General features: G+C 44.1%; 5 protein-coding genes across 5 annotated transcripts in view; 1 reads left to right on the top strand and 4 right to left on the bottom strand.

The window, feature by feature from the left end:
• dio3a (iodothyronine deiodinase 3a) overlaps window positions 1-1,175 on the bottom strand; it is a 1,281-nt gene extending 106 nt beyond the window's left edge. The window contains exon 1 of the mRNA XM_076165597.1: window positions 1-1,175. This exon is cut by the window's left edge and continues 106 nt beyond it. Within this exon, the coding sequence (XP_076021712.1) occupies window positions 322-1,110 (789 nt within the window). The 5' untranslated portion in view covers window positions 1,111-1,175 and the 3' untranslated portion in view covers window positions 1-321.
• A 20,116-nt stretch (window positions 1,176-21,291) lies between these two features.
• LOC143012422 (uncharacterized) lies at window positions 21,292-23,762 on the bottom strand. The gene is made up of 8 exons (XM_076165527.1): window positions 23,566-23,762; window positions 23,353-23,490; window positions 22,507-22,697; window positions 22,323-22,411; window positions 22,167-22,235; window positions 21,862-21,966; window positions 21,711-21,785; window positions 21,292-21,626 (listed from the first exon to the last, which is right to left on the bottom strand). Exons 1-8 carry the CDS (start codon window positions 23,760-23,762, stop codon window positions 21,456-21,458), a joined length of 1,035 nt encoding a protein of 344 aa, XP_076021642.1. The 3' UTR covers window positions 21,292-21,455.
• Window positions 23,763-24,717: 955 nt separating this feature from the next.
• Window positions 24,718-38,788, bottom strand: fyna (FYN proto-oncogene, Src family tyrosine kinase a). Its single transcript, XM_076165639.1, has 12 exons — window positions 38,647-38,788; window positions 31,838-32,094; window positions 31,142-31,238; window positions 30,322-30,420; window positions 30,042-30,145; window positions 29,591-29,740; window positions 29,300-29,464; window positions 28,483-28,662; window positions 28,092-28,168; window positions 27,757-27,910; window positions 26,780-26,911; window positions 24,718-26,230 (listed from the first exon to the last, which is right to left on the bottom strand). The coding sequence occupies exons 2-12, from the start codon at window positions 32,082-32,084 to the stop codon at window positions 26,022-26,024; spliced, it is 1,614 nt and encodes a 537-aa protein (XP_076021754.1). The 5' UTR covers window positions 32,085-32,094; window positions 38,647-38,788; the 3' UTR covers window positions 24,718-26,021.
• A 2,554-nt stretch (window positions 38,789-41,342) lies between these two features.
• On the top strand, window positions 41,343-44,224 carry marcksb (myristoylated alanine-rich protein kinase C substrate b). The gene is made up of 2 exons (XM_076165563.1): window positions 41,343-41,693; window positions 42,686-44,224. Exons 1-2 carry the CDS (start codon window positions 41,598-41,600, stop codon window positions 43,274-43,276), a joined length of 687 nt encoding a protein of 228 aa, XP_076021678.1. The 5' UTR covers window positions 41,343-41,597; the 3' UTR covers window positions 43,277-44,224.
• A 1,858-nt stretch (window positions 44,225-46,082) lies between these two features.
• On the bottom strand, window positions 46,083-51,067 carry col10a1a (collagen, type X, alpha 1a). The gene is made up of 3 exons (XM_076165644.1): window positions 50,973-51,067; window positions 50,465-50,610; window positions 46,083-48,551 (listed from the first exon to the last, which is right to left on the bottom strand). Exons 2-3 carry the CDS (start codon window positions 50,592-50,594, stop codon window positions 46,723-46,725), a joined length of 1,959 nt encoding a protein of 652 aa, XP_076021759.1. The 5' UTR covers window positions 50,595-50,610; window positions 50,973-51,067; the 3' UTR covers window positions 46,083-46,722.
• Between the last annotated feature and the right edge of the window lie 9,881 nt (window positions 51,068-60,948).

A 60,948-nucleotide genomic window follows, 5' to 3' on the forward strand; every position in this document is an offset into this window, starting at 1 on the left:
GTTCCCTGGTTTCTTGGTCCATTTCGAAACCGAACTTCACAACTATACGGCCGAACACGGTGACGCGCACACACGCCATCCCGATTCACTCGAAGAAAAAAAAAAAAAAAAAAGTCACAAAATGACGCTCGTTCACAAAAGGAAAAAAAAAAAAAGGTACAAATAAAGTTGTAACGCATATCGAATACAAAATGAATAACCTATGTTTCTATCCAGTCATACAAAATAAATAACCACAGTAAAATGCATATAACTGAACTTGTAATACTGAAAAATGTGTTTGTGTTTTATTTCAGAGCAGCTCTATTACATTTAAACGCTCTACACATTGACAACAACGTTATTGGGTTTTGCCAGCGTCTCTCTGTATCGATCCAGCCAGTCTTTGAGCTCAGAGATCCGATACCTCTCAGGTCCTCTGCCCCCCTGGTAAACTATCTTCCCCTCCTGGAGCACGTAAAGTCTGTCGAAATACGCTCCGTACGCGGCGTTGGAGGAGTTCTCCATGCTGTCGACCACCACCGTACAGCCGGGGACCTCCAGGCGCATCAGCTGCGCCGCGTTCAGCCGGTCCTCCAGGCACCGGTGTTTGGGGATCTGGTAGGGCGCGTCGGTGCTGATCCAGCCGTCGGAGGGGTGCGCTTCTTCTATATAGACGACCAGGCAGTCGGCTATGTCCGCGTTCTGCTGCACGACCCCCTGGAACGCCTTCAGACGCGCCATGAACGGCGGTCAGGTGCAGCTGCCAAAGTTGAGGATGAGCGGTCTCTCGTTCTTGGCGTAATCGAGGATCCGAGCGCTCCGCCGCTCCTCCAGCTGGACCACGTCGGTGTCGGGCGCGCCGTGTCCGAGATGCGCCGCCTTCAGGAAGTCCAGCTTGTGGCCGTGCCAGACCGCCTTGAGGGACTCCAGGCTGAACAGGCGGTTGGAGTCCGAGATGCACAGAGGGGGATCATCGGTGGCGTCGCCCTCCTGCGCCCTCATCCTGAAGAACACCCGCTTCCTTATGCATAGAAAGTCCAGCAGCCAGAACACAACGGCCGCCATCAGAAATCGGGGCAACAGGGCCAGACAGACTATTGCATTTTTAATCGCCCTGACAGTATTCATCGTCACTTATTGTGACAGCCGCCCCTCTCTCTCTCTCTTTCTCTCTCTCCCTGCTTTTTGGTCGCTGTGCCGTGATCTTGCGGGTTGAAGTTGGGTTACTTAACTTCCCCTCTTTTTATAGCACCGGCACATTTGAATGAATAACACCCCGCCTCCAAACCGGGGCCGAGGCCTGGATCACCTTCTGTCAACTCACACCGCCGGAGAGCCGAGAGGGCAGAAAGGAACGGTGCGCCGCGGCCGGTGCTCTTATATGGGTAAGAGGCGGCTACAATTAACTCTTTATTTTATTATCATCGCTCACACTCTTGCCGATGTTAAAGTTAAATGTGTTTACTGAGCTTGAGAGTGTGTTCGTGGCTGATTCTGCTCATTTGGTGTCCAATCTGGCCGCTTGATTGGTTACACCTGTGCAAACACACATCAGCCCCGCAATCAGCACGTGATTAGATGATTGAACTCTACTGTAAGTTGTAAAATGAAGGTGAAGTGACTGCAAAGGTGCATTTGTAAGGAACATAATGAGCAGTTTTGACCCATTCTAAGCTTCTACACTCATCTCAGACTGTCAGATTGATTCTATATTTGGAATGAGCTGCAAACTGATCATAAACTAAACTTTAAGAGGCTCACAAATCTCATCTAAAGTCACCAAACATGAACACAAAGTTGGCTGTGTGTGTTGATGCCCCAAAGCGTCAGAAACAACAGAATAACATCAGTTTTAAGAATTAACGTGTATTTCAGGACATTGGGATGTTGAACGTGATCCATGAATAATGTATAATGTTTGATATCACATTTAACCTTTGAATATGAGCTTTAGAAAACAGAATGTTGGGGAAAAGGGAGGGGGAAGTAGAAGATGTGAATTTCTGGTAGAAAATTAAGTTTAAAATAAACGTTACACCTGTGTGGGGAAACTCTTAATTTTGTGAAAAGTACTCAGTGAAGACGCACCTTAGGATATAAATCAAACTCATAACTCCTTGCTGAGGTGTTTGAATAGCTGTAAAGTACTTTGCTATTATTAAAGATAGAATAAATTAAACAGTAATTGGCTTAGAGTGATGTTTCACAAACTAAGGACAGATGTGAACCCAAACAACTCACAGTAACGTGGCGAAGAAATTGGCAGAATTAGCTTTTTCTTAAAGGAAAAGGCTCAAAATGAATGTCCATTTCTTTGCAATAATGCGAGGAAAGAATAAGAATGCACAACAAAAACCCTTCATATTTCACTCAATATTGTAATAGAGTTTGCAACATTTAAACGTTTTGCAATGAATAAAAACAAGAAATAATGGAACTTTCATTTTCGCCCCTGACTGATCAGATTGTGGTTACTTGTCTTGGCCAGAGGATGAATCCCAATGATTCCTTGACTTTTCATTTACAAAGAAATCCCTTCTACTCAAAGAGCCAACAGCATTTTCACACTCCTCAGAAGATGAACAATTCCTCTCTTAAGTAAACTGCTCCAGTATCTGCTTTCACCTTGTGCTCTGTAATCCGTTTTCCTGCAGCGTGTTGTTGCCCAAAGACCTAAATAGTTTGGAAAAGGACCCCACTTATCTCTCTGCCTGACAGCTGCTTGACACAGCGTGTATGCAAAGCAGCGAGTTTGGAGGCTCACTTCTGCAGCTTCTTCCAATATGTGGCTGCTACAGTGTCAGTCACCACAAATGGACTCCTGTCAGCGATATTTCCCATTCCAAGCATCACAGAGTACAGCAACTCGTTCAGCGCTTTGCTTTGGAGAATGAGATTGTCCTTTTAATCCTTTAATTTGAAATGAAATGTTGTGTTACAGTTGCGGGTGATGGAAGTTATAGTAGCGTCTCCCTGAGGCTGCTCACCCGTGTCATTTAGAAAATCAGCTTGTTGGCTGCAGTGCGTTTATGTTTGAGTGCAAGCATTTGGCCAATCAAGGAAATAATAAAGCTACTAGTAAAACTGTTACTTTGAAGGTGGCACAGGGTGTGTAGTGAGTGTGTGAGGGAATTACACAGGCTGTTAGGTAATGTTTGAGGTAGATATCTCATATAGCACGATTCATAAGAACATTATTCGAGAGAGAGAGAGAGAGAGAGAGAGAGAGAGAGAGAGAGAGAGAGAGAGAGAGAGAGAGAGAGAGAGAGAGAGAGAGAGAGAGAGAGAGAGAGAGAGAGAGAGGAGAGAGAGAGAGAGAGAGAGAGAGAGAGAGAGAGAGAGAGAGAGAGAGAGAGAGAGAGAGAGAGAGACTCTTTAACCCTAACTAAACAATTCAATATATACATTATTTTAACACTTTTACTATTATGATTTCACGGCTATAAAGAATCATCTTGATAAAGATCATGAGTTAGTGAGGGTAAAGCACGACGTATGTTACTGCTGGATGTAAACATCTGTCTCTGCGCTGTACAGTGAGTCAACATCTGGCTGCGCATGTCCTCCGAGATTCAATTCACAGGCTCGGTGGTGCTTACTCAACAAAAAGCATTCCAGTCCCAGCGAAGCATATGGTATATTGTTTAAGCGCTAATCTCCTGTTACAGTAAATCCATGTCATATTTGACCCCGGGGTGGCCGCTATACAGCAGACGGATAGAGAGAGAGAGAGAGACAGAGAGAGAGAGAGACGATGTCATTCGTCTGCAGCTCAGCGTCTTCCATGACTCAGACATGGAGCCACAGGGAGTCTATAACAGAGGGGTGAGCTGAGGTGACTGCCAGCCGTCTCGCTCACTGACTCACCCTCTCAGTCGGGTCCATTAGCACAGATAGGAAGTCGTCCTTTCTAATAAGCGTGCTTGCTACTTATGCTCTTGTATTGACGGAGCAGGATTTACTTGTTCTGCGATGCTAGATGTCCTCCTCTTGCTCTTGCTCTCATCTGTAGCAGTAGTAGTAGAAGGACTGTATGAGGTGAAGAAGGTATACAAATCCTTTCCTCCGTTAATCCTTTAAGTATACATTCTGTAATAATAATCTTTATCACAGCCACAGTCCTGCTTTTGAAACTCTTAAGCAAACGTAAAAGAACTGGCAATGAAATGCTTTCAAGTATCAAAAGTAAAGAGAATTCCTCCTGAGCTATTTGCCTTTATCATATTATTGATACTGATATACTGTTTTTGGTGTGATATAATGCAAAATGTGGACTGAAAAATGAAAACGATTCCAAAATTGACAGTCTGAGGCTGGTAACAAGGTTGAGGAGGCGATGTTACAGGAGGATTTAGTAGAAGAGTGCTAAAGTACATGTACTTACAGTCGTTATGTTGTACAGATCATTGAATATTGCCTGTATGTGGTTTATAACATCAGGTTTGAGCATTTAAATGTGATAAATGAGCGTGTTTGCACCGAGCGTGTCTGCTTTGCTTCAGCCGCGGCCGGTGCTGCTTTCTCTCCGTGGGCAGCCGCACACTTGGAACCCAGAGACAGTACCGCGACTGTGTGTTCGCCTCGGTCCGCCGTCCTCATGCCTCTCTGTCGCTCTCCCTCCCTCTGTTCTGTCACGTCGGCGGGGTGTGGGGGGATGAGGAGGGGGGCACCTGCGTATCGAACAAGCCTCCCTTCAGTCTCTGTTGTGCCTAAATTTGCTCTGCGGAATTTCTCCTTTGTTGTTGCGGCTGAAAACAGAGATGCATTCTAACCTGCTCGCTCTTACTCTAACCTCCCATAAACTTCGCCGGGCTCTTGGCAGCGGCTCCTGGGTTCATCCGAGGACAATGCAGATCTGGGAAACCAGCCCCTTTCTGCTGCTTTCTTATTGAGATGGCAGCTTTCCAGAAACCACAACTGATGGAATATCATAAAGTCTAACCCAGAAAACAGATTTATGATAAGTTTGAATGCTGGCTTCTGCTCTTTCAAGTCATTGATATCGCTCCCTTTGCACTCACTTGAAAAAGGGATAAAGTCTTCCTCTTCCCCATCCCCTCCTTCACCTTCCATGACCTCTTCCATATCAAAGAGCGCCAGTGTTCAAGCTCAACTTGAATGAACCGCTGACGCCTCCGGGCTGTTTACGTCCCAGCAACTGGCAAGCCGAGGAGGAAGGGACGACCGTGTTATGGTAATGTGCTTCACCCTGCCAGACGCATCAATCATACCAGGATCGCACAGCATTATCTTCACGTTCCCACTGATTTATTACACACGGTTCAGGATCGCGGAAAACCGTGAAAAAGCTGGATGGGGGGATGGCGAGCAAAACAGGATTTTAGCCCCGAAATCTGCCTCGGAGCGCTCCAGTCTGTTTGAAACGGTGTCTGTGACTCTGGGGGTGGAATCGATACCGTTTGCTGTTGTGACTTTAATGGGATGCTATGTGTGTGTGTCTGTGTGCGTGTGACGACGCTGTTGGGTTTAGAGGTAAAATTACGAAAATCAAACCTACCTGGTGCAGATCAGGAGGCTCCATGTCTGTTTGTCTGTCTGCGCCAGCGTGAGAAAAACACCGTCCGCTGACATTTTAAGTTTGACAAATGTTGCAAAGAGAAAAGGGGAAGATTAAATACTTTGTTGAACAAACACTGTGAGCAGTCCACCATGTCAAACATCCACAGACTCATTTAGAAAGTTTGCCAAGTCTCTGAATAATCTGTACTTAATTTTATTTTACTTTTAAATCCTCATGTTCTGCTCTTAAATTCCTTTATTGCTCCGTGCTCTTTTATTCCTCCTCCTCTTCCAATTCTCTTTAATTTTTAATCCCCGAGCTTCTCTCTCTTAGATCTTTGCGGCTTTTCAGAACAAGCTCTTTCTGGTTTTTAAATGTGTTGTTTATAATGAATTATGCGTTGCCAATTCCCTGCATTAGTCTGAATAACGCTAATGCACAAAGGGAAGCGGTCCAGACGGCCTTGGTCGCGTCAGAAATGGAAGAAGTTTCAGGTTGAGAGCAACTCCGGTAACTTTATCTTCGTCGTCACAAAACACACCTACAATGGCGACATGATTACATTACAACAACATAACACACACCCCTCATATCGGAGTGTCTCTCTACCCGTGCAGAGTGTTACGACTGGCGGGTGACAGCCTCAATCCTGTGCTGGATTTATTTGGATTTACATGATTCAAATCTTAAGTGCGAGTCACCAAAAAAACCCCTCCTAGCTGCCATTCGCCCTGACAGGTTTTGACACAAGTGGGCGTCTCGGGTTTTCTTCGGCTCATTTGCGCGCGCACAGCGACCGGCGGCGTCGCTGGATGTCCTCAGATGACTTCTCCTTCCTTTCACTGCCGGTTTGCTGCTCCGCCGTTTGAGCTTGTTAGTGAGCGCACCCGTCTGCACACTCATTCATGCCAGCGCTCGGGAGCACAGATGGCGGCAAGACAGGCCGTCTCTCTCTCTCTCTCTTCTCTCTCTCTCTCTCTCTCTCTCTCTCTCTCTCTCTCTCTCTCTCTCTCTCTCTCTCTCTCTCTCTCTCTCTCTCTCTCTCTCTCTCTCTCTCTCTCTCTCTCTCTCTCTCTCTCTCTCTCTCTCTCCCCGCACACACCCTGCCTGTCTGTCTCACGCTGTGAATCCTGCACAGCCGCTGTGAACCATTTTCCTTATTGATCTATTTTGTTTGTCTGCTTGCGGCTGGGGAGATTGATGGATGGAAGTGAACGACGGCAGCTTTAGTTTCCCCAACGATCCACAATTTCTCCAGCATAGTATGAAGGTATAAAAGGTTTTGGGTTGCCGCTCTTGCCAAAAACCAAATCCCCGTGCGGAGAAATAAAGCGCTGCTGTCCTCATAGGGTCATTGTGCCCTCAGTAGTGTTTAATAGGATGTGTTTTTGTCTCTGCAGGGTCCCACTAAAGCAGTGGGACAAACATCAACTGGCAGCATTTGCGATGCTGGACAGGAAGGAGGAAGAGTAATGATGAGAATTTCCAGGAACGGCAGGTTAATAGACAGAGAAACAACATTGTTTTCTTTTGAAATGCATTTTGATGTAAGAACCCAATGAACTCTGCTTTTAGGTGGTTTGACTATTCCCCCCAGAGGAGACTGGAGAGAATTGAGACCTCAGTTTAGCTCGATACTATGCATACTAATGCTTCATCGTGTGTTAAATAATCCTCTGCTTTTTGAAACATAGAGGCGCGCCTGACAACACGATAATATAAAGGAGATTTATGTTGTTATTACAGCGTCAGAGGGTTGTGAGAAATAGGGGTTTTTGTGTTTACATGGTGGCCTCATGGTCTACGGCACTTCTTCTACAATGTCAGGTGGGGAACCTTTATCTTTCATCGCCTGTTTATCCTCCGTGAAAGGCTTTTATAGCTGCAGAGCTGCACCGACTTGTTTCATGGTTTCTGTGAGTTTAACCCTCGAGCCACCAAATGGAAGTCTGCGTGGAAGAGAGGTAAGGCCACGTGTAAAGCAAATTTGACTTCCCACATTCTTAGAATAATTCAAATTCACAATTCTTCGTATGCAGAGTTTTCCGCTGACTTTTTCTCTGGCACCAGCCCTCTTCTGTAGTCTTACCGCACCCATAAGAAGCTTAAAAGACGCTTCTATCGTATTCTTAGTGAATTTCATGACATTTTGACTAAACTGTTAAATCCTTCTATTGTACACCTCAATTTATAGGTCAGGAGACAAGATAGTGCCACATTTGCTGTGAACCCATGTGGACAGATATGAAGTAATAGTTTAAAATCACATCTGACTCTCGTGATCATTAATAAATAGGCTTTAAAACCTTTTTTGGGGCTGAAACAAATGAAAACAAAGCGTTTCACGACCACCGCCGTCACTGCGATTAAAGCCAGAGGGTTTGTTTTCTCCCGATTAGTTTTATTAGCTTTGATGTTTAATGTACAGAAAAAGACACATGGACATATTTTGTTCCAGAGGGAAGCGTTCCTTGGTCTCCCATGGTCCTGTGTCTAGTTTGCCGTCGGAGCACAATAGAATAAAATTTAAAGCTCTAATCAAATCCAAAAGACCGATTAGAATATAAGTAAGCATGAAATAACATCTTTCATGTTCCCTTTTGCCTGAAGTTCAGTTCATTGAAAGAGGAAGCATTTTTAACAAATCAGCATAAATTGAAATGATATGATGCTGGATTATGGCGGGTTATTCCATAAAGCCCAGCACTGAAAGATTGTTTCAAATTAAGAGTTTCTTTCATTTCTTTTGTCTCTATCTCCCTCGTCTCACATCAGTCCCTTTTCTCCCCCGCTCTCCCCGCCCTCTCTCCAGTCTGCGACGTTAGACATTACGCCCCCCCTCTTCCCTCCCTCTCCTCCCTCCCTCCCCCCGTAACCCTCCTTCATTATTGCTTTGGCTTTGTGAGACCCCCTGGTGAATCCTGGCATCGCACTCCCGTTTCAGAGGAAAGCAAATGCGGCACTGGCCTGTTCCATCAGTTTGCTCGCTTCTCCTTTGATCTGCCCGGACATATTAAGACAAGAAATGCGAAACTCTGCCGTTGCTCCCACATGCCTGCCCCCCCAAGCAGGGACGTGCGCTGGTCATTTCAGGTCCTGTGCGGGAGAGCGACAGACTGACAGACAGACAGGCGAGTTGTAGAGAGACACTGTATCTGTTGCACTGGTGTCCTTGGCTGTTAGGACACTTGCCGCCATAATTAGGTGTCGATGATCCACTGACTACACTGTGAAGGGGAAAGGGGGTTGGGGGGGTCAGGAGATGGTGACATTGCAGGAGGACGCGCAGCACACAACATGCAAGCATGCATGACCAGAGAAAAACAAAGTTTGATGGAAGCCACTGAGCCCGGGTGGCTTTGGAGGGACCACATTACCATAAATTAGAGGACTGAAAATGAGCCGAACTGAAGTTGAGCTCCAAAAGTTCCCGACACCCACAGTGAAGAGAAGACTGCACAGTGTTCATGCGGGACGTCGGGCGAGTTTTGGAATGGGCCACAAACCCAAACCCATGGAAAACCGATCCGAACCAGATGTGCCTGAATTAATTCATTTTTAAAGAGAGAGCCGACCTGAAAGGAACCTGAGGAACAGCCGGACCTGATCCAAAACAGACTCGCGGGTAATTAAACCTGATCCAAAATGAGTCTGAATGCCTCCATTTGTCTCCGGACTGCACCTCGCTCTCGCCGTCGCGCCTCAAAAAGCTCATTTTCATGCTCAGCACAGGACTGAGTGTAATTTGGAATCGGCCCGACTCAGCTCCTGGTTTGGGTCTCAATCCTTCTGAACCCAATGGACCCGGTGAAGACCTCCATGTTCAGCAACATCAACAGCAATCCAATTCATAGTTAAGAGAGTAATAATAATGGATTTCTTAATGAAACTTATAGTATTCAATAGCCACAATAACATTCCCATAGATCAATTTCATGTACCACCAGGGGGTAGATGGACCACGGTTTGAGAACCACGCCACCAGGCAATGAAATGTATACATCGATGGTCTCATAATATGCAAGTGTAGTATTTTGGTAGCTCCCCGAACGGTAAACTGAGAAGAATTTAATCCAAAATCATAATGAAAAGGTTATTAGAACAAGATGGTTAAAGGCTCTGGGCAAAGGAAGAGCAAATTTAGTTTGTGTGGTAAATTACAAACAAAATGCGGTGAGGTGTTTTGGGAGAGACTTTGAAGGAATAAAGTGTGTGAGGTTTGAGTCCGAGGAACAAACGACACACACACACACACACACACACACACACACACACACAACCAGAAAATGTGGCCTTTAAACAATTTAGAGTAAAAGAAAGAATGAAGATGTACACAACGGAACCATCACAAGGAGAAATGATCCACTAATACACGTTTGAAATGTTAGAAATGACACATTTGTCAACTTAAGGCAGGTGCCATTTGTTACCGTGATTTGTTACCGTGTTCAAATGACTCCAAATAACATTTTTAGATACTCAAACTTTACTTTAGTTCTTCTAGTATCTGCACTTGTACTTGTCAAGTCTTTTTGTTTTATTACAGAATGTTCAGGTCTTTTGGTTTACATCATGGGTGTCATAAGGAGTCACTGTGCAGTTAAGATAAAGGCATATTTAGCTTTTTATCAAGTGAGGAACCAGGATGCATTTTGTTTAGTGAAGAGAAATTAGATTCACAAACTTTATAGAATTGGCAGAAATTGTCATATTGTTATTTATCTCTCATCTTTATGTCTCTGTCTCTTCAGCGATTGACTCATGGCCCCGTTTCATGCACTGTAATGTCTAAATAGATCACCTGACACAATATCTTCCAGTAGCTGCTCAATCCACAGTGTGAGTGTGAGTGTGTGTGTGTGTGTGTGTGTTACACAGAAAAACACACTTTCCAAACATGAGTTTTAGCTTAATGTCTTCGTCCTCCCACGCAGCAGCACGGAGAAACTTTTTGCTCGGATCATTGCATCCTGACAGCCTGGTTACATAAGGACACAGCACGAGTCCACTTTGCATTTGTGATTCCATATTTAATGTGTTTGTGGGGGAGGTGAGAGGCCTTTTTTTTGAGGTGTAAACACCTACTTACGTCTGGGAGAGAAAAGGAGCCATACGGAAAGATGCACACTAAGACAACTGAAGTGCTCGATGCTGAACACACAGCAGAATCCAGGCCCAGTGGAGTCGTATTAAGCATAACCGAAGGCATTTGTGTCTCAAGTTTGATTTCAAGTGGTCGATTAGTTCAAAGAGTGTGTATACTCGCAGTAATCAAAGAGATGTTTGAATCACTCCCTTGTTTATTGTATTTAAGAGTTTGCGTTAACTTGCTTCAGTGGTGAAAAGACTGTAAAGTTTGCTTTGTGGAGCCCTTTAAACTTTAATTTGGGGTTATTACCATGAAACATAATGACATACTGGTGCTGTAATATGTGTTGCTCTGGTTTAGTGTGTGTGTGTGTGTGTGTGTGTGTGTGTGAATGTGTGTGTGTGTGTGTGTGTGTGTGTGTGTGTCTTTCAGCCTCTCAGTCCACAGACGTGTGTCCTCCCTGAAGCCAACGCATGTTCCACCCCATGAAAAGGGAAATTGCCTCAAAAATGAAACGGATACACCTTTAATCAAACTCTAAAGGAGTAAGTGAAGAAAGGAAAAGGGTGAACTGAGGTCACCGTAGGAAAATCAAGCCTGGCTGTCTGAGTTCAAACCAGAAAATGAAGACGGAAATCAACACAACTGGGCTAAGTTCCTGAGCGCGTTACACAATATCAATTTAAACTAATCTGATGATGAAAAATTGGCATTAGCACGAATTACTTACATAACCCCATGTTAGATTAAGTGCTTCCTAGCTCTCCTCTATAGATTACGCCGTGGTCGGCTGAGCCCGGATCACAGATTGTACCTCTTAACACCCGGTACATAAAGCGCAGAAACCCCTGGATCTGAATCTGAGCCGCGATCAGGATGTAATCAAGGCCCGGGCCCACCTCTGGAGGTTCTGGCACCGATCCGCAACCTGGTGTAATTCAATGCAAGGCTCACAATATGTTGCATCCATTCGTAGGGAGGGGGTCGGGGAAGCCAGAACGGCGGCAATAACTCACCCTGAAGTATTCACGGCAGCTGCAAACAACTTTAATTTATAGGTTTAACATCTCTGATCTCTCTCCCTCTTCCTCCCTGACTAATATCTGCACCTCAGCGCCTTCTTTGTGAAGGGAATGTTTCAGTTTTGCAGTGAGTAAACGGCGTCATCGTCTGCATAAGCGTTCTGGTGGCTCTGCTTGTTTTGGACTCTGTGAAAGTGGCACAAAGGCAGAAGTCTGTGCGCCGGCCCTGCAAACACAAGTCAAAGGGATTTAACGCTGTGACGCAATGCAGCATTTTTTGTGTTCTTGCTCCCTCAGTTGCATGGGTTGCCACGGAAATAAAGCCCCTTTTTTACATCTGTGTCATCAGTGCACTTTTCATTAGCAGCGAGATGACCGGATAGCTTTGCCTACTGTTTATACAACATGGGGGTGTGTCTGTGTGTGTGTGTGTGTGTGTGTGTATATGTGTGTGTGTGTGTGTATCTTGCATTGACTCGTCGTATCTCTGCTCCGTCCGCCTGCCACTCTATCTCCTCTGTGGCTCGGGTGTGAATTCCAAATGACATTCCTCTCACATATTTAGACCTGAGATAAGTCCAATTTGACACAGACACATGTCCCCGAGCTGCCTCGATGACGTGCTGCGAGCAGGCGGGGAGGAAATTGAGCAAAGCGAGGTAATGCAGAGAGAGAGAGAGGAAGGGAGGGAGAGAGAGAGTGAGAGCAGCGGGACTCAGCTGTGTATTTGCTGTTTCATCCACTCAGGGTTCAGATGAGGACAGACGTGCACACTCGCTGCCTTGAGATGGGCCACAGCATCTTGGCACAGGAGCAGAAAGAAGACGTCGATGAATTTCAAACACGCAAACTCTCTCCTAGATATATATTTATATACATACGCCACATGACACGATATACAGTATGATCCAAACACTGCAATTTGTACAGCATTACATAACACGCGGTAATACTCCAGTTTGATGTTAATCGCCTGTTAATGTAGTTAAGCTGCTGACATTATCAGGCGTGTAGGCACCATAGGGGCCGTTCGGGGCATGGACACAGATCAAGGGAGGATCACATATGGCGTCGCGGATCAGAGGCGAACAAGGAGCTAAAGAAGGAGAGCGATGCCCGCCTGAGACAGTGAGGCTCCTCCGTGGTAATTCTGTTGACACATCGACGGGCTCCAAAGGCTATAGGACCGGGGAAGGATGGCCCGGACATAATGAGAAGCATGTAAGTGAGCGAAATGAGAAGCAGAGCGTACGTGGTGTTCGGCATGTGTGTGTGGAGGCAGGCACATTTGTTCCCATGCAAAAAAAAAAAAGAGTTCTTGGCTGATATTTTTGTGATCGAGTGATGTTTAAAAAAAGCACTAAACAATTCATCATTCACATTAAACCTTGACAGATTGTCCTTCCATACGATCCCGGGCTTTGTTGTTCTCCGCCGTTTTGGATTTACAATGCAGCGATCCTGAGGCTGGGTTTAAGCGTGCAGCGCTGTGAGGCCCTCTTCCTTTTCTATAGCGAACACCACCGTGGGTCTCCGAGGGTCCGGGGGAGCCGTTAACGTAAAACAGCTTTCCCAGTGCGAGGAAGGAGAGAAGACATTTATTTGAACGTGAGCCCGACAGCTTTGCCCCTGAGATAGCCAGGAAAGAGCTGCAGCCAATGAAACGCTGCCCTTCTCTTAGAAATGAGATTTGTTGTTGTTGTGTCCATGTGTGTGAGTAACGAAAAAAAAAGACAGAATTGTGTTGTTTTCCAAAATGTATTAGTTATTGGAAAATAAAGTTAGATGAGATGTCAGATGTGAGGAAGAGGAAGTGAAGACGACTGTAAATCCATCAGACGCGGCGACCTTCGTGCCCTGACCTCCTTGAGGAAGTACACAAAAAAGCTGAGCGTGCATCTTTCTTTCATTTTCAACGCTGGCTTGTGTGACAGGTTTCCTCTTCTTCCTCCTCTGTGAAGGACTTACAGTAAATTTCACATAAAGGGGCGAAATCATGACTAATGGTTTTACTGTCTGGCGCAAACTGGGTTTAGCCCTAAGGGGGGCTTGTTTGGAAATTGGGACGCTCTTTTATGTTTCTCTGTTACTCAGCTGGGGTATTACCATGGAACCACTTTCATTTTGAGAAGTGATGCATTTCCAGTACATGCGTCTGACCAGTCACAGGAAACATTTACTGGAAAGACTGGTTGACAAAGAGGTGACTCACTGGAGTCGAGCTGGAGTCTGATATCGTCTTCCAGAGGCCGCTTTCTCTAAAGACAGTGTAACTTATTATTTGTTTACATCCCACTTTCTGTGGCACACGAGAACTGATTCAAACTCAGTCTTTAAACACAGCTGGCCTAAACGGTGATGCCTGTCTTCCCCCCCGACCAAAATCAACTCTGACCGGAGCTGATCTCTTTTTTCTTTCTGCAAAGCAAACAATTTCTGTACATCGGTTATGCAACTGTAAGCTCAGTGTGTCCCCACTACTCTGAGAAGCTGAGAGGGATTATGATTGTGAACATTATTATTAGTTAAGAGGTTACATTAAAAAAGGTCATTAATGAGTTGTTAAAATTATCAAAACAGCTCAAGATCATTACAAGTCAGGAAAAAATAAAGGAAAGTAGTTTGAGGCAGAATTAACAGAATCATAGCAGAGATAAAGACAATATCTATTTGACTTGACCAGCTTCACTAATTGCAAAAGCAAAAAAGTCAACCTAAACATCACCAAAAGCTCCATCTCCTCATCCTGACTGAGCCGGAGCAGGACGTGGAACATCACAGTACGATGAGGTCATCAGATTGTGTGCACAAAGTCTCAATGAGCAGATAACATCCACTACAAATGTTCCCGTCCATGTGCTCGCGGCGGCTCGGCTTCAAAGCAACGGCTTAATGTAAGTCTGTGCCACAACAGCATTTGTATCGCTCCCAAAAAAGGTCAGCAAGGACAGCGGTGGATTACCTCATAGTAGGGCGAGCGGGGCTGATCTGGCCTCTGATTGGCCAGAAGTTAAATAATGAAATTGGTGGGACATTTCAAGTCACTCCATGAGTCGAGGCTCAGGCTGCTGCTGTGCTCAATGGAGTCGGGCTATTACTGTTAAAATCATCAGTACAATTGATTAATGATGATTGTTCATAACAGTATATACATTCATAATTATAATTACTATAGTCTGTAGGCTAAATTGTGTAGCCTGTTATGATGATCCACCCTTGAGCAAGGTGAAGAGAGTACAAAAAGGTGAATGCTGCTGTCGACCGGGAGAGCTGAGCGTTGTTTATGTCTTGGCCAGCGTGTAGTAAGTGATGTACACTTATTCTTCCTCAGACTCGTATCACACACAGGCCACATGCAGCGATCAATATGCAATCAACAGCCGGACCAAACAATCAGATATGAGCCATAAATCAGATTTCCGCTCTAAGGCTTGCAGTCTGAACGTTACCATATGTAGTGTAGTGTTTGAATCCTTCCTAAGCTCAACCACTACTAGGCGGCCCCCCCCCCCCCCCCCCCCCCCCCCTCCCTCCATCCCACCGTGCTGCTCTGGACTCGTTTCGCTTCCAGGCTCAGATTGGACAAGCGGAGAAGGGAAAGGAGGGGAAAGTGGGGGAAAGTGGGAGGTCATGGTGTTCGCACTCATGTAAACCAGTATTTCCCCGAGGGCTTTTCTCATAACCTATGTTGTATAACATATTACACACATCCTATAATGTACACACACATTTGTTTTGGTTGCGGACAGTCGTCTCTGAATTAATGGCTTTCCCATGCTTGTTTAATGAGCTGTAATTCTGTGTTCCTGTATCACAGACTATGACTAATGTGACTTCTGCTTTGGCCACTGATGATCAAACGACTCCCACCACTGGTTTGTTTCAAAGAACAACAAGATCTTTACTTTCTCCTCTTAGCCGAGGTTGAGCTTTTTCTTTCTCTGCTATTTGCCTCCCTAAACTTCAGCTGCAGGTCCTCAAAAATGTCCATATTATATTTTTCCCATATTTAAGCAGATGTTTATGCTTTGTTGGATCAGCATTTACTTAAAAGTGGCTATTAGGACTCCGCTGCCATATTGCATTGCTGATGTTTGCTGTAAATAAGCGCTAAGGTGAGACACTGGACTGTGCCTTCAGCCATGTCATAATAACAAACACAATCAGGATGGTGACCTGGTCAGGGATCAGTTCAGGATGAGGGTGAACGAGGCGCTTCGGTGGATTAACCAGAATCAGCTCAGAATTCGACATAGTGGCCCTTTAATACTGTCGTTGCTGCAGGAGAAGAAATGAAATTCATCCCCGATGCGTCTAGAAAGATACGCCACTTTAAGGCCAGGAGCTGTTTTTTTTCCTGACTCGCAAAACTATTATGCATATTTACTTTTTAGAAAAGCAGTACGTACGTATGTGCCTGTTATAGAAACAAATAGTCATCAAATGTTGCATAATCTGCCCGTCACTGAACAGGAGACAAGTTGCTCATTCCAAACTTTTCAGCGTTGTGGTCTAAATTTTATCCCCTATGGTGCTGATTGTTTACCCAGCACAGATTTACCTTGGATGAACCAAAGTTTTTGGCTGCGGGTAGACAGTGGGCGAGAGAGAGAGAAAGAGAGAGAGAGAGAGAGAGCAAGCAGTGTGAGGAATCTGAGCAGGCTGAGCAGCAAGAGGTTGATTTATAATTAGAGTGAATGTCTGTCTGATACCCCTGCTGTTCTGGTGATGGTTCCATTGCACAGAGAGGCTGCTTTGCTGCTGGGAACTTAATTTGAATGCTGAGGCACGACGCATCTTCCAGCATTTATGTGGATGGCCCATTGGTCTGAGATAATTAACATTTTGATATAGATTTTCATTTGTGGACTGTATCATATACTGCTCTGGACTGTCACCGGAAACCATGTCCAACAACAACAATTATCACCTGAAAGGATGTAGTTTTTAGATCTGTGAAAACTACACGCCAAACTGCAATGAACCTGAAACGAGCAGCGGCACTGAGCCTACACTTTTCTATACGCCTGGTCTGAATGCTACATCAAAGATCCATCCATCCTCTACACTCACCGATCCATGCAGGATCATGGGGGTCTGGAGCTCTACACACAGGCCGTGTCATTAAGACTCACATCTCCAGTTTGCAGTTTACCTCGCCCTTACGTCTTTGTTCTGTGGGAGGAAACCGGAGCGCCCACACAGACAAGTTGTAACCATAATTTAGTAGCTGTAATTACAACAACGGAGCCACGATCAAACAAGAGGCCCATAAGGTGCAGCCTTGATGTAGAAAATCCCCCCAAAAAAGATCCAAAACAAAAGTTGAGTGAGTCTATTCCCCCCCAAAAAATGGCCACCAGTCAGTTCAGTAGTGAGTGGGTGAGCCTGTGGGTGTGGCAGCTCGTAAAACATGTGGGAGGGTGACGGTAAAGGTGGTTTGGTGGTTGGCGACGGGGTCATTTGAGGATGGAGGACGCAGGTCCTTCCAGTTCAGATATAATTATACACAAACTCATAGAAAGCAAATGTGTGTAATTATACTAAGATGGTTATTCCTGTGATGTCAACATGAACCTCTTGCATAATTTCATTAATCTTCCACATTCCGGCAATAGTCATAAATAAGCGTGCCTAGGCAGCACACCCTCTCTGGTGTTGCTCACATGGATACCATATGTTTTGTATTACAGTTTAAGATGATTGGATTGTTATTATTATTATTATTGACATTTTTCACCCTGTATCCACTCCAAACTGTGCTGAGTTCGCTCCCCTTCTGTGATTTCCTGCCGCGTCTCGGGGTTTGGAACTGCAGAACGTACTATGGGAGATGTGCGAGGGACCGAGTGCGGACTGCAGCACATGTGCAGTACCTCAAACATGTGAACCATATGGAGGGGGGGGGGGACGCGAATGCAGCAAGAGAGGACAGTTCAGAAAAGCAGCTTGTGTGTGGGTGGAGTGGATGCCAGATGATCGTTATTCATTATGTTGAACATTTTCTGTGCGACTTCCAAAATCCATCTGCAGGAAAAGCAAACATTTCAATTTGATTGTTAGCTCTCGTTAAAACACTGCCAGAGACGTAAAATGCTCCCGTCATTTATTCAATTTGTTTATTATCTGCATTCGGATTGTCCATCCCTCCTGCAACTCTGAGGGCCCCAGGACTTTTCCAACCCATCCTCAGCCACAGAGGGGGGGAAGTGGTGACTACGTGCGAGACATGTGCACCAGGGATTCAGTGGAGTCGTATAGAACAACATGATCATGATCTCACTGAGCTGTGTGTCCGTCCTAAAGCTGATCAGGGTGAGAACGAGGAGACGCGCGCACATGCAATTGAAAAGCACAAGCACAGCAATAGCACATGTGATAAGGAAGAGAGAGAGAGAGCGGAGGAGGGAGACATTTTCAGTGTTATTTCAGTGTGTTGGAAATGCGAGAGGGGATCAGCTCCCCCATGTTCACCTTTAGAATGAGCTTCAGTCCCGTGATGCATCTCTCCTCTGCATTGGGAAATTAAGAATCAGAAGACGAGTTCAGCTTTTCTCCTATCGTCACCTGATGATTCTCGTATCTACGCAAGATAACCTGGATATGGGCAGTGGGGGCTTTTGGGGAGGGAAATAAACAATCTGCATGTACTTCAGTTACACCTTCAGTTTGGGATCTTCACTGCAGTGTCTTCACCGAATGCATTTTCTTTTAGGTCAAGTTCCAAATACACTATTCAAACTTTGAAAGATTCAGCATGTTAAGGACATTGCTGGTTCATTATGTAGTTCCAAAGAGACATTAGGTGTTCTGCGTTAACACCAGGTTACCACTAGAGGGTGGCAGACACTTACAGTAAGTACAGTCCATCGGCTGGACCCAGACGATGAGCTGCTGGTGGTTTAGCCAACAGCAAGGTGGCGCAGTGGTTACTGTTGTTTCTTCCAGTCAGAATGTGTGGGCTTCAAACCCTTGTTCTATCTCTATGCAAGTTAGGAGCTCTGCCTGTGTCTGTGTGGGTTTCAAACACAGTGCATTCACAACACGCTTTTAATAATTGATCACTAGTATCACAGCTGCTGATGTCGTGTAGATCTTTTTCAACAATGTTACAAAGAATAGCACAAAAAGTAACTCTTCTACATGCATGAGTCTGATTGAAAATGAGCCCCTCATTTTGTGCACGACTTTATTTTCAACAGCAGATGTCATCCATGTGCACTAGATGAAGCTTTGAGCGGTGAGCCAGTTTTAGACACAATGGTTCAAACTTTCACAAAGCCTCATTTGAGCATAGCTGCTGCAGTGGGAGTGGGAATAACTGTTGCTCCTTGACACTAACTACTCCTCAGTGAGAAAGGCTGCAAGAAAAGGAGAGTTTCTGTAACAGCAAACAAGCATTGGATTGTTCACTTTGCTGTCCCCGGGGGGGTTAAGTTTGCCTGATTCTCAAAGTTATAAAGATATACCATGGAGATGAAAACGTTGCCTGAAGGGATTTGTTGCCACATGGGGCTTTTTTGGCAGCCAGAAACATTTTCGGAGGCATTTGCGATTCACACCTCAAGCCTTTTGATACAGTGTGAGCCTCCATGGGTTGCTAGTCTCACCTTGCTGCAACACCTTTGCAGAGTGTTATACTGACCTCTCAATCAAGATGGCCTCCTCCTGTTCTGCAAGATGCCGTGGAGAAACAAATGTATTGTTTTTGCACAATTAGCCTATTTCGATGCATGTTCACGCACAATAGCAAGAGTGTGATATTTGGTTTGGTCTGTGTTTCTGGCAGTCCACGATGCTCCAGATTGTGTGAGTTTTCCCTTTCCAACAGTCTGTCAGTTTTGGCTGTGAGCCACCTGTGAGTGAGGTGAGGCAGGTGAGGGCAGTTTGGCAGCAACACACTGTCAGGGCATTTTGAGGCGCACTAGCTCGAAAGAAGCCAAAAACATTTCTGCTACTGTAATAGATGTCGACAAATAAGACCCAGACTTATTAGACTTAGATTAAAGCAAATACAATGAAATGTAATTTACTGTAAATTCACACATTTTTGACTAAAACGTATACATTTTTTGGAACGGATTGAAACAACAGCTGAGTGCTGACTGAAGCAGATCCTCCAAGGCTGACGAGTCCGAATCCAAACAGACCCAAGCATTATGAAGAGGGGTGTGAAGTGTGATAGTCCGGTTTATGGCTGGATATGCACCATATCACGGTGTTTGTGCAAGACGAAAACATCCAACGACAGGGATTAGTTGCTGTGGTGAATAATCCATCAGGGCTTCTCTGCCAGCAGGGAACATTTTCCCACATTTTACATTTGCATTTCACACTTTGGGATTATTATGTAGGTCATATGCCTTCAGTCTGCGACTTTGAAACAGTCTCCAGAGCAAACACAGGGTCAAGTTGGGAGCCCCGGTTTTGTTTTTTAAACTTGCACCCAAATCTTCCTCTCATTCATTTATTATTATTATTATTATTATTTATTATTTAATTATTATTATTATTATTATTTAACTTTTTTTCAGCTTTTAATTTTTTATTTTATTAACTTTAATTGTATTTTATTTATTTCTTTTTTATTCAATTTTTTCATGTTTTTAATATTTTATTTTATTTTAAATATTTTTTATTTTTTATTTAAATCAGCTCCATGCAGATAAATTCACCTTGGATGCAACAGATCCTGTAAACAACCTGCAGCACAGTGTGATTGTCTCTGTGGGGGGTCTGCAGGTAGGCCACAGGAGATAGGCGCATGTGTGGTCTGTTACATACAAGGATAGGGTGCCCTCTTGTGGTGGGATTCGTTACATGCGCCCTGTGCAAATAACTGGGGATAATTCAACAGGAAAGCTTTAATCTGGTTATAAGATAAAAGGAAACGTGCACATATCAGATGATATTGAGAGAGACAGAGAGGTTTATAAATGTCATGTGAGGGAGATGATGGGGGATTGCAAATTAATTTTTTGTTTCATTCTGTTGCTTTCAGTGCATTTCAGGTGTCTTCTCACAAAGCCTTAGCCTTCTCATAGTTTAGTTTATGCCTGAGCTGACTACCAATGGGCCAATTTGGGCCAATTTGCCTGACATCTGCAATGTAATGCAAACAGCGCCCTCTGGTGTTCTGCTTTGCCCCTACGACAGCTTTGATGTCTACAAATCAAATTGAGTTGATGCAGTGCAGTGCAGTGCCCTCCATCTTCTCCATTTTCCAATGCTCTTTTCCTTTAATGTGCCTTCTGCTCCTCTAGGTCAGATGGAGCTGTGCTGCATAGACCTGGAGTTAGACGTTTTCACATTAGATCTTGGGTGCTTGTCAAATAATTTGCACAATACTAGCAGTTTCATTTTGGCGTGACATCATCAGAGACAGACTGGCAGAAAATCACAAACTACCGTGATGATAGGCTCACCATTTCATTTCTTTACCTTAAAATGCAAATACTACCAGATAGTGATTTTTAAAGAAAATATTGCTTTTACAATTTCATTTCATGCTGTTTCTTTATTCAAAAGCGAGCTGTTTTCAAATCTTTAAAACACAGGATCAAGGATTTCTAGCACATGTACAAACCCTGATAATGGCATTTTATGAACTTTCGCTCATGGCTGAACATCAAAACCAAAAGCACATGACTGGTGAACAATAATTATTTTTACCCGTCACCTGCATGCATGTATCTCTATGTAAGAGCACAACATTTTAATCACACACATATAAGCTCCAGTATTCATATCTTCACACCTCAGTGTAAGTGTCATACTTTACATCATTCAATCAGTCATGCCGGCGCACCAAACACCCACACACAGACACACTCGTGTGTCTTTACAGTGCAGCTGCATCACTGGGGTTCACAGGCGTGATGATAAGGGTGAGCTCCTTAGGTGCGGGAGGAGAGCAGTATCTTTCCTCCCTCAGGAGCCGCAGCAACAAATCCTCAGCGTCCTGTGGCCAGCGGTAAACATGTGTGTTCTGAAGCCAGCCTGGAACATGCCTCTATAAGGATATGGATGATTGTTTTAGAGAAAAGAGTGTTTTTTGATATGTAGGTCATTAATAAAACGTTATACTCTCTCTGACCTGAGAGGTGTCGAGGAAGAGAACAGGAACGAATCTGAAGTTCAAGCTGCCTTGCTGGATGAATTCGTTCTGCATCTGGGAAAAGCAACATTTCAAGTCAATTCCTTCCCATGATTATTTCTCACTATAATCCAGAGATGACAATTCTTACCATGGAGTAAAAATATTTAGTGTGCAGGCCGTGTCGGTCTTCTCCACATCCTTCTATGTCTGCTTTGTACTTGGGACTGATAGCGATGATAATCAGGACAGATTGCTGTATGAAAAAAGGCACAATCCTTCCTCATTTGGTTCTGGTATCAAGTCTTTCAGAACCAAGAGTGAAGTTATTGATCTTAATGTCAGTTTAGTTGCAAGTCGCCTTCTTGTGGGCGTCCAAGATAAGGAGTTACAGCTTTGACGTGACATTAAACCAATACAATGTGTTGTTCAAAACTAACCGATATGTGCACTTACATCTTTAAGGTAAATGTCCATCCACTTGTTGATGTCCATGTGCCTAATATGGTTGTCAAACATATCAATCTATGAAACCAAAGACAGCAGTATTAGTGTCTTGCAAGTTGTTTTTATTGGATTCTAATTTGTTTGTGTTAAGGTTTTGTAACTTACAGCCGGTCGGAAACCTTGCTTGGTGAGGAACTCTACAAACGGGACCATTTCTGCTGCTGCGTCTGACGAATAGGTGATGAAAATATTTCCTGGGATAAGAAATCCAAATGAAATAGTGACACATCATCATTCAAACCCAACAAAATGTCCATCTTCACCATCATCCCCATCAAGAGTAACTCACGGCACTCGTCAGGCAGACTGATGGTTCTCGTCTTGGCCTGTGAGGCGGCGACATCTGCGCCGGATGAGCTCAGGTTCATCACGCTGATCTGTGACACGCCCTCAGAGGGAGGGAGGGAGAACTGCGGCATGTTCACTGTGACGCCTCCCCTGGGCTTGCTGTCATCATGAATGCTACGTTGAGGTCTGAGTCTGAGGGGACAAGAAAGTCAACAAAGAGGCGTACACAACAGATCTGTCTAAATGCAAATCAGGAGGCGCTGCGTACGGGAAATATTGAGGCTGACAGGGAGCAGAGAGGTGCCAGGGGTGAGGGGGGTTGATACTGTACATGTTGAACTGTCCAGCTCCTGCCGAGTGGAAATATCTGACGTCTGCTGGATGATGAAGGTCTGTGGATTCAATTAAACATACATCTGTCTGAATATACAGTATGTGTATGGAAATAGACGCAAAGCAGCAGCAAATAGTTTAAGAGCATTTTAAACAGGCTGTTGATGATTTGGCTTAACTGAACTGTAACAAATATTGAGTCAGAACAGTGAAACTCAAGCAGTGTCTGAATTATAAGATACAAGGTTTTCATAGTGACGCATAACCTTTGCGTTAATGTAAGTTCAACCACATGGAGGTTCCATACTCAAATACACATAAGCAAGGCACTCAACCTCATGTAGAGGAGGAAGCATTCAGAATCAAGTTTTTTTCCCATATCATCCATATCTGATTTGTTTTAGTATTGGCAGATTTCAACTCTTAATAGCGCCGTTTTTAGTTTTCATATCAAACAGACTTCATACATTTACCACTCTCAGTAAAACACACAGTAACACAGTGAGAAGGTTACTTGCCGTAGTTGTGGATGCGGTGCTGCAGGGGCACAGAGGGAGTGAAGTCTGGCCATTCATCTGCAGATCTAAGTGGCAACGGAGGCTCCAAAAACCCCAGATCGGTCTGAAGCTCATCTTTGTCCTCATGTCCCCCCCTGCATATTAGAGACAGGGCACAGACTGAAGCTGAATTTGACTCTATTCTTTTGTTTAAAGAAACATTTACTCACATGCATGTGTCTCTTTTTAGACGCTCTGTTGGTCCACACTGGTCTGATGATGATGATGCACAGTTCCAACAGCAGCACGGCCTTCTTATGTCCCCTTGTCTGCCGTCTGCTGCAGGACAGAAGCCGTCGGGCAGTCGATGATGAAGATGCAGGCTGGCAGGCTTCGCTCGTCGCTCTGCTTCGTCCCTGAGCTGCATCAGGTCTGGAGGACGAGCCGTCTCACCCCAAAACTCTCTAACTTGTGCACATTTACTTCTGTAGGAACCGTTTCCGTCCATGCAGCAGCTTGGTAAGACATTGTGTGGATTACTATTCAATATTTTGTTTCCTCCAAATGCATTTTCTGATCTATTTATACTGCAAAATGTTTTCTGCTGGGGTATTTCTCCAGATTCTTCCATTTTAAACAGATTTCTTCAGCATGGCCACAGCCCTTTAAGAAACAGAGAGGAAGAGAAGAACGATGTGTACTGTTCGATACCCAGCATGTAGGCAAATTAGATGGAGAACATACAGCATTAATACAGCAAAAATGATCTTAAAGATGGTCCACAATCACACGAGTCTTAAAAGAGTCATACAACATGAAAACGTAATGATGGAAATGTGCTCATACCTGACGGAGGAACACGCCATGAAGAAAGACAAAGACTCCTCAGTCCTCTGCTGGATTCTTTACACACCTGTGAGTGTAGAGGCTTGTATGTTACAATCTGCTATATGCAAATTCTTCTCTGCCTACGTAACGGCCAATCAGGGCCAAGAGGCAACTCCTGCATGTTGTTGTTGCTCAGCCAGGTGAACCAGAATAGTTTCATCAAATTTAAGTGGATTAGTAACACTGTCACGTCTCCTTAAATGATTTATGTCTTAATTAAATCAAAAGAAATGTGAAGCCAGAGGAGATGTTTTAAAGCACGTAGAAATAACTCAGTTCCAAAGATGAAATTTAGTTTAGTGCACTAAGCGCACACCTGAAGAGTGAGGAGATTTACATAAACTCTGAGTTTAGACGCACTGCCTGAATGTCAAAGTCAGCCTCAGGGGAAACCGCAAAGAGGTGGTTAAGTCATCGGCAGCTCAGCCCTTACGGCTATTTGCACAACGGTGACGGATTTCCTTCCTTAAAATTGTCGTATAAGATCTTTCAACAAAGCATTAAAGGATTAAAATCAATCACTGGTAATGCTTTTCACAGGTTAGTGGACGAGACGGCAATGGCAGGATTGTTTATTTCAAAACCAGTTGTGTACATGGAACAGACAGAGACAATAAATAATGCAGAGACCAAAAAACATTTCTGGCACAACTGCTGAATTAGGACAAAGGAAGTGATGGAAAAGTAGAATTTTTTGTGAACACACAAAAAGAAATAGTTTATTGTCCTGGAGTGCTGATGTCCAAAATGTTGGTAGAGAGCTGAGGAATCACTTCATGTGTGCTCGAGGATGCAGATGAAAAGAAATAAATACCATGAAAGAAACACGTCTGGTCTCATAAACAACATGATGGGACAAACACTGGTATGCTTCCTTCATTCCGCTCATGGAAAAGGCAGTTTGTTTGTTTGTTTGTTTGACTGCTAAAGCAAGGAGCATTATTCTGACGCAGCCTGCTGCCATACAATAATGTAACATACATTTTAAAAAGATCATTATTAAGCAGTCAGCTGAAAGATGATTAATGGAAGTTTGCAACCGCGAGACGCCGCAATGAACCCAAAGTAGCTTTGACGCCGACTTAAAAATCATTGACTGAAGCAGAAACACGATGGATGCACTTAATATCAGCGCAGGAGTGGAAGAGTCCATGATGCAACAGGCATTTTGTTAGTGAGTAGAAAGCATGAAGGCATTCCCTTACGTTATAAGAATATTACTAAACATAAAAAGGCAAGAACAGGTGCTATAGTACATCTAAGTTCCTTGAGAAGAGGATAGCAGTTTCGTTATATTATTAACCTCGTAAAAAAGGTCAGTGGACCCTCAGAGAATTTCTGAGATATTCCCGTCCACAATGTCTAACTATTCCTACGATTATGTCACCGTCTGTGAGCCGCACGCACGTCCTACGAGCCCGTCACTCTCCAATTACCTCCACCTCGGATTTTGTAAAGGAAAAAAAGAAGAAAAGGAAAAAAAAAATCCACACAGTTCCAAAATATCAAAAGTAATATAAAATGAAACAAAAACCAAAAGAAAAAAAATGAAAACAGATAAGTAAACAAGCAATTCGTATTTACACTACGTACAAGTTGAACGACACATCTCCTTCATCACGGCAGTCATTTTGAATTCATCTCCTTGTGCCTCCCTAGAAATCCTTGGATTTGTCAGTTGGGTCGCGTCACGGCGTCTCTGTCTCTGTCTCTGTCAGATGTGGGTGGGTGTTTGCTGTTGGGTGATAAGAGGACGGGTGGTGGTGTCTAGTGATGAGATGGCGGCAGCGGCGGCGGCTCAGAGGTTGTCCCCCGGCTGGTACTGAGGCTCCGTGGCAGTGAAGTAGTCCTCCAAAAAGGCCTGCAGGTACTCGAAGGTGGGCCGCTCCTCCGGGTCTTTCTTCCAGCACTGCACCATCAGCTCGTGCAGGGACACAGGGCAGTCCTGCGGGCACGGCATCCGGTATCCCCGCTCCACCTGCTCCAGCACCTCCCGGTTGTTCATGCCTGCAGAGAGGAGCCGAGGGTCAGGGTGCAAATAATTGTAAAAGTCAACTTTGCTGATTCAATTCAATCTAAGATCAATCATGAACTTGATTTTGGACTCCAGCAGAAACAAAAATGTATCTGAACATATAAGTTTCCCTTGTAGCTTGTTTGCCTCGGTTAGTGATTCGACATTTCTGTACTGTTTGTGCTCAAAGGAACATCGTCAGGACATTTTGTACAATTCAGGATTCTATGTTTAGAACAAACAATCAACAAACAAACAAACAAACAATCCTTCTGCTGCTCTTCAAACTAATGACCAACTTTTCTTTATAGGGAACGTCTTCTATCAACAAACAAGGGGTAAAGAAAATACAAAAATAATAAGTCTCTAATATTTAATTGTAATGCAAAAATATGTATAACAATCAGAAACAGACGCAAAATCAGCTATTTAGCATTTCTCTATTCTCATGTTCAATCTACTTCATTACTACCGGTTTTTAAGGGACTAAACCTAACATTAGACACCAGGATGTAAACACACGCTGTACTAATTCTCCTGACCTGGATACGGCACTCTGCCCTTGGTCACCAGCTCTGTCAGCAGGATCCCGAACGACCACACGTCTGACTTGATGGTGAATTTCCCGTAAAGTGCAGCTTCAGGAGCCGTCCACTTGATGGGAAACTTTGCACCTGAAAAACACAAAAAAAATCCCTTAAATCGCTGTAAACCTGCTGATGACACACTAACTGCTTTTAAAATGTACGTTGCAGTGGCTTATAACAGGCAACGAGTGGAAAAGTAAAGTAATAACCTTTTTTCTTTTTTTACAGAAACCATAGCAGTAAGTAGGTCAGTCTCCATATTTTTGTCTTCATCTGTGATTTCATTAGTGCAGAGACATGAGGAAATGATAACATCCCACCGGGGAAAAAAGGAACAAATTCCATTATCTCTCCCTCTCCGTTTGCACTTGGTCCAAGGTGAACAAGTAAACATTAAAAGCACTAACAAATGAACGTGTTGACATAGTGAGTAAGAAGGCTCTGGAAGTCCTCCTGGTCCTCTGCAAGGCTGCCAAACACACATTTTCAGGGCAGTGGCTGCGTTCTAACAACCCGCCAGTAGTTCTTTTGAGACACGCGTGACTGATTAGTCTTCTGTTAAATCGTGCAGCGTAAATGTGATTTCCTTTTGTCTTTGCGTTCTGGTTGTGACCACATGTGCCTCTGCAATATGAGCAGATTTTCCAGTGTCACCAAGAGAAATTCCTGTCTGTCTGTGTGTGTGTTTTAGACTTCACAAAATGGAATAATTCATCTCACACCCCACCAACATTTTCCTCTGACATTAAAGTTGTTTTTAAAGAAAACTGTGTGGTTGGAGACTGTAATCTTTCTTTTTAACCTTCATCCAACTATGGCTGACGGCATGCAGGCAAACATTCACGATCAAGACATTTGCCACACACACGCACACACACGTCATCAACTTTAGTATGTAAATTCCCAACCTGGACCTTGACCTCCACACATACCTTGTCTCGCCGTGTATTCGTTGTCCTCTATGAGCCGGGCCAGGCCGAAGTCGGCAATCTTGCACACCAGGCTCTCCCCGACCAGGATGTTGGCAGATCTCAGGTCTCTGTGGATGTAGTTCATCCTCTCGATGTATGCCATGCCTGCCGCCACCTGGGAGACAGAGATATTTTTAGATCGCGTGTCGGACCCCTGAACGGCGAAGGTGATTAAACTTGTGCTCTGCGACAATCCCACATAAACGAATCTGCCACAGCTGAAATATGACGGAGAAGAATCACAGATCAAAAGCATCGTGGTTTACACCTTTCCCGCCTCCCCTCCCCCTGCGTACCTGAGCGGCCATGTCCACCAGATTGGGCAGCTTGAGGCCTCGTCCTTCTCCGTCTTTGAGGAAATCGAGCAAACTGCCTGAAAATGAGAGATGTGGAGAACTTAATGGCGGCCCCCTGAAGTAGCGCGTGGGTGTAACGCTGTTATAAATTGTGTTTTCTGTAGCGCCGTGAAAATGTAATTGAGCAACATTGAGATTCAGTACACAGCACGCGTACTGTACAGTCGCTGTAGATGCATGAATTATGCATTCGGTCTGTGTGTGTGTGCGTGTGTGTGTGTATGTATGTGTGTGTGTGTGTGTGTGTGTGTGTGTGTGTGTGTGTGTGTGTGTGTGTGTGTGTGTGTGTGTGTGCACCAATGTAATATTCATTGGCTGAAAATGGTGCTACCTTTGCACATGTACTCGGTGACGATGTAAATGGGCTCCTCGGACACCACGGCGTAGAGCTGGACCAGCTTGTCGTATCGGAGCTTCTTCATGATCTGAGCCTCCTCCAGGAAGGACTCGGGCGACATGGTGCCGGGCTTCAGAGTCTTCACCGCCACCTTAGTGGTGCCGTTCCACGTGCCTGAGAGGACGAAATTAGACGTGAAAACTATATTTATATGTATAAGTGTGTTGCGGTAAAAGCTCAATAACAAATAATGATTCTAATCAATTCTATCCTGACTAAAACGTTACGATAAAAGCCATTTTGTGGAATTAAAGACAATAAAGTACTGCATTTTCTTCTCTGTTGTCTGCAGTAAAATGGAGTCAAACCATGGAGATAAGTCTTATGGACAAACTTTGGCTGAAATGATGTTTTCAAATGTCACTGAAAAAGAATTTATTCCAGGACTTAATCCATGTCTGTGGAACTAACCTTTAATACCATCACATCCCAGCAGATCAGCACAGATGGGACATTTCATTGCCCAGTGAGGGATTAACTGATCTGAACTAGGATAGACTCGACAGATAAGCAATGTTAAAGTTACCTAAAGGACATAAAAATACATATATTGAAAAATTCTTCAAAGGAAACGTCTCGTATGAATCCTGGTCAAAAGTAATAAACCACTCCCTGAAATTAAACGCTACTTTCTGTGCATAATTCTGGGTGGAGGGGCTTCTTAACCAGCTGATGTATTGCGTAACACTGCTCACAGCTGTCCGCTCCTGACCGGGCGCCAGGAGAGAAGACAGAACGACAGAATACGCACCCATCCAAACTTCTCCAAACTGGCCGTTGCCGAGGCGTTTGATGAGCTGCAGCGACTCTCGCGGGATCTCCCACACGTCTTTGGTCTTGACAGACAGGTCGGCCAGTCGCGGCATGCCTTTGTGGCACGGCACGATCAAGCGGCAGCACAGACCTGCAGCCCTGGCTGGATTTGAGCGGGGGAAATTGAATTCAAAACCACATTAGTAGAAGACAGAGTATTTTGAGAGAAGGAAGAAACAAAAGCCTAGATTTTAGACTTGGTAGTTATTACACATCCCACACCACTCACTGGAATAGTGCTGTACGAGCTGCTGGAGCGAATCAAACTGGGCCCTGGTGGTGATGTAATAGCCTCCGCTGTCCAGCTTACGGATCTTATAGTGTTTGACATGGTCTCCCTTGACGTCATCCCAGTCCTGGATGGAGAGCGAGTAGGCCCCTGGCACAGAGACACAGAGACATATTCAATAAAGAACGAGGCCGGAGACACAAGCAACAACGTTTCACTGAGTCGACTTTCACAAAGAACAGCATACGTGCATCAAAAAAACACATTAGACCATCAATCTCTGATAACGAATACGGGACAACTGCATAGTTTTCTGCTGATTCTACTGCTTCTAATCCCACCGAGCACATTACTTATAAATGTGTTATCAAATCTACGTTTATTCCCTCTTTACTTAAGTTTAAAAAGCTGCCGACGTGTCAAATTGTGAAGAGCTGCTCGGTCAAGTTACCTTTGGTTGTCTCACTCTCACGGATGAGGAAAGTGCCCCTGGCATTGCCGTTGGAGAGCAGTTGCCTCTCTGCGTCTTTTCGGCCTAATTTACCAAAATACCAGCTGGGAGAAAGAAAGAGAATCAAAGATAGAGGGTTAAGAGTTGTTTAAATGTCTTTGTAATCCACTATATGTAATGTTTACGTGCCAGATACTTGTTCATCATTTGCTGTCCGTTGATGAAGCTGCAGTGGTAAAGACTTTGTGTGTGGGTGTGTTCTTAGAAAGTTTAAACTCACTCCTCAGCTTGGATCGAGTCCACCGGAGCTACGTAATTGCTGGGTATGTAACCAGTTCCACCTGTAGTGAGAGAACGAGCTTCCCACCAGTCTCCCTCCCTGAGAGAGAGAGAGAGAGAGAGAGAGAGAGAGCGAGAGAGCGAGAGAGAGAGAGAGAGAGAGAGAGAGATCAGCATTTACATAAACAAGCATAAATAAACATTCTGATATATGGATCCACAAATTTCTTGGCCGTCTCGTCTCTTGAGAGCCCAGTGGAGCAAATTTGTCTAAACGTGCTGCAAAAATTGAATGCTGTCATTTTCTGCAGCATGCCTCCCCCCCCAACCCTTTACTGAATCATCATCTTTTTAGGCGGCACCGATCGACTCTGATGAAGCCAGTGAAACTCAGCATAGAGGAATCTGGAGCTGCCAAAGTTAACATAACAACAAGCAAAACAGATTTTTTTCTACATTTTGTCGAACTTTTCATTATATTTGATTTAAACGACATCTTCCCAACAGTGCCCTCTACATGTTCCACTTCCACGGTGAAACTGAAAACTCCAAAGGAAGCAGGTTCAGCCTCATCAAACACAGTAATCTCAGAAATTCCGCCTTAAATGTATATTATGTGATTATTAGAAGTAGCACAGATGGGGGCAATCCAGCCATTCTTATACTTAACTCTAACATTGGACATGTTTCACATCTGTGAAGCAGAATGTGGACTGAGCGGCTCTACAGTGCACAGACAGACATTCTGGAAAGACCCGAGTCGGAGGGGAAAACAAAACCGCCACCCTGCGCTGCTGTCATCCAGATGTTTTCACACTTACGTGCTGTTGAGGATCTGGAACCTCTCCCCCTTTCTGAAGCTGAGGTCATCCTCAGTCCGGGCTTCGTAATCATACAGGGCCACAAAGAGAGTCACCCCTGCAACACAAAGAGAAAGCCAGACAGTTAATACCGCCGAGGAGGTTGCCTTATGAAGGCCCAACAAATTTATCATCTATGATTAGAAGTGGGCCCCGGAGTTCCTTGTAATCTGGTAATAGGCCTGAAAGTGTTAAAGGATTTCATTTTCTGATCTGATCTGAATCTTTCCTGGATAGTCAGAGCTGCCGTTCCTTCCACAAAGCTCACCGTCTCACAGACAAACATGTTTTTGTTTTCACCCAGGGTCGGACGAGGTCGCTGCTCTACTTTCATCTGCTCTTTGTGTCTTCTTCTACCTTCAGTCGCACACCAGAGACGCCTGAGACGCTGCACGTGTGTGTGTGAGTGTATTGTACGCGTTTGTATCTTTAAGATCTGAGCGAGACACTGTTCTGGTTGTCAGATGTGTCTCGGCGAGTAATTTAGGTCACTCTGTTTTCCATTAACTTGCAGCCAGTGGACATTCATCTTCTGCAGCCGATTATCACTGCACTGCACTGCACTGCACACACTAGAGAGGAATTACATGTTCATTTAAGAATACAGGAGATTTATTTACTACAGTTACATTTATAGGAATAGTCTAACAGCCTCACCGGTTCCTCCTCGGGATCGAAGCGTCCCGGACTGCGAGGACGAGTGGACTCCCCCGAACACGGTCACCCCCTGCGTGGCCGGCGCGTGGAAGTTGTTGTAGTTGGGGATGGCGTTCGACCCGAAGCTGGGGTAGTGCTGCGGCGTGGGGTCAGCCCCATAGCGGTACCCTGAATTGTGGGACAGGCTGGTCTCGCGGTCATCAGTGAGTTTGGCTGCTTCTTTATCCTTACATTGGACGCAGCCCATCCTCTACTTTCTGCGGGTGAGGAAGAAAATGGCATTAGGAGGGAAGGTAACATAATAGCTTCAAAGCCACCGCCGCCGTCGTCACCATTGGGGAAATTCTGACGCAATGCTCTATTATTACAGCGCTTCCTCTGAGAGTTACAGTGTGCCTTCTGAAAATTCTTTCAATTAGGCTGAAATTAAACGCGATACTTTAAACTCCATTACTAATTACGCTGAGGAATGTGATGTGACAGCGGGTGTAACGCCGCAGCGTGTGGCTAATTTGATTATTGTGGGAAATGGAAACGTTTGGCACGCTGATGTGAGGGAATATCCTCCATAGAGCGACTTCATCACGCTTCTTACGATGGCTTCATTTACATCCAATCGTGGCATTTACAAGGTGTGCGTGTCATTTGATACCTCCACCTACGCTGGTTAAAAAACTTCCAACTGATTGGGACGGGACTGTGGGGAAGGGTGGGGCAGCATGGGCAGGGGGAGGAACCAATCAGACTCCAATGCTGATCCAAATCCAGGAGCAGGAATGGGTTTGATAGATTTCCCAATTCCTTTAAAAGTTACTGTTAAAATTTGTGAAGATAGATCCCAAAAAACCCCAAAACAAACGTTAACAAAACCCATTTTCTGGCTTCATTCTGAGACTGGTGAAGCAGACTGATGGAGGATTCTGGCTTCTTTAAAGCAAAGTTAAACCAGCGCCTATAATGAGTCGAGGCAATTACACAGCCTTACCGTCCTTTAAGGCCCAGTTTTAAGTAACGCACATTCCTGCTCACCATACACACACACACACACACACACACACACACACACACACGAGAGGTGCAAGAGGCAAACGCTGCTCCTGACCGCTGCAAACAAATAAGGTAGAGTGGGTCAGTTTTAAACTCGCCACCACATCAGCAAGCGTCACGTGTTTATAAAGATGATTGAAGAGCCAAGAGAGATCCTCCCCGAGTCACATTACATCTGATGTTCTCTCATACTTTTGGAACGCTGGATATTCCTCTACTCCTGCTCCCATTTAGGTCATGGTGTAAATATTTAGAAGTACTTGGGAAGGTTTTTGAGGCCTTTGATCAGAGGACTTCCTGTTTGGCCCCACAGTGTCCTAAATGATACTGCGGCTTAATGGTTAAGAGGTAAAAGCTACGGAGTAAATGACAGAATTCCTCCAGGCCTGTTTTACATTTACTAGCGAGGAACCCAAACGCCCACGTCCCCAAAAAAAAAAGAAAAAAAAAGTGCAAACAGATGTGTAACTTGCTGCACATGTAATGCAACAGGATGGAAGGAACTTAGACAGTACTAGAAAGAGCAAATACTGAGATCAATAATCAATACTTACTAACAAAGTACATTGATATCTGAGTTCAACAGTTCTCAACACAATACAATGATACAATAAGTGAATTCCAATTTGAATTAATTTTGTTTTGTTACTTTCTTCGTCACCTCGCAAACTACCTGGGATCACTTCAAGTACCATCGGTGGTCCACGTCCCACAGTTTGAGAACCCCAGTATAAGACAAATGGAATAGAATTACCACAAATTCTGTTTTTCTGTTGTCCATTATGGCTGGAAATGACACTCAAAAGCTTTGTAATAGATTTTGCTTCTGTATTTTAGATTGGAAAAGACAATAACATAACACAGAACACAAAATCCAAGACAAATACTGTCAGTTTCCAATATGTCTTCGTCTGTGATAATAAGAAATGCTTTCATTACCAAATCTAAACATCTGCTCTGCATTTGTGAGTGAAACTGTGTGTCGACACACACAACAGTAAAATGACTACAAAGAAAACAAGGAGATACTGTGTGTGTGTGTGTGTGTGTGTGTGTGTGTGTGTGTGTGTGTGTGTGTGTGTGTGTGTGTGTGTGTGTGTGTATGTATGCATCTATAGTATAGTACACAGGCCGAACAAATATTCACCCACTTTCGAAAGTAGTTTGGGTGATTTCTCTGCTTTAGTTGCACCGTGTTGCATTTAAGCAACACAACACAACAGCAAAGCCTCTGCAGAGAGACGGAGATCATTGTGATTCATTACTGCCAATAAAACCCTAGAAGAAGAAGAAACGAGCCACTGGTAGAATCACAGTATGAGCCGAGAACAAAGCTGAGACCACAGACACAAACGGGGGGAGAAAGCCTCTGGTAATCCTTAAGATATGACTCACACTTGGCATTTATATTCATATCTCTTATCTTCTTATCAGGTGGAGGTAAAGTTTTAAATAATCCACCTTAAATTCCTGAATTGTGGTGAAATGCACAAACTCCCTCTATGCTCGTCGGACTGCATTTACTTTACAGAGTTACAGCGCAGCTCTGGTCACGTTATCTCACACACACACACACACACACACACACACACACACACACACACACACATAAAGCAGCTCTGGCTCTAAACCGACAGCGATTACAGCGATTACAGAGGTGAATTCTGTTTTATGGTGGATTTTCTTTGCGATGAAAGGGGGGGAGATCTCACTGCACATCATCAAGCTGCCTGTGGGGATTATGAAAATCTTTCTGCTCCGTAGTAAAAAGGCCAGGCACTACCATGGCTTTATAAATATCTGCAGCCATTTTGCTTTGCAGAATCTAGGCCATCGACTATTGTTTATAGGTTCCTTTTATACACTGCTGTTGTGTGGGCTTAATAAACATTTGCATTTGAATCACGTCCATGTGCACTTTGCATTATTGCTGGAGTTACTATATGACGCCGGCAGAAATCATCCACCTTGTTTAAGCCTCTGGAGTCGTAACGCCTTCATGTGCTATTGGACTTTTCTCTCTTTTCACCTCTCTGGCAACTAAAACAAAAATAAGGCATAACACAACAATAAATAGTGATTTCTACTGAGGTTTTTGCACAATACTGAATAAATAAATACAAAGCTGAGAGGAAGAAATGTTTCCACATATCTGCAATAGAACAAAACTGAGATAAATTGTTGATCCTTGAATTCTCGAAAAGTCGGCCCAGAAGAAAATGACATCAACACAACATTCAACCAAAAATATTCCAAATAAATGTTTTTTAAATGACAAATTCAGATTCTATTCCATTCCATTCCATGCAACAAACAAGACCTTCAAAATGGCAAACTGTCTCATTTACAGTGTTTGAGAAGTGAGAACTGCACAACTACTCACTAATACATCATAATCACAATCAGGGAATGATCAACATCCTGCTCAGCTATTCAGTTACTACACACCAATCAACACTACAAGTCAAACGCCTCCGGAGACCTGAGAGGCAACTTTCTCCCCGCTGGAAAAAAAAACAGCTGAGGGCAACAAAGCCTTGGGGCTCGTCCCTTCTGTGGCACAGCTTGGGTATCGCATGACCACATCGGCCTGCGAGAACTCTCATCGTGCTTCTATTCAGCCCCAAAATGAACAGCTTGCATCTGAGAGGAAGGTCCAATGGGGACATGATCATCGCCACCTAACGTGTTGTAGCAGTTAATTGCAAAAGGCAGACAGAGGGAGAGAGGGGAGAGAGAGAGAGAGAGAGAGAGAGAGAGAGAGAGAGAGAGAGAGAGAGAGACACAGAGAGAGAGAGAGAGAGAGAGAGAAAGTGAGTGGGAGGATTTGACTTTTACACACAAACACACAGGCAGATGGGCTTCCTTACCAAATGGGAACTGTCATATTAAAACGCCAGATCAGCTCAAGAGATCGTCTGAAAATCTCACTTTGATGTCTGGCCAAAATCCGATGAGAGTGAGTCCAAGCTGCTGTGACATTCCTTCACATCAGTAAACGAGAGGCGAGAGCAGGAGCCGACATAATGTGAAACAAAAGTGATCGGACAGTGCCGCAGCTACATCAGCCACAAGTGGGATTTAATTTTTATGAGATGAGGGGCTTTATTTTGATGCTGTGGGGGTTCTTGTGTAAATGATTTGTGATAACACAGCGCTGGGAGCCATAATGTGATACTTGGCTCTTAACACCATACAGCTAGGAAATCAATATACTAAATTAAAAGGACAAACATGTCACGCAGAGCAACTGATGGAGTGGAACAGTAGCCACTCAGTCAGGACTGTAAAGCGGATTTGTGCTCCTCTATATTCTCTAATAAAATGCATAAGTGTATGTGCCGTGCTGAAACCATGTACAGGACTGCTACGTTGATGAAACACAGTGATTCTTACAGTGCTGCAACAATGCTAAGTTGATCTTTCATTCACAATAGGCTGACCTGTTATAGTTCTTTGGGCTATAAACGACGATAAAAGCAAAAGAATGTGGTGCTGAAATGTCAATGTTCGACTCCATTTGTCATGACGTGGAAGAATACCGTCAATATTTAACCCTGGCACACTAGAACACAATCTGCTATTCAATGTCGCCTTCAACAAGCCCTGTTTGAATGGAAACTGGCGTCCCTTTGCACTCAGATCATTGACATGCCACAAAACAAGGTCAAACCTCCCACACTCCTCCTACTGGAGTTTCACTGGCAATGACCTTATTCAGATTGTCATCTATTAATCAGAGAATTGGACAAAACGAGATCATTTTCCCTTGTGTTCCACTTGAACGTGAACCCCACTTGTTTGTTTACTGAGTCCTGCAGATCGCTGACAGTCTCTTGCTTCTGGGTGCCATTCTCTGAATTGTTACAATATTTGCTTGTCTTAAACAACTAAGTTCATTCAGTGTATGAACAACAACACAATGACCACATTTCACTAGGCTACAAGATTATCCACACAAAGCAATGCAGTGTTTGGCTTTCAAAGCATTCTTCACGTACTGAATGAAAGGAGCTCGTTATAAAACCCACAGCTGAGCTTCATCTGCATGTGTGGGTTTAAGCCCAACTGTGTTTTGGTGTCACACTGTTCACAGTTGAGTATGTTGAGTCATGTTGGTAAATCACTAAACCCATTGTGAGTGAGTAGGTCCATTCAGAGAGGAGCGTGGCCCAGGAAGAAAAGTAAAGTGATTCAGAAGGAGAACTAACTTTTTCTCGATTCGAAACAAAAAACGGGAGCAGATCCTTGCTGGTACTGCGCTGGGGTTTTGAAAAGGATTCTTTCCAAATCTTCTGCCAGTGGAGGGCAACGGTCAGTGTAAGAATCCGCTGGAAATTCTGATGTGGTGGCCTACAGCACTGGAGGTTGGAAGGAGTGCGGTAGAGCTAAATGATGGAAAGTGCAAACACAGACGTACTGTATGTACTCAGGCTCTGCTGCTGTGTGATTCTGTGTCACGACTGTTGACTGACACATTGACGTGCCAAAACAATCCCTTGTTACGTAAAAAAGAAAAAGAAAAGAAATTCACGTCACGGCCAAACAAACTGTAAGGATTCAACATCATCATACATCAACAAGCCTACACTCCATCTGATACCTGCTTATATCACAAATACTGTATCTCTGGTGTGAAACGTTGCACTAATTTACAGCTGAATGTGATTAAGACTCAGATCTTGGTGTTATTGTTTCATTTCACTGCATACCAACAACCTAAAACATTCAAAAATAGGCATGAAAATGCTGTTTTATACATTTTACACACTATATTTTGATGCCATATGTAACTCATCAGACCAGAACCTAGACTAATCAAATCACGAATAAGAACCATCTGCCTTTACTGAGCTAAATGTTCCATTACAGTGATGACAAGCTGACGTGTGGAGCATGTATGTGCCACCGTATCCCATAAGTAGGTTTAACTGTATGGGCTGAAGGGGCCTGAGGGGAAATGTATGGTTCATGAAACACAACAGGCAGTGAACTTCTTTCAGTCCCTTTCATTCAAACATGATAAAGATCACACGCAACAAGGACATGAAGAATATAAGCACCAGGGTCCCACAACCTCAATGTTGTCCTCATGACTGGAACTTATAAGAGAAGGACGAGTCCAGCCTGAGTCCAGCTTCATCCCAACAGTGCATCATTCCCAGTGTTTTCCCACAAGATGGATGGCTGCACCTCCACACACACATCCCATAACCAGATTAGGGAAGCTCTAATTGGATATTTAACAGCTCGCTAACGCAATTAGATTAAAGCATATGACAATTATTGTAAGTAAATCAATAGGAGGCTGTTTGTAGGCCGTTGTTTGCAGGCGTTGGAGTGTGTGTGTGTGTGTGTGTGTGTGTGTGTGTGTGTGTGTGTGTGTGTGTGTGTGTGTGTGTGTGTGTGTGTGTATGGCCTCAGTGGTCAGATGTGCTCTGCAGCGCATCCATCCCTGTTGCTGCAACGATCCTGAATCACAGCGCTGCAAAACATCACCATAATAACGACTCAGATCCTCGTTCTGGGGGTCATTATCCGCCTCACCGATGGTTAAGTTAACCATCACACACACAGGCGCACATATCCGCACATTCTCACACTAAAACGCTGGTTTTGTTGCATCGACCCACTCCCGTGTTATTTATCCGCTTCTCCCCCACCACCACCACCGAAGATGAATTCATCTCGCAGTCCACAGCGCTAAAAAGGCACAAGGCGGCTGCAGCAGAAGGAGATGGAGGGCAGAAAAACGCGCTTACCGCAGGAGAAACAGATCAATCCATCGGAGTTTCCAGGCGGATGTTCGCGGGGAGCTTCGCCGACGCGTCTCTAGACTCTGTTGGTGTTTTTTCGCATTGGGAGAATAACAGCAGCATTCCCCGTCCCTGCCGATTCAGGAGCCCCCTGTCGCCGCCGTGCGTACAGATGATGACAATGGCGACCACGGTTAAGCTAACCACAATAACAAATACTGCTTCAGGGTGGACCCTTCAAAATAAAACCGAGGTTGCAAACCGGATTGTTGGAACCAGAGCGCGTCGTGGAAAATGAAATATAATTAAAATGAATCTAAACTACGTTGAATGTAGATAATCCTACCACCATTACTACTCCTTTTTCTACAAATAATAATAATATAACAATTTCCACAACCTATTCCTCTATAATCGTTGGCTGCCTCTTTGCAATATTTTGGATATTATTTGAGTTAAGTATTTACATTTATTGTTGTTTGTTGCTATTGCTCTATCTGCTCTCCGATTTTTGTTGGTGGACCAAGTGAAATGTGTAAAAATTACCTTATCTCGTGCTTTTATTTTAATGGAAACGTCATATCTTTTTCCGGTTTTATCGCCGTTGTCTTGGTGCAGCTGTGATTGCGTACGGTCGATGCGCATCCACACGGACTAAAAGCTTCAAATTGGCATCGAGCTCAGCCAATCAGAAATTACAATGCATAGTGGAGCGCCTCCTTGTCTTTGGAGTCACAAAAAAAGGAAAAACAAGGCAAGGTTGGCAAACTAAAGTAATTCGAGCTCTGTTTTTGTTTTTTTTTGCATCCCCATCCTTTGTCTATAAATATGGAGAAAAACAAGGAAAAGGCAGTTGCCCGAAGAAGTTAAATAGATAAAAAGAGATGAACAGAAACATAAAACTAAAATCTAATTTGAGCCACAGGAGATATATAAACCTCTGAGTTTGTGGTTTGACTTATTTCTCCCAACTTGACACTCCATGCTAATTCTCCTATTAAAGGTTGATACAGAATAAAGCCACAAACAGCAGCACCAGGCAAACAATTACAAAGTCAAACAGTCAGGTCAAACTGTTAGAATAAACCTAAATAAATGTTTTTCAAATCGGTGTATACACCGCTGATGTTCCTGAGAAGTAATCTGTTTAGGAATGTTCTCAATTATTATAAACACTCCATTTTGAGGTTGAATCTGCTGGACAAGTGAAACTTTTATATCTCGATGTTTTGGAGCCAAACATCTGATTCCAGTTTGAAAAGGCTCACTGCTCTCCAGGCTTTGTTCGCCACTTGACACATTCGCCACAGATCACCATGATAATTAAAAGCTTTGCATGTCATCAGAGCATCACAACAATGAGCGCGGCCTAGTTGTCCGCTGAAAGGAGGTTGGGTGAACAAAAGTCACCCTAATCCACAACTGCCTGCCGCCTGTGCTGCAAAGTTCTGAACCCTCCTTCTCTATAGGAATCACTAACACAAGAACGCCAAAGACCACTGCGACCTATTCCTTGAAGCCATTTTGGACCGGTAACCATGGCAATGTGGGTCAAGCAGTGATGGCAGAGTGCAGACTTGTGGATGGCGGTGGACTCAGAGTACTACAGGCTGGAGCAGGCAGCCATAAACTCTCATTATATCTGGGTCACTGGGATGCTCCAGCTGCAACAAGAACACAAGACACTATTATGCAAGACGAGGGCTGAGGGACGACGTGGGCAGAGGGGCTTAAACTGACACAGACATGTTTGTTTTCAGAGAGGAACATATGTGAATGTCTGTGAAACCAGCTGAGCTCTGCTTTCTCAGCTCAGTTTGTCCATACCAGGCGCTTGTTTTGGCACATAGATGTTTGAAGTTGTACATTTTTTAACTTTCACTTTTGAATGGGGAAACATTACAAAGGTCCCACAAACTTTAAGTAGGCTCTGTAGTAATCACAGTGACACTCCCATGAATCTATCTAGTCACAAATTGCAATGTAGTGTTCCATAATGGATCCTTTGTGTGGTGTAATTGGACTATATATCAAAGATTTCCTTCAATTATTTCAAAATAAAAGACAAAGGACAATGGTAACCACAGTTCACTGGGGAAATTGACTCCTTTATTTAACCATTTCAACTGCTTCCTTTGTTTGTGCTTATTGTTCTTACTGTCTTACTGGGTCCTCATCACTGTGTTGTTTATATTTGAGTCTATGTCTACGTCCAGGAAGCAAATTGCGATCCAAATATAGGATAAAGAAGAAAGTTGACCTCTTCGTTGCGACAAATTGAGTGTTAACTGTGTATACCCCATAAAAGAAGTTCATTTTATGTAATTTATGCAAATGGAGAGAGAATAAAGATGTTTAACATTTGCCTTGGATGCTTTCTGTAGTTTCTGAAACATATCTTTAAACTTAATTTACCTTTGTGATGACGAATTCCTTCTTTTAGATTTAAAGCCACAACTACAGAAACCCTCTGAAAGGTCGTTTTCAGACAGAATTAATTCAAGTTTAACTGCACTTTAAGGTGGAAATAAGCACAAGTTCCAGGCCATGTTGTTGTTTCTCCCCTATTGTCCAAGGCCCCCCTACTCCATGACCCCCCCTCGCGTTGAGGATTGGAGACTTGTGATTGGTGGAGACGGAGCGGCTGTGACGTCATAGACCCAGTGCCCATTCATCAGGGGACTTGGGCGTTGTACTCCGCATCTCATTTGCGGCGGGGCCAATTTCTCCATTTACAAACTGTGCTCGAGGAAAAAAAATCAAAAGAATTCGCCTTTCTTTTGCGCAAAATTCACATTTTACAAATCCTCACGCGTTCCTTGCTGCGATTCTGTGCTTTCTGGCCGAATCCTCTGGAGAAGGAGGCGTCGGTGTTTGACTGAATTTTGGGAAGGAAGCTTGCGGTCTTTGTTCATTCATTTCTGATCGGTTAGGGTTCCTTTGTTGGACCATAAAGCATGGGATCGCAAAACTCCAAAACCGCTGGAAAGGAGGAAACCGCGGTGGAAAAGCAGGCGGAAGGGGCAGCTGTTGCGGCCAAATCAAACGGACAGGTAAGCGTGTTAATGTTTGCATTTTAACCCGAATACTCAACGGCAATTTTGGTGTCAGTTTGGCAATGTGTTGAGTCAATGGCGTATTCCGTGTTCAATGTAGCGCACCCACACGCTCACCGGCATCCAGGGGAAAGTGGCCACATGTTTCCACCCAAGAGCCGTTTGCTACAATCGAGTTAATCCACAGAGAAATACGAGTTCTAAAAACGTACAGTGTTTTATTGATACCTTTTAAAATTACCCATGCACATATTTAATCCTTTTTGTGGATGAATGCATGGGCGACCAATATCATTGTTCAGCATAGAGTGAATAAATGAAATGAAAGATTTGGATATGCTGTTAAATACAAATTTGCTTGGATCGTATTTATGCACATCTTAAAATGATAATTGTCTAAAAAACATAATAGCGTGGCTGGTATTTGTGGTCGCTCTGGCGGTGGCATGGCCATTTTATAAATCACATACCACGCCTTTGTTGCCAGGTTCTAGAAGACATCCACGCGTTTTGAACACAGAACTCGCCCGTTTGACACCATTTAAAAATAAAAACATGTGAGGATGAAGGGCGTAAATCATTTTACGTCAACAATAACATGCGTGATTAGACTATTAAAGCCTTTTAACAAGCCCAAAATCCCAATATTCCTCCTTTATCGGTTCAACATGCAACGCCGCCTAGTGGTTGGTGGGGAGAACTGACGCCCAAATCGACCAGCCCACTGCTGAAGGCCACTGATCTGTCGTCACTCTCCTAGTAACAGATGTTGCTGCAGTTTTAGGAGTATTTTCCTATTGGTTCCTGCCAGGCGGTGACTTTGATTAAATGTCATAGCGCCGGCAGACAGTGTAGGGGGCAGTGTGCAGACAGGTTACTATGTGCGTTACTATGGGCCTCTGAGGAATGATTATGCAGAGTGTATGTACCTGTATCTACCTGAATATAATGTTGCTCTTGATTTAAATGTATTTCCTGTCTTGTTATAGGAGAACGGCCATGCCAAGACCAATGGCGACGCCTCTCCAGCTGCAGAGGAGGCCAACAAGGCAGATGTGCAGGCCAACGGCAGCAGTCCTTCTGAGGAGGCGCCAAAGGAAGAGGAGAAAGTAGAGGCTGCCCAGGCCAACGGAGAGAAGGAGCCCGCTGCCACAAACGGGGAGGCTTCCGCCAAGCCAGAGGAAGGCACGCCATCCACCAGCGAGGACGGCAAGCAGAAGAAAAAGCGTTTCTCCTTCAAGAAACCCTCTTTCAAGCTGAGCGGCTTCTCATTTAAGAAGACCAAGAAGGATTCTGAGGAAGCGGCAGAGGAGGGAGCGGCGGAGGAGGGAGCGGCAGCAGCAGCACCGGCCGAAGGAGAGAAGGAGAAGACGGAGGAGGCAACCACCGAGGAGGCCAAGCCGGCCGAAGCCACTGAGGAAGGAGCCAAGGAGGCAGCCCCCGCTCCTGCTGAGGAGCCGAAGGCCGAGGAGGTGAAGGAAGAAGGAGAGGCGGTGGTGGAGGAGAAGCCAGCTGAGGCTTCACCTGCTGAGCCAGAGGCAGAAGCTAGTCCAGAGGCCCCGGCTGCTGCTGCTGAGTAATCCTGCTGAAGAAGACACAGAAACGAAGGAGGCGACGAAGCCTGTCTGAAGGAATGCAAGGACTTGTCTAAAACCAGGGATTTTTGTTTCTTTTTTGTTGGTGTTTGTTTACTATTCTGCAACCATTTCATCCATAATGACTGCAATGTCCTTGGCAGTGATGGACAGGAGGTGTGCTGCTCCCTCACTGCTCAGTGGTGCTTGCATTTGTGACGTGGGTGAGTGTGAAAGTGCGACTGTATGTGTATGTGTGTGTGTGAGTGTTTTCTACATGAAACCATGACTGTGTTGACAGGTTGAATTTGACATATTTAATCCAAGTATTTGGTGCTGGGCAATTGGATGTAGCAGCTAAAGCTGTGTCTGCAACAATGACACGTTGTGATATTTAAAGGGAAATCTGAAGCAAGTCTTAATGTTGTCTTTGCAGTGCGCAGTTGTTTACAACTCTTTAAGCTCAATGCCTCCTGTGGACACAAAACCATTCCTGAATGATCTAGATCTAGTTTACTGTCAAACCAATAGGTGCTCATCACTTTCCATTTAGATTCCACCATTTCCAAACTCTGTAGTAATGCACGTTGTATAGACTTTGATATTACTGGTTTTATGACTGAGATGTACCTAAATGACTGAAGTTTTTAACAGATTACCCATTGTAAATGACGTTTTCTTGTTTTTCACCATTTGTAAGATTGAATAAAATTGGGAAACGTTTTAAGCAAATTTTGCATCAAGCTGTGATGACTACAACACCACATAAATGTGCATCAGTCTAAACTGGAGAACAGACAAATGGTTAGGGGTGCAATCTTTCGAAACATCTTTTTGTATATAATGAGGCTTCACCTTGTTCAATATGGAATGTAACTTTGACTACATAATGATATGAAGGTGTTCAGTTTATTTTCCATGAGCACTGTGGAATAATAAAGGAATAAAGTGTGAATTGGCAATCTGAGCTCGTTTTATTTATATGTATTCCAAGTCACCTGTCTGTATGTGGAGATTTAAAGACCGTGGCTGAATAGCACCCCCTTGTGGTGAAGTACCAGAAAGGTGATGTATCATCAAACTGAGTGCTGGGCTGCACACACAGCATCTTTTATGAGGTTTTGGAACGAAGGCGGGCACCTTACACCCCATAAAATTAACATAGCATTTACTGTCACACTTGCAGATATAGTTTGTGTGCAGTTTGATTTATTATTGGAAGGATGCAATAACTGAAGTGAGGAAAATGAAACGGTGCAATAGCCTCTAAAAAAAAACCTTTAACGCAATTTTCCTCACTTTTATAGAATGTAAATGAGTGGGTAAGGCTTTAGGGATTCGACCTCAAAACACATACCAGGTTTGCTTTGTTTACTGATCCCCATCGCCACAAAAGAAAGGACAAAGATGGTTCTAATGGTCAAGCATCTTCTAAATAATACGATCACAAGCATATTTTATTCTGTACACTAACTACTTTAGTATTCTCAGGCAGTGACCACAACATAATTATGTGATACAATTTAGGGAGAGTATGTGTGTCTTATTCAATCACACACACGCTGCGTTTGCGCTGTAAATGTTTTTTTGGAACAAACATTTTTACAAGTGCAAGTGTTATTGCGTCTGCAGAGAGACCTACAGTAAGTGATGGTTGTGTTCAGTATTGACATGTTGAAAATCCTTCTACAGAACCTCAGACCTCATGAAAACACCAGGAACATTTACGAGTCAAAGAGATGACAGCTCACTTCTTCAGGGTGTTTTTAGTTGCCCACAGCTGCACCCAAGCTCTTTTTAAACTGTCTGTTTCCTCTGCACCCAGATTTATCCTGTGTACTTCAGCTTAACACACCACAAGAAGGGTGTGTTTGGCGCATAATATTTCTGTCCCTGCATCCTGGTCTGCACGTCCTAGGTTACAATTATGAGGTATTGGCTGTCCATGTTGGCCCCCTGAATGCACCATGTGCTGTTCACAGCCATGAAGTATCCCATCATGCCTTGCAGTTACAGTATGAAGGAGTTTAGGAGCGTTACGCCCAGCGGATCATTTTGGTGTGCGGTAAGCTTAACCATGGGGCAGTGTCACGTCCTTTTTCCTGTCTGTCCCACCTCTACACCGCAGACCGCCTCTGAACGACAGTCCCCCTCAGACGGTTTCCCTCAGACCAGATTGGCCTCTGATCTGTCCTGTTGGCCCCTCACCTAACCACCATCTCTCCCTCTCCCAGAAAAGATCAAAACAGCCTCCGGCCTGCTGGAGGACCATCCCTGTCCCCCCACATGCAGACTATTTTCAGCACATACATCTTCAGACATGTTGGCTGAAGTAGCTTTTGTAAACTGTGGCTGCCACCCAGACAAACCCAGAGAGTCTCAGCCAGACAGCAACAGTAATAGAATAAGTTGTTGAGGGAGACACTGAACCCCAAACCCTCTAATTGCTCCTGATGAGCAGGTTGGCCTCTACCATCAGTCAATGAGTGGGTGTGTGGGTGTATGAGTTTATGAATGGGTGATTTACAATGAATTGCGATCAGCTGCAGGGCCGTTTCTCAGCAGTTGACCTCTGACCTCTCAGAAGAAAGAGACATATGAGGAAATTTCATGAATGAAGTTGCGTTTCTCAATATATTAAACAATCTGACTAATTTGAGAGCTGAGTTGAATTTAACCTTAAATTGTAAAAGTCAGTTTCTTATGTTTTATTTCTTAGATACCCTCAAGTGATTTATCTATAAGCAATTTGCATAGTTTTATAGTAGTATAGTTTTAGGTTCTTTTTAAAAGTACCACATAGACAAATAAGTGTGTTAAGACATCTTTTATTTGGGTCATTATGCTTTACATGACAAAATGCATGTGAAGGGGTGTAACAAAGTTGTTGGTAAACAGTTTGTATTTGTATGACAGCATTGAGGTGACTTATATCATCATAATAGTCAATTTGACCATTACCTTTTCACAATAGTCAAGTCACATACAAGGACAACAGTTACAACATGTTGCACAGAGAGAATTTGTGTAGTTTTAATAAGAGTTTTGGTCACTGAAAGGCAAGGTTGTACAACACAACACAAAACAAAACAAAAGAAATAAAATCAGACAAACATTAAAATAAGAATCACCAGTTGAAATCAGTATAAAAGGAGCAGAGTGGAAACACACAGTTATAACACCTCAATTTCACATGCTGTCTCCATTACAAAAGCTCACTAGTAACTTTGTGGATTGCTTTCCCCATCCCTGATCACCTGTTTTCATAAATTAGTTTTCCTTCTTCTAAGCACCCATTTCTTGTATTTTTCAAGTTGCGATGCCACTATTCCTCAAAGGAGAGAGTGAACTGCCTGTTTGTGTTCTGCTGAGAAGACATAACAGGAAGTTTACTTTAGTTTGAGAAACAGATTGCATTTGTATTTGTTTGGCTTTTGGAAACGATCAACCTATCACGTTGAGGCAATGAGGAAGCCAGAGAAGGAGCAGTGGACATTCTCGGCAGCAAAGACACCATTGGCCTCATCATCAGGGATCTGGATGTAGACTGTGTCCTGCTCGTCGAGCAGGAGGACAGCGCTACCGGACATCTGGTCCAGGAAGCCCTTGTTGTACTCATCATAAGTGAACATAACAGGCTGGCCGTTCTTGTACAGAGCCACCAGAGCATGAGCTCCATTCACATGGATGCTGTATGAGAAATAGTAAACTCCGGGCACCTGGCAGGTGAACAGGCCGGTCTCAGTGTCATAGTGATTCTCAGCGTTGTAAACTGTCTGGTCAAACTTAATGGGGCTGCCTGCAGCTGGGTAGGGGGAAGCCAGAGACACAGTGAAAGCAGACATGGGGGACTTGACCATAACCTCGCCAATGCCCATGCTCTTCTCAAACATAACCTCACCAGGAGGGCCAGGGGGACCTGGGGGGCCAGAGGGTCCCACAGCTCCCTCAGCACCATCATCACCAGGCAGACCAGGGGCACCCTGAGGTCCGGTGACACCCTTAGCAGCCAGGCCAGCAGGGCCAGGAGCACCTGTAAGGCCTGGGTGGCCCTTCAGGCCAGGAGCACCAGCGGGTCCTTGAGGCCCAGAAGGTCCTCTGGAGCCAGGAGCACCCTCAGCACCAGCAGCACCTGACTCACCAGCACGGCCTGGGTGACCTTTGGGTCCAGCAGGGCCGGGAATACCTGAGGCACCTGGTATGCCGGGGGCACCTCCAACACCTTTGTCTCCTGAAGGACCACTGGCTCCTCTGGGCCCAGGGGGGCCAGCAGCACCTGGATAACCCTGTTTACCCTGGAAACCCTGAGCTCCCTGATCTCCTTTGTTTCCCTTTGATCCCTGAGCTCCAGTTGCACCTGTGTCACCTTTAGCACCAGTAGCACCGGTGTCACCTGGGAAACCTACTGGACCTTGAGGGCCAGCAGGACCAGTGGCTCCAGTTGAGCCAGTAGCACCAGTGTAACCTGTTGGACCTTGTTCACCCTTTACCCCTGTGGCTCCTGTGCTACCTGTCGCTCCCCTCTCTCCCTTCTCTCCATTTGCTCCTGGTTTGCCATATCCTGGGACACCAGGGGCACCAGTTGCTCCACCAGGTCCCTGGTGGCCTTTAGGGCCAGCTGGACCAGGCAGACCTGGGGCTCCATTCTCACCTGGTTTACCTGACATACCTACACCTGGGGCACCAGTGTGTCCCTTGGCGCCCTGTGGTCCCATGGGACCAGTAGCACCATCTCTACCTGGGGTACCTGACTTTCCTGGCTCACCTGCGGAACCTGCTCTTCCTGGCTTTCCAACTCCAGACTGACCAGGGGCGCCTACTGGCCCCATAGGTCCAACGGCTCCTGTCTCACCCTGAGGTCCGGAAACACCCACCCCTCTATCACCCTTAGCACCTGGCAGGCCAGGTACACCTGGATGTCCCTTCAGACCAGACTCTCCCCTTGGCCCCATTGCTCCTGGAAGACCAGCAGGTCCAGACTTGCCAGTGGCAGAGAGACCAGCGGGTCCAGGGCTTCCAGCAGATCCGGAATGTCCTCTAGGTCCCTGAGAGCCAGGAGCTCCAGCTTCTCCATTCTCACCATTGGCGCCAGGGACACCGGGTTTGCCAGGTCCACCTGCAGATCCAGGCTTTCCTGCAATGGAGCGGCCAGGTGGTCCAGGAGGTCCAGCGGGTCCTTGAGGTCCAGGCAGACCCTCAGCACTCTCACCTGGGGGGCCGGGAGGTCCCTCAGGGCCCTCAGCGCCAGGCTCACCTGGAGGACCAGGCTCACCTGCCACCACTGTGAAGAGTCAAACAGAGATACCCGGGGATCATCATCAGCACAACACAACTCAAATAAATAAAACATGTTCTTTATGAAAACATGTGAAAATAAGAACAAAGTGGAAGTCAGAATCTCAGTGCTGCTTATGAACACTTTAGAAATGTTGTTACTGTAAAGCACTAAATCAAAGCATCTGCACAGTGTTACACACACAAAATATAATATAACCTAAATAGAACAATGTGTAAGAAAACTTTAACTTGATCTTCAGATGTTTAGGTTGTTCAGTTATTAAGCTACTTGTCTCTGTATTGAACAACATGGTGCAACAATTATAGCAGCAATTGTACCTTAAATTGCTATAAGCTATAAGATTCCATTCAAGGAACAAATTTAGAAGAATTGTGCTGATTTAATAAGATATAAATACAAATAGGAGGTGTAGCAACCTCTTTCCCTATAATATTGTACATTAAATATGCCTGTGAGTTAATAAACCATTAAAAAAAGTTCATAAAGTAATTAATCAACCTAATTAGACCTCAAACTCTTAAATCTTTCAATTTAAATGTTGAAAATGGGCTCAGCTCTCATTTTAGTATTTTATCTAATTGACATTTATAACAGTAAGATAAAAAAGAAAGCAGTAAAATGGAGGAGGCGTCATGTGAAACAGTCAGTCTGAATCAGAGGGAGTCTCTTCATGTGGTCACATGTAGTGGAGTGTATAAGGCATCACTCCTTGGCTGACTGCAGCCTGTTTGGATAAGACTTCACAGATGTTTCCACTTCTGTTTGCAGGCACACCCAGGCAAACCACACTGCTGGGTGACTGAACTGTAATTGTCAGTTGTCAATCTAAAAATAATTCGGCAGGAGCAACTTTCTGAAATCAGTGTAGATTAAGACAAAAGGGTTATATTTTACACTGCGTTTAAACCTTCAATTAAGGCTACAGCCAAACCTTTAAGATGCACTGTATGTAGTTTTCTTTTGAATATATAGAATCTCTGCCTGGGTTTTGAATAGGAATGTGCTAGAAATGCAATGAATAATACATTGACTATGACAGAATGTGCACAGGCAACAGCTACAATGACTAAAGTTTGTCTGGTTTATCTGTGCAAAATGTACTGTACAGAAAACATGCACTTCCCACATCAGTTGTGACTTTGGATATAGCTGGAGAGGAAGAAGGAAGAAGAAGAGAAGAGGGAAGAAGGAGAGAAAATATAAGCTGCTGTTCAGAATTGCATATTTTTCACCAGATAGTGAAAATAAGGAACTTCAAACAGGCTTTGAAACTCCCTATGTTCACAGCCACTATCTAAGAAACACAAAGTTCTCAAGTGAAATCTTGAAATATGTTGCTAAAGCATTTGCTGAATAAAAGAGTGAGATTTCAGTAAAAACTGCAGTAACTGTAAGTAAAGAGTGAAGTTAGGAGCATTTGAATGATCCTTCAGCTTTGGCTTCCACAGAAAAATAAATTAACTGCAAAGCTGCAGAGCTGCAGTGCTCACTAAGGACTATCAATCAAATCCTAAATCTAAATGAACTATGTGATTTGAGAAGCGATCCATGCAACTGTAGCCAATCAGGGGGCTCGATGCTTCCGGAGCACATGTGAGTAGAGATTTCAGAGTAAAGTGCAGCTGCCTGATGCTTGTCTCTATCTGACTGACCGACTGACTGACTGCTCCTTCTTGGTTGGAGTAGAGATGCTAAATCCCTAGCTGCTGATCTAATGATAAGAGGCAAAACTGTGTTGAGTGGATGAAAAGAAATGTATCGAGATGATTTAGGTGAGCAGAATTTGCCTTTGGAGTGCAAAGCTGACACTAAAGCAGAGTGTGAGGAAAGTGTTGGTAGGCTCTTCTATCAAGGAAGGTTTAGGAAGTTTACTCAGAGAAGATGTGCTTTCTTACCTTGGCCCTTCACTTGGTATGGCTCATACTGGGGGGCAGCCTTCACAATCTTCTTCACCACATATGCTTTCCCATGAGCTGCTGTCAAGGTAGCCATGAGGAGCACGATGCATGCTACACGTAAGTCCATGATTCAAGAGTCAGACCTGCAGGAGGAAAAGGGAGAGATTGTTAGCAAAACAAGCCTGGAAGACAGTTTTGAATTCTCTTACTTAAGCTTTGTTTGCTAAATCTAAATGCAAAAAATAAACTCAATGAAAGCTAAGTTAGAATAACAGAAGTTAGATTTTAAGATATCTGTCAGCATCCTGGTTCTCCTCAGCCTCTCCAAGCATCACTCAGGGTGTTCAGCTCAGAGCTCTGCCAGAGTTTGCTTCCTCTCCCCAGCATGCTCAACCTCCCACTGCCATAGGAACCGTTCACGGCCTACACAAGAACCTAGATGTCCCCTAAACTCCTCCAGGGGTGGAGAGAGAGGAAGAGGAAGAGGAAGAGAAAACACACGTACCAGCATCCAATGGGAGGGAAAACAATTTCTTCAGCACCAGTAAGCTCCTGGTGCTTCTGTATATCCTTAGGGTAGAAGCACAACTCAGGATCTGCTGCCTTCTAGCACAATGATGCTGGTATTTATACCATATCTACCCCTCGCATCATTAAAAAAAAAAGCCCCCACCACGCAAGTACCTCCCTCCTCACTGCTAGGCTGTAATTAGCTGACAGATCTGCCCAAAGCAGGCATGTCACATCAGGGTGCCTCCATGTCTTGAATATCCAGACACATGATTATCACTTATTTCAGTCTTCTTCTGAACTAGAAAATGATCATGTTTAGGCAAAAAATAAATACAAGATAAAGAAAAAACAGTGGCGTGTGATGTAGGCAGAATACAGTTAATCTAATGACACCTTTCATTTTCAATTTCCACTTTCTTAAAGAGCTTTTAACAAGTTCAGGTTTATATTTATGGTACTTTATGAGACCCCCTGTATGAACATCCCCACATGTGAAAATAGTCAAAGCAGATATATAAAAACAACAACAGCAGATTTATAGTGGCACCTGTATTGCTTCACAAAGGTGGCATTGAGGATGTACAGTGCAAGACTCATCTCCAAATTTACATCCCACTCAGCCTGTCTGCACAAACTTGACTTTTACCTTTCCTGACCGTTTGGGCACCTCCACCCCGCCATGATAAGGTAAACAGGGGAAATGGTGCGGGGGAGAGGTTGTGCAGAATGCTATGGCTGAAAGGTGCTGGAGGTTTTATTTGCTTTACATGCAGTTTAACAGCAAACTCTATGTTGGGTCATGATAACGCCTGATTTATTTAGTTTTATAGAAAGAGATAAACAAAGTTTCCTGTTATGATTGGATCAGCTCGCCATCGACTGAGGACAGAGGGGCGCTGATTTTCTATTTCAGGACAGTTTATAGAGCTTAAATTGTGTATTTTGTAAGTGTTTCACCCTCCAAACAACTAATAAAGCTATATAAGGAGCCACTGGAAAAGACATTTGGGGTTGTTTCTGCCCCGGTTGGTGAATGCAAGGCAGTATGTGACAGCCCCGGCACGCAGTACTGCTGTGGAGACACCAGAGGGCAGGTTTTACTGTTGCAGAGGGAGTGAGGCTCCATGCGGAGAGGGTGGGGGGGCCAAGTCCCAGTGTGGTCACTTGTTATTTTTGGTCCCCTCAGTGCGTATGCATCATCAGAGGTTTTCGGGACGATTCCTACAATTACAGCTGGTTTCTGTCATGATTTCCTCAATCAGCTCCATCCTCCAGTATTATCCTCCCTCACCCTCCACCTTGCCCTGCTTACTTTGAGCTCCCCCAACTGTAATTTCTCAATTTCAGCCGGCCACATAGGAAATGCATACACCCAAATAATCACATGTTCTCAAACACACAAGCAGCAGTAAACGATGTGTAGGGAACTTCACCCAAATCTTTCCGAACATGGGACCATTTATGGCACACATCCTTCCTGTGTTCTCACCATGTATTTGCTGCTGACTGGCATTTCAATATGTGTATATATTTGTATAAAGGATGATGATGAGGTGCATGATCAAAGGCATTAAAACGTCTCTACATGAGGCATTTATACCACACGTGACACCGACAGGCTTCTCTCAGCAGGGGTATAATTAAAGACTTTCCAACATGGAGGCTGTTTGAGCCCCCTTTTTTGATGAATTAGACCAAATTATCTGTAATTTTACAAAGTGCTAGCTTGCAGAGCTTATGGCGTTTAATCATGGTTGACAAGCATTGTTTAAGCACACTGTTCCTGTCAAATAAAATATATACTGTGTATAATTTGTTATCTTCATTTCTAAAGGTTTCAAATCTGTGAGTGTGGAAGGTGTTGAGTTGAATGATTGAGGCTGAGGGATGAGGAAGAAAAGGGAGATTCCATGTACGCGCACACACACACACGCGGCTCGTGCGTGCGGCCGAAATGGAGCCTGGCGTTCAAACCCATATCGTTAAACTGGAGTCATATTTCTCATTTTGATTGCACGTGTTCGGGTTCGCTTTATCAGCTGAACTAAACCATCGTTGCTCTGCACTTATGGTTCTTGGAAAATGACTCTGAAGGTCACTGTTTCTATATTCACGGATTTACTGGTGACCATGCGCTCCTCACGCCGCCAATTCCGATACGTTTTTATTTGAAACTATATTATTTGGCAATCTCCTCACGCTTGTTCCCCGAGTGGAGGCTGAGCCGTGCCAGCTCCAGTCACAGATTTAGATGAAATGACAGAGCAACAGAGGGTGGAGACTGGATTTTATATGTTTATAGGTTTAGATAATTTCAGCTCATTTATGTTTTTTAAGCATGGTGCAACCGCTGCAGGAGATGCTCTCTGTTTTTAGTTGCAACTTCCAGAACAATGATCCCTGTTAGGTATCCAAAATAACAACAACACCCTGCGTCTGCATGTGAAGAGGCCCAAATGCTCACACTGGGCCTTGGAAGACTAGTAGACGCTGGCAGGAGGAGGAAGACTTAAATTAACAGTGTAATTTGGGATGTTGTTTTTATCCTAACAGTTATTTTGCTGTTGTCTCTAAACACGGCAAACTGAACAACTGAAGGCTTGAACTGGAACTGGAACTGAAACTGACGGCTGTTAAAGTGCACGGCGGCATTTCTCTCTCCGCTCAGCTCATTAAAAGTCCCGCGGCGGCCTTGATGTGGTGGCGAGGCCCCGTCGTCATAACCATTAGGGACAAGGATAACGGCCGTCTAATTGAAGTGGATGACGTGGCTCTTAATTGTCTGACGTCGCTCGCTGTAAACTGCGCAAGTTCTTCATCTCCTTGACATAAAACGCTTTTACTGAATGGAGAAAATGAAGAACATCGCTGATAAAGAAGCGACACACCCGAGCAGTTTATTGTTTCGCTGTAAACACAAAATGGGATTTTGTTGGTGTTTCCCTTCATGTATATACCAAGACCTTTATCGCACTCCTCTGAACAGAACATACAAGAAGGATTAAAACATGCATGGGAAGTCATGACGAGGCACATTTCCTTATGACCCTGGAGCAGCTGAGGCCTTTCTCCGTATCTAACTCCAGCCCGTAGATCTCTGTGAAATCCCCAGCGAGCACTACTGGACACAGTTACTGGCAGTGTTGGTGCTGTTTGTGCTTGTACTGTACAGTGATGACAGTGTTTCGAGAAAGGTTTTCACATTTTGTCTGTTTTTGTTCGCTTCAGTGCCCCGGAATTGATGTTTCTGGTTTCTTCGCCGTTCCAACCGAGCCTCAACCCACACCCTAGAAGAGAACATAATTGGTGGTTGATGTAAGGGGACCCAACCAAGCACGTGAGTTAAGCAACAGCTAAAGATACACACACCATCACGGCTGGGATACAAATTTAATGTTTCAATAAACTCCACGGACCACTAAGAGCTACTTTAAACTTTATGAATGGCAGACTTGACGGGGGCCCTTGTGAGTGATTGGTGGGGAAATTACAGGGTCCTGAAAACAAACAGGGACCCAAATGGAGCCGGAAGTGGAAAAGTGACTGAAAAATGGTGGCAGGCTCAGACATGAGGTTGGATTTCTATGGAGGTCACCGGTAAATCCTGAGAATGGAAAAAAAAGGGGGGGTCGACGGATCCCAGGTCGGCATTCGCGTTAATGTATGGATACGAAGCTGTGTGTTGCTTTTCCCAGATAAATAAGGCCTGGACAAAGAGCCAAACACCACTAACTAACATGTAGCTGAGATAAAAGCCTTCATTATAGGGTGTTTTTATGTGCAAAGTCTGCAAACGGGTGACATTTACATCGCGTCGAAGTTGGAAATAGCTTGAAAATTGTGGCACGTGGCCTGCCAGCGATGTTATCAAGCAGTTATTCTATGCATCTGCGTGCATTTGCCGATTGCCAGTCGACCGAATCAAATCGCTTTATCTTAATCACTGGGGAGATCTGATTGTTGACAGATTTGTTAAAAGGTGGAATGTTCATTAAAGGCAACTTCCTTAGTGTTTGTACGGCTGAAAGAATCTGTGCAGCAGCAGCCAAAAGAACCATTAAACTACAAGTAGTCAGCCAGACTCTTTAGGAGGTGTTGCAAAGGTAAAAAGTTCATAAATGTATAGATATTTTGTTACTCTTTCTGCTAGAAAGAAAATAACACACACTTTTCTATATTTCAGCTTCGTTATCCAATTATGTTGTGAAAATGTTGTTTTTGGAGAAGACAGACAGCCAGAAGCCTGTGTTTGTTGTGGGATCATTTAAAGATATCAAAGTTAAATAAAGACACCTTAATGGGATTCTGGGTGCTTAAATGTAGGTGGTGCAGTCCTGTATTTAAGGATAATAACTAATCCACAACAGCAAGCTGACGGAAATTTAAGGTTTCGCTGTCTATGTGAGGCCAAGTCAGCGTTTTTTTTAGAAAACAGCGCGAGGAAAAGAAGGAGGATAAACAAGATGAAGTCTCTTAATGCAGAATAAACTTCAGGATTAAAGCCAAATCACATTTATCTCCTTTATTCACGTGTGACTGAAGCACGTGCTGGAATGTGTGTGTGTGTGTGTGCGCATGTGATGACACTGTGTCTCTAATGCAATGTGACAACCTAAGAAGTACTGTTGAATTAAGACATTGTCACCTTTCTTGCTGGAGCCGACACTTCACGCTGCACCATAATGACTTTGCGGAGAGACAAGACAAGTGTTTCTATGCTCTATATTTGGCTTCTGCAAAGTCTGGCTCTAAATAAATGTTGGAGGTAAACTGTGTGCCTGAGGGAAGGAGGAGGGAGGAGGGGGGGTGCTAACACTATCCACATCTCTCTCCACGTGCTGAACATACAGAACACGTGACCCACAGGAAGCCAGGCGCAATTTGACATATAGAATTCTGTAAAAACAATGCCGGGGTCAAGGCTCCATGCAGTGGTTTGGGTGGCCGTCTGGTAGGAGTTGTGTATGCGCTGATGCCAGAAACAGCAATGCTAAAGATGTGCTCTAAATGGGACTCGTTCCACATCGCATGATACACACACATACAGTATCAGCTTGTACATGAAACATTGTTAAAAGTAGTGATCATGGGTAAAGAATTGTGTCACGTTGAATCTTCAGGAAAATCTACCGAATTTGGTCATCAAAGAATCCATAAACTGTTACAAATGCACAAATCTCACTTCGGAATATTTCTAAATACAATAACAACGATGATATGCCATGAAATGCTTAGTTTAATGGAGAAAAATACAGTAACTGCAGTGGTGACAACTATTACGACAGAAATTTGGCATGTCAGATTATCTCCGCCCACTTTTGATTTATGCCACGCCCCTATTTGGGTGGCAAAGACTGATATTGTCTTAGAGTTACCAGATCCAAATACAGATGGTGACTTTTCTTTACTCATTTATTTCCCAGTCACCAAATATTCAGCGTTAAAAGCATTCCCTTGGTTTGATCTCCGCATATATTAAGAATAAATCCCCCCACAATCCTTCAGACAAGTGGCTCACTCCAAATGTTTGGGAGTTGTTCATTGGTAATCCACAGACACAAGCACATCCCAGAATAAATCAGGATGAGGACACACAAATGGAAGGTTCATTCCATATGGTTTGCATGTTGGTAGCTGGCTTCTAGCGCTGTTTGCTTTAGGGGTTTAGAGGACCAGACTCTTCATATTTGCAGAATATTTGGAGGAGGGGAGGATGAGGGTGGATCTTGAACGCAAAAAGCCCTCGTGTCGCGAGTTTGTCCACATTCTCACGTGGCCCCGAGAGTTTGGCAACGGGACACTGTTGGACATCGCACGGCCGCTGTGTGTGTGTGTTTCTTGTCTTCGGTGCATCTTCTGAACACACACCAGAGAGAAGCCACAGAACATTAAACTTGTCTAACCACAGGTCATCAAGGCTGGCCCTGACTTTCAGACAAAACAAATCTCAAGTGGCAAAAAACTCAAAATCTAAACCGTCTAAATCGGACCGTGTTGTGTTTGGTGGACATCCGCTCAGAAATGTAACAGAAACACCATGAGTAAACTTTTATGTTTGCAGCTCTTTGCAGCATGCTGTGAATGTGAAAGTGATTTGAAGTTTGTCCAATGACAAGTCACGGTTGAGCTCATTTTTAAAGGCGCTATTAGAGCCTGCATTTATCTGAAACGAGCTGTTAAAGCTCTCTTTCTTGGTGGCAACCCCTGCGTTAAGGATGATCGGGAGAAATATGCACATCTGCAATCATCTGGCTTCTAATGTATATGTGCACTTGTTAATAAAAAGGCTTTTTGTTTAAAGATGAAGGAGAAGGCGTCTAATGGACTGAATCCTGAGTGAGCTATGCTAAATGATGTGAGTCAGCTATATTGCATAGATTAAATGGAAATGACAACATTTACATACAAATTCATTCATACACCAGCATGGCTGGCCTTTTCCTCTGCATTCACATCTACCTCAGAGTTGATCAGCATGTAATGACAGCAATAATAAATGCTTCCAGGTGGTCTGCATGGTAGAACAAAGAGTTTGTTATTTTGATGAGCCAACAGTTTCTTTGCGGAAAGCTTGTTTCACTGTCCCGGCCCGTCCAGAGCCAAGTGGTCTCAAACAGAGAAAGAGAGTGAGTCATTGTGCTCTGTAATTTCAGCACACAGTAGCTGTCTTAAGTGACCACGGCTGCGGACCTTTGAACCGGGCTGATCCACATGTAAAACTTTCCTTTCCTCTTACAGTAAAATAATAATTATACTGTAACTTCCTGCTGCTGGAAGAGCTTTCTAAGAGAGGCCTGATGACTATTTTGGGTCCTCGGCCTTGTTTTCCTAACCAAAGCCTCTGCTAATCCCTTCGACAATTCCTCAACCAAGCTTCTTTTCCCTAAATAAAGCTACTACGTTATAAGTTAAGGGCTTTGTTTATTAAATCCAAGACCTTATACTCATACTTATACCACATCTCGACAGATCGCAATCTGTCGAGATGTGGCAGCTGGATAGTCAGGTTTGCACAGTACAAGTTGATTTGCTAATGCTGCTGAATGGAAACCATACATGACTTTGAAGGGGTTTCCAATTGGTCATTTTCTCAGCTATTTGCAGTGCTGTATTTCAAACAAAATCTCCAAATGTGGAAGTCTGAGGTCCTGCGGTAAAGGCAGAGAGAGTTACAGTGCTAATACAGGCGCACATAAATTGCACTTTTTCTGCTGCAGTGTTTACATTGGTCCAGTCACATTTTGGTCAGATTGCAACAGCTTGTGGTCGAATTAAACGGTGGCCGTTGCCGCTGTTTGAGTCCCATCTTAACCCAGACAGACAGGTGGACTCAAACTCTGTCTGGAAAAACTCACTGCAGGCAGATTTAAGTGGCATCGGCCCTCTAAAGCTGCTCTCTAACGAGGTGGACAGAACGTTGGAACGTCAGCAAACACAAATTCTTAACACTTAATTGAAATTGAGGCACTGCTGCTGCTCCTGCTTAGTGTTTAAGGGTCATGACGTAGTGGTGTGTGTAATGACAAAGGAGCGGCCTCTCATATCCCCTGTTGTTAGGCCCTAATGCGTAAATTGCTTGCAGTTTCTCCATCTCTAATCTTGAAATAACAGATTCAAACCCCAGGTGGGATTATCTTCACGTTTTAAGATTATTCCACTGTTGCGTTACTTAACTTTCACCTCAAACGCAGCGTGAAGCCTCAGCTGATTGCAAAATTTTGTCTCATCCATATCTCACAGACAAGTGGTTTGCTTCAGTGGAATTTAGCCAATTATATTCCATGCCTGTACACATGCAGCCACTCTAAGCTATACTTTCACCCACTATTATCTCTCTAAGCTTTCGTGACTGTGAAACACCCTCTCTCCAAATTAAAGGTCGGAAATGTGCCAAAACCTGACATTATAAGCTGAGGAGCTTTTTTTGGGGGGGGAAGTTTAAAGCGGCCCAGTCTCTGCCGTCCGTCACTAACTGACTCTGTCCCGACGTCACATCGGCTGCCAACTGAGAGTTTGACATAAGCTCCTGCTTGTGGGAATCAGCCTTCAAACCGTGCATGAGCTGAGGTGAGCTCCTCCAGACGAGCTCTGAGCTCTCTGTGCTCCGATGAAATGAAGCAATAAACTGTAAATGTCAGTAATCACCTGCGTATAAAAGCTGGTATGGGCACTCACAAAGAGGGGCACAGACACATTAACTAACTCTCAAACACACTTTCAAAATAGACTTTTAGCTGGAAGGTTTTTCTTCAAACCGCCATCATTGCAGATCATTAATCAAAACACACAAAACGCAGCGCCGCTCAGTGTTTCAGTCTCATCCTGTATCCTGCAATTATACTATATAAGAATTGGTAAAAAAAAAAATAGACAAATTGATCAGAGCTCATACCTCCACCATGGAAGAACAAGCTGAGATAAGATCAAAGTCCTGAGGCAGAAAAACAGAAAGCACTGATCAATAATCATTCATGGGATGAATATACTTGATTTTCTCATATTTCAGATGTGACAAAATGATCATTTATACAGATATTTAATGAGTAATGTGCTAATTTTGTATTTCAAAAGGGTTGTATGTGTCATTAAAAGACTTTGTACCAGTTTGATGGTTTATTGTGTAATGTCATGTAAGGTTTTATAATGCAAACATATGTGATAATTGTGGCTCTTTCCCCAGCATTGTACTTTCCCGGGCTTTTATTGGTGTTATAAACATGCTGACGCTGGGGTACTAATAATAGTTTGCGTTGCCATGTTTTTTTTTATCAACACTGGGCTGACATGCTAAGATTACACTGTTGTATGTTACAGAGCTTAGAGTCGGTTTTCCGTGTTTAGACAATGGAAAGCTGGGAGAGGTTGTTTTTTTAGGTCGTGGTGAGAGCACATGTGAATCACCACGGCGACGACTCCTCTGAGATTTGCTGCTGAAATCATCGAGATTTCATACATAGAATGAACGTGTCAATGCCAGCAAAATAGCAATAAATATGACAATAGAATAAAATAGAACATTTGTAGACTTACAATCCAACAACCATGACCTTCTCCTGTGTATTTTCAGCGAAAGAACATCTTCTACTTTTGCACAAATGCTCCTCACATGTGTTTGAGATGCAGATTGACTCCTGAAATAACCTCAAGTACGGGTATGTGTTGGTACGTGAAACCACAAACTGCAGAGATGTCGAGCGGCGTCGGCACGTCAGCTCAGAATCGCTCCATTCTTCTGCACTCCATAGCAGTTACGCCTGGAGACTTAATGAAAGCCTTGAAATACCCTTCTTACGATCCTCCCAGAGATGTTCGATCTGTAGAAATAGAATTGTAATTCTATGCTGAGAGACGATACACCTCTCATTTGTCTGTTCTGTAACGATATGATTCGAAGGCTTTGATCGCTGTATATAACTTTATGATGGGACTTTTTCTGCAGTTAAAATGCTTTTTGTGTTTCTCGCAAGGTTCAGGTCAAAGACTTCATGGGTTCCTGTGGGGTTAGCGTTGGATTTCTTACCCCCTGTGAGTCTTTATTCTGCGAGTTACAGTAAGTTCGCAGAGAGAGGGTGTTTCCGACTCCAGCGGTTGATATTCAGGGGCCCCTGGGACATTTTTAACTCCCCAGCCTATCTATTGTGGTCAAGGGTGTGTTCATCTGTGGGCTGTATTGGCGCTAAATGTCTACTTATGCCTGATACTATGTTCTCAACTTTCTCAGGGTAGAGTAATAGTAACTTATGGTGGCATGTGGTCTGTAATCTGTGATGTCGAACACCACATGAAACGAAATCTCACAGATAAAGTGGAGAAAGTAACAGGGTTCCAGCAGTCCGTCACGCATCTGCTGTAGTCGTGTTGCTTTCACACAGGGACTACTGCGAAAACAGTTTTACTGAGGCACAATATTAGTCACCTACAGCTTTCTAAATTAAACTCTTTTTAATTGTTAGTGATGATTTTAAAGT

Source organism: Genypterus blacodes, unplaced genomic scaffold, assembly GCF_046128005.1.
Source record: "Genypterus blacodes isolate CSIRO-AG114 ecotype Tasmania unplaced genomic scaffold, CSIRO-AGI_Gbla_v1 ptg000147l_1, whole genome shotgun sequence".
Classification (NCBI taxonomy): Eukaryota; Metazoa; Chordata; class Actinopteri; order Ophidiiformes; family Ophidiidae; genus Genypterus; species Genypterus blacodes.

Excerpts from the sequence above, each read along its gene's own strand:
- fyna (XM_076165639.1), bottom strand. The coding sequence starts at position 32,084 with ATGGGCTGCGTCCAATGTAAGGATAAAGAAGCAGCCAAACTCACTGAT. Across the intron at positions 29,465-29,590 it reads GCTCGTACAGCACTATTCCA|CCAGGGCTGCAGGTCTGTGC; the intron begins GTGAGTGGTGTG and ends GCTCAAATCCAG. Across the intron at positions 26,912-27,756 it reads CGAATACACGGCGAGACAAG|GTGCAAAGTTTCCCATCAAG; the intron begins GTATGTGTGGAG and ends TGTGTTTTTCAG.
- marcksb (XM_076165563.1), top strand. The coding sequence starts at position 41,598 with ATGGGATCGCAAAACTCCAAAACCGCTGGAAAGGAGGAAACCGCGGTG. Across the intron at positions 41,694-42,685 it reads CGGCCAAATCAAACGGACAG|GAGAACGGCCATGCCAAGAC; the intron begins GTAAGCGTGTTA and ends GTCTTGTTATAG.
- LOC143012422 (XM_076165527.1), bottom strand. The coding sequence starts at position 23,762 with ATGCAGCTCAGGGACGAAGCAGAGCGACGAGCGAAGCCTGCCAGCCTG. Across the intron at positions 21,786-21,861 it reads CTAAATATTTTTACTCCATG|ATGCAGAACGAATTCATCCA; the intron begins GTAAGAATTGTC and ends TGCTTTTCCCAG. Across the intron at positions 21,627-21,710 it reads TCTTCCTCGACACCTCTCAG|AGGCATGTTCCAGGCTGGCT; the intron begins GTCAGAGAGAGT and ends ATATCCTTATAG.
- col10a1a (XM_076165644.1), bottom strand. The coding sequence starts at position 50,594 with ATGGACTTACGTGTAGCATGCATCGTGCTCCTCATGGCTACCTTGACA. Across the intron at positions 48,552-50,464 it reads ATACCAAGTGAAGGGCCAAG|TGGTGGCAGGTGAGCCTGGT; the intron begins GTAAGAAAGCAC and ends GACTCTTCACAG.